The sequence below is a fragment of the Balaenoptera acutorostrata genome, chromosome X (genome assembly GCF_949987535.1).
Source record: "Balaenoptera acutorostrata chromosome X, mBalAcu1.1, whole genome shotgun sequence".
Taxonomy (NCBI): domain Eukaryota; kingdom Metazoa; phylum Chordata; class Mammalia; order Artiodactyla; family Balaenopteridae; genus Balaenoptera; species Balaenoptera acutorostrata.
In genome coordinates, this window is record NC_080085.1 from 10,716,778 (window position 1) to 10,788,866 (window position 72,089).

At 42.1% G+C, this 72,089-nt stretch overlaps 1 long non-coding RNA gene and 1 pseudogene across 1 annotated transcript; one reads left to right on the forward strand and one right to left on the reverse strand.

Annotated features, from left to right (window-relative positions):
* Positions 1–26,017: 26,017 nt before the first annotated feature.
* LOC130706502 (uncharacterized) lies at positions 26,018–32,894 on the reverse strand. Its single transcript, XR_009006735.1, has 3 exons — positions 32,808–32,894; positions 31,083–31,184; positions 26,018–26,514 (listed from the first exon to the last, which is right to left on the reverse strand). It is a non-coding gene; the product is annotated as an uncharacterized LOC130706502 (long non-coding RNA).
* A 23,463-nt stretch (positions 32,895–56,357) lies between these two features.
* LOC103020230 (DNA repair protein RAD51 homolog 4-like) lies at positions 56,358–57,042 on the forward strand (annotated as a pseudogene).
* The last annotated feature ends 15,047 nt before the right edge of the window (positions 57,043–72,089 follow it).

Below are 72,089 nucleotides of genomic sequence, written 5' to 3' on the forward strand. Positions count from 1 at the left end.
TAATCATTTACATCGTGTCTAGGCTTGGGTGGTCACATAATATACTTGAAGCAAGAAGAATGACTTTATCAACTTAGCCAAATAGAGAGGGGCCAAATACACCAGAATTTGTTTGGAGTCAAGGTCCAATTGGTAGAACTTGAAATAGAGGAGGTGGCAGAGGGCAATAGAAGAGCCAAGCCACATCATCTCTTCAACTCCCACCATAGCCCCCGAGGTAAACGCCATCATTCTCATTTGACAGGTGAGGAACTCTATCTCAAAAGGGTGACATAATTTATCTCAGGCCACACAGATAATAAAAGGCAGGTCAGGCTCCAAACCATTCTATCATATGTAACTCATAATTTCTGTACCTCTGTTTGAAACATGTAAATATGAATTTCAAAAAAATCTGGTGCCAATAATTTTAGGTAAGGGGTTGTGGGCCTGTATTTTATTAAGATTCCTGTTTATATCTCTAGTATTTCAGGAACTGGATTTCAGTGACGTGGAAAATCCAGCCAGGAGGTATAATAAGGTCCATTTTCTGCTATGGGGTCAGGTAACTGTGGTGCTTTGCAGAACTTGCCTTATTGGGGTTAACTGCACAAAGGCAGGCCTCTCCTACGTAGACCTGAATTCTCTTTTTTCTTTTAGAAAGGTAGTACAGTGTATATCGTGTCTATTATTAAGTCCCTCAGCAGAGTCGGGGGTTGTACCCTATAATTAAACACATTAACATTTCTACAGTGAAATGTATGACTATTCACCCTAAAAGGAAAAAAGGTTATAAGTAACCCCCAGGTAACTGAAGTCAAGTTTTGTTAATAAATCACTGATTTAAAAAACTTGGAATTTTCGAAGTATTTAGATCATGGAATTGTGCCTAAAGAATTTGTAGACCTATATATTACCTACTTTTTACCATTTAGAAAGAGAATTCTCAGGGACCCCAGTCACTGGCTTCAGAAAGTCCTCCCTTTTCCTGTAAACATGTAGCACTTTGGACTTCCGCACTATGGGGCCCCTTCACCTGTGTGTGCAGTTCAGGTACCAGCCGCCCTCTGTGAGATCAAGAGAGCTCGAGGTAGATGGACTGCGTGAAATCTGCCCGTTATCTTTCTGAAGTTTACCTCCCCATGAAAGCTGTTTTATATTTATACCTTCTGGTGCTAGTGGCGTGTGTGGCTCCTCAGCTAGGAGGAACCTTCAAGTTCATCTAGTCTCATTCCCTGTGATAGCAGCCTCCAAGACGCCTCCAGTGGTCCCTACCTCCCAGTAGTAACACTAGTATAGTCCCCTCCAACACTGTACAAGTACAGGAAAAATCATGAGACATCACTTCAGAGGTTAGGTTATAAAAGACACTATGGCTTTCATCTCTCTCTCTCTCTCTCTCTCTCTCTCTCTCTCTCTCTCACACACACACACACACACACACACACACACACACATACACATATCTTCCTTTCCTCTCTCATCTCTGCTCTGGGGGGAGCCAAGTGGCCATGTCATGAGGACACTCCAGCTGCCCTCTGGAGGGTCCATGTGGTGAGGAACTGAGTCCTCCTGGCAACAGCCATGTGAGTACGCCATCTTGGAAGCATATCCTCCAGCCCCAGTCAAACCTTCAGATGACTGCAGCCTTGGCTGACATCTTGACTGATGGCTAATGAGAAACCCTAAGCCAGAACCGCTCAGCTAAGCTGCTCCCCAATTCCTAATCCACAGAAACTGTGAGATAATAAATGTTTGTTGTTTTAAGCCACTAAATTCTGACAGCATTTTGTCCCACAACAATGCATAATAATACATTCCTCCATTTCACAGATGAGGAGATTGAGTCTAGCGACATGAGGAGATGCTCCAGGACCCCTCCAGTCCTTTGATCCCAAGGGTCAGCCCAGCTCATTCTGCTTATGTGGAATGAGCAGGATGTCTTTAATTTTTTATGATCTTGGGTGCCGTTTCCCAGAATCTTAAACTAGAAGCCCCTGGAAAATCTGGCCAATACCTCAGCTGTGAACAGGAAAGTTTGGCACGGATGTCCCGGTTCTAGAGGGAGTCTACCCACTTGCTAAATTTCCCAAAATAGCCTTCTTTTGTGGGTTTGTTTTACAGGAGATGATTTTTTTTTTTCCTGTAAGGGTGGAACTTTCTAGACTGCAGTTGTTAAGTTAGGGAAAATAAGAAAGCCTTTAGCGCCTTTCCTTTCCTTGGTGTTGAAGGGTACGTTCTTAAGAAACTGTCCACTCTCTCACAGGCTTTATCTCTGTGTTGGCTCTGGCCTAGCCTGTCAAGTTGCGTCAGATAGTGAAGCTGCAGCTGTCACCCTGGTGATGTTACTGGGTAAATGACTCCATTCCCTGCTCTAATGCTGAGTGTCTTCTCTCACCAGCTGCAGTTTACATACCAGATGCATTTCCTGTCTGAAGCCCCCATCTGCCTCTCATATCTCCCTAAGTCATATGCTTATGTGTTTTAAGTACAGATGGAGACATTAGTCATGTAACTCATCATGGGGGAAAATTCAGAGGCTGGCAATTTTATTTCAGTATGATTATTCATTTCTACCTTTGGTACTGGGAGAAAAATCAAAAAAATGTCAGTGGGCATTGTAGGTAGAATATCTACCCCTGCTTAATTTTACTGGATTCTTCCCTTTAAGGTTAAAATGTGGCACGGCACGTCCAGAAATGAAAATGATAGAAAGATACGGAAACCTAGTGTGGTAGATTTATTGCAGTGATGCCCCCAGTTCTTCACCCCTTCATGTATCCTCACTCTTTAGCCTGTGTCTTTGGCCTGTACCTTTCTCTAAACAGACAGTGTCTGTTCCCCATCCCTTGAATCTAGGCTGGCCTTGTGACTCGCTTTGGCCGGTAGAATGTGGCAGAGTGACTGTGCGGCAATTCCAGGTCTTGGCCTCAAGAGATGTTGGAGCTTCTGTTCTGTCCCTTGGAACCTTGCATCTACCATATGAGCATGCCCAGGCTAATCAGTGATCAGCTGACAGCCAGCCAACCCCTAGACATAGAAAGCCCAGCCAGAATCAGCAGAGCTGCCAACTGGACCTACATTTGACCATAAATGTGTGCATAGGCACAGCAAAAATAACCACCCAGTCATCCTGTAGGCTCGTGAGCCGTAATAAATGGTTGGTTTTTAAGCCTGAGTTTTGGGGTGATTTGTTATGCAGTATTATTTGTGGCAGTAGATAGCTGATACACATAGGACAGTTGTTTGTTTGTTTGTTGTATTGTGTAGCATGCTTAGACCCCAGGCAGGAGCCAGGCTATGAGAGGTTTTCAGAGAGAGAACTTTCCATGTCCTGCCTGGCGGGTGTAAGTCTGACTGACAGTCTTGCGATCAGTAAGAGGCAGGGCCTTGGTTATTACCCATCTGTGTGCAGACCGTGTTTCCAGCACAATACCACTAGTCTTTTTTTTTTTTTTTTGGCTGTGTTGTGTCTTCGTTGCTGCACACGGGCTTTCTCTAGTTGCAGCGAGCAGGGGCTACTCTTCGTTGCAGTGCGCGGGCTTCTCATTGCGGTGGCTTCTCTTGTTGCGGAGCACGGGCTCTAGGCGCGCGGGCTCAGTAGTTGTGACTCGTGGGCTTAGTTGCTCTGTGGCATGTGGGATCTTCCTGGACCAGGGCTCTAACCCGTGTCCCCTGCATTGGCAGGTGGATTCTTAACCACTGCGCCACCAGGGAAGCCCAATACCACTACTCTTGAATGGGTTTAGTGCCCTTCTTCCAGAGTCTAATCCCATTGATTCAACATTTCTGGAATAAAAAACTTCTACCTTCTGCTGGGGGTCTACTGCATCTTGTAGAGATGTTTTAACAAATCCATCTACTTTAAGCTGCACCTGTCTCCCATTTCCAGAGGTACCTGCTTCCACCAATTCCTGAGCATTTGGTAGCGTTCTGGTTCTGACTTGAGTTGGTTTTCCACTTTCCCTATTGCCAGCTTGGAGGTCTCTGGTTAGAGGAGGCAAAAGCCTTGAGACAGAGCAAACTCTCAGGCTTCCTTCCTGCATAGGACTGAGCATGTGCACAAGGCAAGGGAGGGGAGAGCCTGGGCTCCGGGTTTCTCAAGTTCATGGGTAAGAATGACCCACAGGGCAAAAGAGAATTGATTAAGGCAATGTAAGGGGAAATAGCCATGAAAGTGATATTTTGAGTTTTTAAATTTAGCTTCAGCAGAATTTTCAGTGACTAGTAGGGAAAAAATGCTGAATTGAAACTTATAAACAAGGACCTGCTTTGATGAAAATCTTTCAACCATTTACAACTCATATCTTCGCAATTTGATCCCGGTGGCCTAAAGTTAACTTACACCCTAACACCATCGATGTGTATTTTGGGTCCTGAGTTTTTCCAGAAGTCAAGTTTTCTATCATTGGTCATGGATAGATTCCATGGGGGAAATATTACATACTTAGTATTTTTATTAAGTATTATTCTTGCTTGTGCTTTTCTTCAAAACTGTTTCCTGGGTGGTGTCCCAAAAAACAACCAAAGAAACAAAAAACAAAGAGGAAAATGTTCATGGTCACTGCAAAGTATAAACAGTTCTGATAACTCCCTTCCTCTCCTCATTCTTCCCCCAAACTTCTTTCCCCACTGGATCTGGTGCCTCAAATAATCCTTTTGAAATAAGTGTTATACAAAGAGGAAAATACATTCTAGACTACGATGATCACACCACCTCTTGCAAATATCTATCAAGGGGCAGACAAATTGTTTGGGATCAAGCACACAATGCTGTTGCAGTAGATCCACTGTCAAGGTCAACATGTTTCCGTTTACTGGTCTGGGGGTTGATGCCAGGAGATCCATGCTGCAAGGTCTCATGGGACTTTTCCCCCAACCACTCCCTCTATCTGCCATCCTCTGACCTCATCGCAGTGTCTGTTTGCATTTATTTTCTTAAATAGTTAGAAGTGTTGTTTTCCTGCTCGTTTTGCTTTTGCACATTTCATAAGTACCAGCTTGCTTTCCTCAGTGACCCTGTATCTGGGTCCCCCACCAGCTTGTCACCAGAGCGGACATTTTAATTGTCCTTGTAAACTCTAACCCTATTTCAGAATGTAGGCTGCTGCATAATTTATTTAGTACTTCTTTTTTTATTGAGGTATAACTGACTTACAACATTATATTAGTTTCAGGTGTACAACGTTAATGGTTCTATGTTTGTATATATTGTAAAATTATCACCCCAATAAGTCTCATTAACATCCATCACCAATATATAGTTATAGAATATTTTTTCTCGTGATCAGAACTTTTAAGACCTACTCTCTTAGCAACTTTCAAATACAATATTATTAACTATAGTCACCATGCTGTACATCACATCCCCAGAACTTATTTATTTTAGAGCTGGAAATTTGTATCTTTTGACCCCCTTCACCCATTTTGAGTAATCCCACTCCTTGCCTCTGGCAAACACCAATTAGTTCTCTGTATCTATGAGTTTGTGGGGTATTTTTTAAATTCCACATATAAGTGAGATCATATGGTATTTGTCTTTATCTGACTCATTTCTCTTAGCGTAATGCCCTCAAGTTCCATCCATGTTGTCAAAAATGGCAAGATTTCATTCTTTTTTATGGCTGAGTAATATTACATTGTATATATATACCACATTTTCTTATCTATTCATCTGACAATGGAATTTAGGTTGTTTCCATATCTTGGCTATTGTAAACAACACTGCAACGAACATGGGGGTGCATATGTATTTTTGAGTTAGTGTTTTTGTTTCCTTTGGATAAATACCCAGAAGTGGGATTGCCGGATCATATGGTAGTTCTGTTTTTAATTTTTTAGGAACCCCCATACTGTTTTCCACAGGGGCTGCACCAATTTACATTCCCACCAAAGTGCACAAGGGTTCTCTTTTTTCCACATTCTCACCAACACCTGTCTTTTTGATAATAGCCATTCTAATAGGTGTGAGCTGATATCTCATTGTGGATTTGATTTGCATTTCCTTGATGATTAGTAATGTTGAGCATCTTTTCATGTACCTGTTGGCCATCTGTATGCCTTCTTCGGAAAAATGTCTACTATTGACCCTTGCACAACATGGGAGTTACAGGGCCCTGATCTCTCCACAGGGGGAAATCCGCGTATTGTTTTTGATTCCTCAAAACTTGACTACTAATAGCCTACTGTTTACCAGAAGCCTTACTGATAACATAAACAGTGATTAGCACATATTTTGTATATTATGTGTACTGTATATTGTATTCTTAGAATAAAGTAAGCTAGAGAAAAGAAAATGTTACTAAGAAAATCATAAGGAAGAGAAAATACGTTTTCAGTACTGTACTGTATTTATCAATACCATAAGTTTATGTCGTCTGTTTACAAGATGAATTGTCTGTCAGTACCTACATCAATATTATATGATACAAAAGACTGTTGATGTTATATGTATTACTAACACTAGACATCAAAAATAAAAAGATAATAGGAAAAAGAAATTCATACTGATTTACAGATGTAACGATTCATGCACTGATAACAAAGAAACAATATGGTTGCTTTATGGTTGCCTTATTAATGGATACAGTTGCTTCACGGTAGCCTAATGAATGAATCGTTATAAAATTTTTATGGCATACAGTATAACAGTCATATTCGTAATACAGTGTTGGAAACATTGTTACTTTTTTTAAAACAACGTGATAATAGACTGATACAGTTTCTCCAATTACAAGAGAGACATACTGTATGGTAATTAAGTCTTTGAAAGCAAAGTCATAAAACAGTAAGAAAACTAACACATTATTAATTATATTAAATATCACCCACCTTATGCCTATATAAGGATAGACTAGGAGCTACATATATCTTAGGATTCATGACATACCTAACTTTTTCTTAATTTTTTCCATATTTCTAGGCTACACAGTTCATCTGCAAGTTTTTTCAAATTGTCTCAAATCTTGACAATTTTCAAATCCAAAAAAACTTCCAATATGTTTATTGAAAAAAATCCACAGAAAAGTGGATCCACGTAGTTCAAACCCATGTTGTTCAAAGGTCAACTGTATTCAGATCTTCTGCCCATTTCTTAATTGTGTTTTTGCTGTTGAATTGTATATTTAATACTTTTATTAAAAATGAGTGAGGGGTAGTTGTTTTTGTTTTTTAATTTTATTTTACTTATTTTTGGCTGTGTTGTGTCTTCGTTGCTGCCCGCGGGCTTTCTCTAGTTGCGGCGAGCAGGGGCTACTCTTCGTTGCGGTGCGCAGGCTTCTCATTGCGGTGGCTTCTCTTGTTGCGGAGCACGGGCTCTAGGCACACGGGCTTCAGTAGTTGCGGCATGCAGCCTCAGTAGTTGTGGCTTGCGGGCTCTAGAGCACAGGCTCAGTAGTTGTGGCGCACGGGCTTAGCTGTTCCGCGGCACGTGGGATCCTCCTGCACCAGGGATCGAACCCGTGTGCCCTGCACTGGCAGGCGGACTCCTAACCGCTGCGCCACCAGGGAAGTCCCGAGTGAGGGGTAGTTTGATAGAGGTTTTCAGGATTAGGGATGATTATAATGTTTATGCTATATTTTCTCTCTGTCTTGATATCTAAAGGATTCCAGATGGCTCCCTAGATTTCCCAAGATGAAATAGATATAAAGCTTGAAACTCAGGGCCTGCAAAAATGCACATGGACAAAACCAGGAGATAAACAGGAAAAAGAATTATGCAAGCTCCATTCCAAAGATGAGCCAAAAATTTGGTTCTAAGCTTTCTGATGGCCCACTCAGGAAAAGAAAATATAGTCAATTGTGTGATTCATGTTGTCTAAGAAATAAAGCCTGCCAGTAATTCTGAGGAAGTCAAGCTTGTCCTAGCACATAGAACTCAAAGAACATTCCCATGCAGGTCTTCACAAGAGGTATATCACCTCTGTAATAAACGAGATTGCTGGTGTGCTAGGGGTGTTTATTACAAGATCCCTCTGTGTGAAGCTAAGAAGGGTGAACGTCAATGCATTTTCTGGCAAAAGCAACTGTTCTCAGGCGTCTTCCACAGTGTGATCAAAGTGTTCAGCTCTCCAGTGGCCCACCAAGAATCAAATGAGTAGTCTCCAGAGGTGAAGAGCTGGCTAATCCTTCAAAGAAACTCCTGTTTATAACATTTCTCTCAACAGAGTTTTGGCTTTTCTTCATAGTGCTTTGGAGCAGGGAATCTGCAAAGACTAAATAAAAGGAGGTTAGTTAGCTTAATTTGCAATGTGAGACTTTCAGGTTTGTTAAAAAGAATGTCCTGACAGCGAGAACTAGCTTTTACAGTGGATTCCTATGAGGATAGATTCTTTTAAATATAGTTTTGTCTTGTTCATCTTAAAAGTTGGAAAAATCTGCATAAGGCTTTTCCCAACCCCATGAGGTGGTGACTGTGACAATTCGTTGCCATCGTGTTGGAAACATAAGACTGTTCCATGCCGATCCTTGACTCCTGAGCTGGATCAAGAAGGGCGAGGAAAAGGAAACATTAGAAAAAGTGGCTCCTGGCCAACCTAGAGGTAAATTTCACTTGGGGCGTGGCTCAAGTTCCAGAAGCCCTGAATCAAGCTTGCAACCATCTGTGTGAGGTTTTGTGGGAACCAAGACTTCCAGAGCCCAGGGAGACAGAAGAGCATCCCAGGAATAGACTCTTCACTGAATCTTGATTCCATTCCACAATGGAGAGCCCCCCTGGGGCTTTCTTTCTTCATGATTTTAAGACTGGGGAGGAGCTTAATAGGCACCTTTGGAGCTCAAACTTGGACTTACTGTGGCCCTTTCCCACAGAAGAACTGACCCTTGGAACGAGATCTTCAAGCATTCCGTATGCATATGTGCCTCCTGAGACGAAATGACCCAAAACAAACACAGTGGATCTCCCTAATGACCACACTGAATTCACCAACTACTTCCAACCTCAACAAAACCAAACTGCATAGTACACTTCTACCAGCGATTCTGGCTAGTTAAAAGGAGATCATCCATCACCCAGTTTCTCTCACCTAGAATCAACCTAAATGAGATTGAATTACCATCTATTCAAGGAAAGCTTCAAAATTAAAGGTGGGATGTGACAATTGTGGATATGAGTCTCAAAGCAATGCAGAGGAGTTGCCCGAATCTAGGTAGAGAAATTTGTTGAAAATATTCTCCTTATTTGCCCAGCCCCACGTGTTCATCCATAAGAGGACTATCTTTGAGGTGAACTTGCTAACTGTCTTGGGTTATGTTCCCCAGAAGCAAAGCCGCGGATGGGGGTCCTTGGGCATGGGATTTATTGGGGGCTGCTTGCAGGAGAAATCTGTAAGGGAGTGAGGAAAGCAGAACTGGGAGGAATGCAAGATGTGGTTTAAGGAGAAGCCTCACCTCTCTCTGCCAAATCCCATGGGGAGATCTGGGGCAAAAACAGTGTAGCAGAGTCTGTCCCATCTTGGGGCCAAGGGGGCTTTGGTAACCTACACCAATCAGCCATTGGCTCCCGGCCACCCTGCATGTGTGTGTGTGTGTGTGTGTGTGTGAGTGTGGGGAAGTGACCTCCAAGCGCCTCCAGTGGAGGCGGCACCAGTTGCCCAAAAGCATCCTCAGAAGGAGTTGTCAGATGTGAGCTCTTAGCTGCAGCACTTAGTGAAAGGGATCCCAGGGTGTGAAGCAAGACACCAGCAACAGCTGCTAAATCAGCACTTCTCAACCCTGAGTGTGCATCAGAATCCTGTGGAGCACTTGTTAAACACAGATTGCTGTACCTCAGACCCACAGTTTCTGATTCAGTAAGTCCGGGATGGGGGCTAAGAATTCACGTTGCCCAGGTGATGCTGCTATTGCTGGTCAAGGGGCCATGCTCTGGAGACCACTGTGATAGCTCACGTTTTAAAAAAGCAATCGCTTACCTTTGGAAAGCTAGGTTATGGGTACCTTCACTCGGGGCATTTGCACATCAACATATTTACAAAGGTTCAGTAAAGTGAGGGTTGGCTCATCAAAAATGTAGATGGATTTTTTTTCTTTTTTGAAAAATTTTATCGAGATATAGTTGATTTACAATATCGTGTAAGTTTCAGCTGTACAGCACAGCGATTCAGTTACATATATGTACGTATATCCCTTTCCAGATTCTTTTCCCTTATAGGTTATTACAGTATATTGAGTATAGTTCCCTGTGTAGACAGACAGATTTTATCACGCCATTGATTCTGCTTAAAATCGCCTTCTCTCATCCATCACCAATCCCAGCTCCCATGAGAGAATTTCAGCAAATAATCGAAGGAAGGTGTCATTGTACCTAGAGATAAACGCTTCAGCAGTTCAGTGATCGGGTGGAAAGAAGGCTGGATTGGGAGTTAGGAAGCCTGGGCTCTGTACCTACTTCCTCCTGAATGGCTGTGGGGTCATTGGCAAGTAGCTGCAACCAGCCTGGCCTCAATTCCCCCAGATATAATGTAGAGACCTTAATGATCACTTCCAGCCCTGAGCTCTTCTGCCAGTTACACCAGTATTTATGTTTGGGACCCCAAGCAAGCCACGTGGGCTGCAGATCTTAGTTTCTTAGTCTGTAAAATGGGTATAGCGCACCCAGTTCTCTCCAGCACTTCCAGCTAGCCTTCTTTGAGCATTCTACCCGGAACATGTTGGCAGCCCTCAACACGACTACCAGACTCTTTCTCCTCAACTGAAAAGGGTCAGAGAAAAGCAGCAAGACCTGAAAGCACTCGTCTGAGTTTCCTTTGCGTTACAAAATGAGGAAGCAGAAGGAGTTGCTGCTCTCTTTTTGGACGCTCTCTGACATTTGATAAGATTGCAGCTCCTGGAATCTTGCGAATTGGGGTCACTCATGGCCAAGCTGACTCAGGCGCCTGACAGTTCATGAGGCTGGGACGCTCCCCATAAGCTCCAAGGCTTTGCTTTCATCCTCCGGGACTCTACGTGGAAACCCACAATGGAGTCTTCAGAGTGGCGTGGTCTATTTTATGAGTGCATACTTGGGGATCCCTAATGAGTAGAGTAGGAGCCCAATGGACCCCATCCCATGAGTGGAGACACTCCTGCTTAAAAATTAATAAACTCAGCAATTCAGAGAGAGCACCGTAGTGCTGCCCTTAAAGGTCCTCATGAAGCAGAAACAAGTATACCTCCAATCCCTTTAGTCTTTATATTGATGCAGGAAAGTCACACAGTGTGCATGGAGTGCAAAATTTTTCTTCATTCAGCCATTCAGTTGGATCTCAATCTGTGTGTGTGTGTGTGTGTGTGTGTGTGTGTTAGAGGAAACAAATAATGGCAAATGGTAAATACCTATTACGTGCTATGTAAAAACAGCTCTTTGTGAAGGGAGATGAGGCAAAAGGAAGCAGGGTCAGGAGGGCACGTTGTGCTGGGCAGGCCCAGGGAGTGGGCAAGGGGACTGGAGGGGGGAGGACATCGTGGGGAGGGAGGAGTCGCTTTCTCGTACAGGGATGACGAGCAGACTCTCAGACACAGGGAACTTTGAGCAGAGCCCTGAAAGCAGCGAGGGGGAGCTCTCTGGCTGTGTGAAGGGACAGTGCTCCAGCCAGAAAGGACAGCATACACAGCCAGTGGAAGGCTCAGGAAACAGCAGGAGGTCTGGGGGCTAGAGCAGCGTGAGCCGGAAAGAGGGGCAGGAGCACAGGAATGACATGAGCTGACAGGAGTTCTTTTTGAAGGGATTCCTCTGGCTCCACGTGGAGACTACACTGAGGAAGGGGTGGGGGCAACAGGGAGACCAGTGAGGGGACAAGAATCCAGGCTAATAAGGTGTAGCTTAGCTGGTTGTTACGCCTGGGGGTGAAGTGTCCAACTCAAGATCGATCCATCTTTTGAAGGTCGAGTGAGCAGAATTTGCTAATGAACTGGATAGAGGATGTGAGAGACAGAGAATCAAGGATAAATACAGTGCTTTTAGTGTGAGCCGCTGGAAGAATGAAGCTGCCATTTGCTGACATGTAGAAAACTGAGGGGGCCGAGCATGTAAAGGGTGGAGTAGAAAACAAGGGTTTGGTCTGGAATGTTCCAAATTTGAGATGCCTGTTAGATACCCATGGGGAGATGCCATATGGGCAGCTGGAGTCCAGAAGGGGGGTCTGAGCTGGAGACAGAGTACTGGGTGGTGTCAACTCCGTCCTTTCTTAAACAACCATGTATTCTAAGCCCCAACGGTAAACGACATATTCCAGCCAAGAAGCTCTAGATTTACAATAGATTTTTCTAACATAAGACAATGTATAAACAAGGAAAACATAAAACCATGATGGTTTTAAATAAAATTCATCTTCAAATGAAACCTGTGGGTGCAATTTTGCAGCCAGGACAAGCACGTTCCAACAATATTCTTGTCGAATTAGACAGCTAGTCGGCTAGACCCAGAAATAACTAGCCCCCCTCCCTCCATATCTCCTTGCCTTTGTGTAAGAAAGGATCAGTGAAATTGCACTTCATCAAAATTAAAGACTTTTGTGCATCAAAGGACGTTATCAAGAAATTGAAAAAACGGGGAGTGATAAATTAGGAGTTTGGGATTAACATATACACACTACTATATATGAAATAGATAACCAACAAGGACCTACTGTATAGCACAGGGAACTACACTCAATATTTTGTAATAACCTATAAGGGAAAAGAATCTGAAAAAGAATATATATATATATAATATACATATGCCTATATATATATAATATATATATAACTGAATCACTTTGTTGTATACCTGAAACTAATACAATGTTATAAGTCAGCTATACTTCAATTTTAAAAAAGTGAAAAGATAACCTACAGAGAGGAATTAAATTAAATTATGCAAGTCACATATCTGATAAGGGGGCTAATGTCCAGAATATATAAAGAACGCTTAAAATACAACAAAAAAGACAACCCAGTTTTTTAAATGGGCAAAGGACTTGAATAGACATTTTTCCTAAGAAGATATACAAATAGCCAACAAGTACCTGAAAAGATACTCAACACTATTAGTCATTAGGGAAATGCAAATCGAAACCCCGATGAGATACCACTTCGAACATACAAGGATGACTGTAACCCAAAGAGTGGCAGATACCAAGTGGTGGTGAGTGTATGGAGAAATTGGAACCATCGCGCATTACTGGCAGGAATGTAGAATGGTGCAGCCACTATGGAACACAATTTGGCAGTTCCTGAAAAAGTTAAACAGAGAATTACCATAAGACCCAGCAATTCTGCTCCTTGGTAGATACCCAGGAAAATGAAAACAGGGACTTAAACAAATACTTGTACACCAGTGTTTACAGCGGCATTAGTCACGATATCCAAAAGATAGAAACAACCTAGATGTCCATCAACAGGTGAATGGGGAAATAAAATGTTGTGTATACATATGATGAATATTACTCAGCCATAAAAAGGAATGAAGTGCTGATATGCGCTACATCGTGGATGAACCTTGAAAACATTACGCTAAGTGAATGAAGGCAGACACAAAAGACTATATAATATATGATTCTATTTATATGCAATATCCAGAATAGGTAAATTTATAGAGGATGAAAGCAGAATGGTGGTTGCTCGGGGCTGGGGAGAGAGAAGGGAATAGGGAGTGACTGCTTAATGGACAGGGGTTTCTTTGGGGGTGATGAAAACATTTTGGAATTAGACAGAGGTGGTGGTTGCACGACATTGCGAATATACTAAATTGTTCCCTTTATACTGAATTATTCCCTTTAAAATGGTTAATTTCATGTTATGTGAATTTATCTCAATTTTTTAAAGAAACTAAACATCAGAAAGGATTGGCAACAGAAAAAGTCTTGAAAAGAAAATGTCAGAGGCAGACCCTGCCGTTTCAGGAAGCTATCCTTCCGCAAATCTTCATAAATAAGCCCTGGTGTCTCCAATACAGAGTCAGTCAACACAACAATCTCCTTTATGTCTGAAGAGCCAATACTTTCTTAAAAAGCAAGCATCACAAGTTGGTTGTTTCCCTAATTTACATCCATTGCATTTATACATTCCATTGCTTTCCGTGGTGGAAGGGTTTTGAAAATAACTTGTAACCAACTAAGCAGAATAGCCTGCTTCCTTGTTTACCAAAAAGGAAAATGAAAGAGACGGAAAAGCAGGGCTGAGCAAACTGTGCCTTTGAAAGCACAGACTGTACAGGGAGGGACACGTTGCTATTTCCAGTCTTGGGTGGGTGTGAGGATAACAGGCCTCTGGAAACAGCTGTTGAACAGCAAAATGTGAGAAGTCTCCTGGGACTCAAAAGACCCACCCTCTACAGTGAACTAAGGGAAAGTAACCGAGAGCTGGGAGAGTTCAATGCATTTAAACCATTTGAAATGGGGATTTAGCAGTGAGGTTTGATTGAGCTGTAGTATTTAGCTAGGCTTTGCTCCCTCTGTTCAAAAGAATGAGTCCAGGAAGCTGAAAAGCCAAACCAGAAACAGACATGGTGTACTTTCTGGAAGAATAACTATCCTCAAAGCCACTTCTGCAGGGATCCAACCCTGTTCTGGGGGGTCTGACAATCTGCCCACTTCTGGAAGGGACCTGACTTGGGTGGGGGACAGTTGACCCCTGTGCAAACTTTTGTTTCGGGATCCAGCATTAAATACAAACTCTTTGCTATGATGAAGGATAGAAGATGATTTGAAGACTGAACTTGCTTTCGTTTTTTTGTTTTTTGTTTTAACGAATCTTGATATCCACTTTTCAGAGCTTGTCCCCATGCACTGAAAAGTAAAACCAACTCATTTCCACCCAGCTACAGAGAACACTATAAATAGGACCCCAAAATGGTCGTTCCTTAAAAGCTGGGTAACAAGTTGATCCGTTCATTTTTGTTTTTCCTGTAAAACCTTGTGTTCTCAACTCTGGGTCTCCTGTAAACAGCTACTAGACCAAGAACACACATGACTCCTCCCAAACAAACACCAACTTACAGTTAAATTTACTGAGAAAACTCACAGCTCATTCCCCAGAAACTGTGAAGTCTACAGAGAACTAGCCCAGCTGAAAGACGCACACAATTTATATAAGCAAAATGCATGCAATGTACACAATCAGACAGGAGTCCTGGGATCTCCAGTAAAATCTAGTTTCTGGATCATGTTCTAGCCTTCCCCATTAACGGTAGGTACCACTTGCTTTACATTTGCATAACTAAAAGGCCCATGGTGATATTTTTCTCAAAGCAAAGGGATAGTTTGCCTCAAATGTAAATCCACATCTCTACCCCTTAGGAAGCAAAAATCCAATCCCCAGTGTTTAGCTGTCTATTTTTCCAGTGTCTTTTCTTCAAGCTTCTCCCAAAGCTTTAAATAAAATCCACTCCTAACCAGTTTCACCGTGTTACACTTGTTTACAAAATATGCAGGTCGTGCAAACCTGAGTGTTGGTTTCAGGAAGGTCTGAAAGAGCTTTGATCAAAATAAACCTTGACAGGCTGGATTCAGGCACCAGTATTACCCAATGACAGGTGACCTCCAGCTAAGGTCCTCCACTCCAAGTGGAGAGCAGCAACCTCAAAGGGATCACATTGGGAAGCTGCCACTTGGACTTCAGGTCTAAACTGACCTGAAATTCTATATGAAATAACAATGTCACAGGAGGACCACAACTTTGGGAATTACAAAATAGGGTTCTCACCCTCTATTTAACCTTTCTCATATTCAGTTTCTTTAAACAATAACATTATAGTCGTCCCTTTCTGCCCTTAACTTTTCTGAATTTAGTAATTTGAGGGTAGTTGTACTCTCTTCAACACTTGGGAAATATAAGTTATTTCCTGTGCCCTAATATTATTTTAGTGAATATTTGAGTAGGGTAGTGTAGAGGCAGTTGCCTTAAGGTTAGATGGTTCAAAACCAACTGGGTAATAACTGAACCATTTATCACAGTGAACAATTGGTCTTCCTAAATTTAGATTTCAGGATCATTGTTGGAGACCCTAAAGGAGGTCAGGGACAGGGTTTGGGCTACAGAGCTCTCATTGAAAACGGTTTGTGAAGAAAAATAAGAAAGAAAAAAAACAATTTGTGTAAAAAAATTTAAAAAAAATAATATGGGGTAGGAGGCATATGGGAAATCTCTCTACCTTCCTCTTAATTTTGCCATGAACCTAAAACTGCTCTAAAAAAATTAAGTATAAAAAAAAATCACTCCCATCAGTGGTCCACAGCCTGTAGAATGGCCTCCTGGTGTTCATGCCCTTGTGTAATCCCCTCTCCTTAAGGGTGAGCTGGACCTAATGACTTCTAAGTGGCTTCTGAGAGGACACAGCAGAAATGAGGAGATGGCACTACCAAGATTAGTTCACGAAAAAGACTGTGGCTTCCGTCTTGCTTTCCCGCTGTTCCTCCTTCACTGGCTCATTCTGTTGGAAGCCAGTTGCAATGTTGTGAGCTGCTCTGTGGAGAGGCCGACGTGGCCAAGAACTAAAGGAGGACTCCAGCCAATAGCCAGCGAGGAACCGAGGCCCTCAGTCCAGCAACCTATGAGGACCTGAATCCCATCAATGTCATCTGAGTGAGCTTGGAAAAGACTCAAAGAATTTAGTTATGTAAAGTTTCATTGGCAATCGATAAGACAGATCTAAAGCCAGAAATGCGCACATATTCTGCTGTTCTTTTAAAAAGAACATGGAATATACCAGTGTGCGGGGTTTTCTTCTTTCTCCTCTTCCTCCCTCTCTTCTTCCTTCTTCTGATGAAACTGATCCCAGAGAAAGACCTCAAGTTTGTTGCAGAGTCAATGCAGGGAGTGTGAGAGTGGAGAGTGGAGATCAGAATGGGGCGGTGAGACATCGCCCGAGTGGCCACCTCGCAGGAGAGCCAGATAGCGTGGAGCAGTTCGTCTCTTTGAGGCTGTACAGCAAGACAAGAATGATGGCTGACCGTCTACACACCCGCCAGCCTTCCCATTTGAGTCGGCTGCTTGATTTATTCCCAGCTGTCAGGAGCCCCATCTCCAACCAGTTTGTAAGGACAACTGTTCAGATCACCCAGGCAGCCTTCTCAGTTTCTTCTTGGCTGGAGACACGAGGATGGTCAAAGACTGAATGGGGGGCTTCCCTGGTGGCACAGTGGTTGAGAATCTGCCTGCCAATGCAGGGGACACGGGTTCGAGCCCTGGTCCGGGAAGATCCCACGTGCCGCGGAGCAACTAAGCCCGTGCGCCACAACTACTGAGCTCACGTGCCACAACTACTGAAGCCCACGCTCCTAGAGCCTGTGCTCTGCAGCAAAAGCCACCGCAATAAGAAGCCCATGCACCGCAACAAAGAGTAGCCCCTGCTCTCCACAAGTAGAGAAAGCCTGCGCGCAGCAACAAAGACCCAACACAGCCAAAAATAAATTAAAAAAAAAAAAAAAAAAAAAGAATGGATGTGCATGTGTCCTCCCATCTGTCACTGATGGGATGATCCTGATAGGATCAGGCCTTCAAGAGGTCGTGGGCTGCCTTCAATTGATTCAGCTCTGATGCCTGGACATCCCAAAGGTTCAGAGATGCTAAGTCAGTTCTGAAGACACAAGGGCTAATGCTGTGAAATAAAAATGGGGATGAAATGTCACTACCATGTCAGCAAGGATGCAGTGGAATAGTCAGGGAAACACACCCAGTTCTTAAACTTCTAATGCCAGATCTGCTGCTGGCAAGATCTTTCCAATAAAGCAAAGATCAGTTCTGTGCTTTTAATTCTTCACCAACTGTATAATCATAGCACCTGTTTATCCCAAAGGAGCAATGTCAGGTTAACCCTGTAAACAAATCTTATTTTTAAACTTTTATGCTCATAAAGACTGCAAGACCTGTACTGGTCCAACCCAAGGCTGTTTAATTACTCAACTATGAAACTGTCTTCTCCCTTATGGGGCCTCCTGGACCTTAACCTTATTACATTACCCGTGATTTATCAAACACTTTACTTTCAAAATAAGTATCATTTAATTTTCACAAGAAACTTGAGTGGAAGGTCTTTTTATTACCAGTTGACAGATGAGGATCTGTCAGCTTTGTGAACCAAGGTTTACAAAGATAAGTAACATGCCCAGCCATGAGTAATAGAGCTGAGGCCCAAACCTAACTTGACCCTAAGGCCTCCAAGAAGCCATAAGACCCCCCCATTTTAATGGAGGGGAAGTCTACTTACCACTCTTCCATGGACAAGACCATAAATCAAAGGGACTCCACTGCCAAGGAAAAGAAATCATTAATCCCCACATCCTCAAATAAAGGAAGGACACTCAGGTCAGACAGTGTCTTCAGTATGACTGTCATTCATTAGCAGTACCCATGCACAGCTACGGCCTGAGCTGTCTGCAGAATTTCTTCCCCACAGAGAAAGACCTCAAGTTTGTTGCAGAGTCAATGCAGGGAGTGTGAGAGTGGAGAGCGGAGATCAGAATGCACAGATGTTATGGGCTGGGAGATTGCTGATTATCTCTTTTGGTAAAACCTGACTTCATAACTTGGTGTCTTAGAGGTTGCTTAGGAGAAATCAAAGTACTACCCAGAGCTTTCATCTCTTCCCCCAGAGCTAAATCCCCTCAGGTCATGTCTCAGCAGGTTTGCATTGAAGCTCTCAGATTCTTTTATGTGGAGTCTTTTGGCTACAAGAAACAAATGCTCCCTCAGCTTACTAAAATAAGAGAGGTTGGCTATTGGAATGCACCTGGCATAGGTAAGGGAGATAGAGGGTCACAGAGGCCGAGATACTTCTCTGTCTCAGAGCCTGCAGGTGGAGGAGGATTCTAGAACCCAGGCTGCTCTCCCAGCCCCGGGGTCTTCATTCAAGTTTTCCAACACTAACACAACCCAGCTAGTCTCCACAGATCACCTCAGCTGTCTTTCTGCACCTCAAACTGGCAGATTCTTTTTTTTTCTTTTTTTAATTTATCTTTTTAATTGAAGTACAGTTAATTTACAGTGTTGTGTCAATTTCTGCTGTACAGCAAAGTGATTCAATTATACATATATAAACTTTTTTTTATGTATTCTTTTCCATTATGGTTTATCATAGGATACTGAATATAGTTCCCTGTGCTATACAGTAGGACCTTGTTGTTTATCCATTCCATATATAATAGTTTACATCTGCTAACCCCAAACTCCCACTCAATCCCTCCCCCAACCCATTCCCCTTGGCCACCACAAGTCTGTTCTCTATGTCCATGAGTCTGTTTCTGCTTCATAGATAGGGTCATTTGTGTCATATTTTAGATTCCACATATAAGTAATATCATATGGTATTTGTCTTTCTCTTTCTGACTTCACTTAATGTGATAATCTCTAGTTGCATCCATATTGCTACAAATGGCATTATTTCATTCTTTTTTATGGCTGAGTAGTATTCCATTGTATATATGTACCACATCTTGTTTATCCATTCATCTTTCGATGGACATTTAGGTTGTTTCCATGTCTTGGCTATTGGGAATAGTGCTGCTATGAACATAGGGGCGCATGTATCTTTTTGGATTCAAGTTTTGCCTGGATATAAGCCCAGGAATGGGATTGTTGGATCATCTAGTAATTCTATTTTTAGTTTTCTGAGGAACCTCCATACTGTTCTCCATAGCAGCTGTACCAACTTACATTCCCATCAGCAGTGTAGGAGGCTTCCCTTTTCTCCACATCCTCACCAGCATTTGTTATTTGTAGAGTTTTCAGTGATGGCCATTCTGACCAGTGTGAGGTGGTACCTCATTGTAGTTTTATTTGCATTTCTCTAATAATTAGCAATGCTGAGCATCTTTTCATGTGCCTATTGGCCATTTGTATTTCTTCTTTGGAGAAATGTCTATTTAGGTCTTCTGCCCATTTTTTGATTGGGTTGTTTGTTTTTTTGTTGTTGAGTTGTATGAGCTGTTTGTATATTTTGGAAATTAAGCCCTTATCAGTCGCATCATTTGCAAACATTTTCTCCCTTTCTGTAGGTTGCTTTTTGTTTTGTGTATGGTTTCCTTTGCTATGCAAAAGCTTGTAAGTTTGATTAGGTCCCATTTGTTTATTTTTGTTTTTATTTCTATTGCCTTGGGAGACTGACCTAAGAAAACATTTGTGTGATTTATGTCAGAGAATGTTTTGCTGATGATCTCTTCTAGGAGTTTTATGGTGTCATATCCTATGTTTAAGTCTTTAAGCCATTTTGAGCTTATTTTTGTGTATGGTGAGAGGGTGTGTTCTAACTTCATCGATTTACATGCGGCTGTCCAACTTTCCCAACACCACTTGCTGAAGAGATTGTCTTTTCCCCATTGTATATTCTTGCCTCCTTTGTCAAAGATTAATTGACTGTAGGTGTGTGGGTTTATTTCTGGGCTCTCTATTCTGTTCCATTGATGCATATGTCTGTTTTTGTGCCAATACCATGCTGTTTTGATTACTGTAGCTTTGCAGTATTGTCTGAAGTCTGGGAGGGTTGTACCACTTGCTTTGTTCTTTTTCTTCTAGATTGCTTTGGCAATTCTGGGTCTTTTATGGTTCCATATAAATTTTAGGATAATTTGTTCTAGTTCTGAAAAATGCCATGGGTAATTTGATAGGTATCACATTAAATCTTTAGATTGCTTTGGGTAGTATGGCCATTTTAACAATATTAATTCTTCCAATCCAAGAGCATGGGATATCTTTCCATTTCTTTGAATCATCTTCAGTTTCCTTTATTAATGTTTTATAGTTATCAATGTATAAGTCTTTCACCTCCCTGGTCAGGGTTAATCTTAAGTATTTTATTTTGGGGGGTGAAATTTTGAAAGGTATTGTTTTTTTTACATTCCCTTTCTCATATTTCATTGTTAGTGTAAAAAAATGCAACTGATTTCTTATGTTGATCTTGTATCCTGCTACACTGCTGAATTCGTTTATTAGTTCTAGTAGTTTTTGTGTGGCGTCTTTAGGGTTTTCTATATATAGTAGCATGTCATCTGCATATAGTGACAATTTTACCTCTTTCCTTCCAATTTGGATACCTTTTATTTCTTTTTCTTGTCTGTTTGCTGTGACTAGGACTTTCAATACTATGTTGAATAGAAGAGGTGAGAGTTGGCATCCTTGTCTTATTCCAGATTTTAGCGGGAAGGCTTTCAGCTTTTCACCGTTGAGTATTATATTGGCTGTGGGTTTGTCATAAATAGCTTTTATTATGTTGAGATATGTTCCCTCTATACCTACTTTGGTAAGAGTTTTTATCACGAATGGATGTTGAATTTTGTCAAATGCTTTTTCTGCATCTATTGAGATGATCATGTGGTTTTTGTCTTTTCTTATGTTTTTGTGGTGTATCACATTGATTTGCGTATATTGAACCATTCTTGTGAACTTCGGATGAATCCCACTTGGTTGTGGTGTATGATCTTTTTTATGTGTTGTTGCATTTGGTTTGCTAACATTTTGTTCAGAATTTTTGCATCTATATTCGTCAAAGATATTGGCTTAAAATTTTCTTTTTTGGTGGTGTCTTTGTCTGGCTTTGGTATCAGGGTGATGGCAGATTCTTTATATATGACTGGTTCCAGTTCCTCAAAGGTGAAATCTCACTGGCCCAATTCGTCTGTTCCCAGCAGGCCTATGAATTGACTGATTCCTAGGCCCATTTATGAGCAGAGAATAGCCTAATTCAGCTTCCTGGGTTGGGGAGAGGCCATGAAGTGGGGTGGTTTCAAGGAGAAGAGGGCAATGGGCATTGGCAGGTAACACTTCTGGGGCAGATTTGTGACAGTGCAGAACCCAGCAATCAGGAGTCATTTCTGACTCACCTCATTTTCCCAAAAGAAGTCTGTTCTTTGGGATTTTTACTGGGTATAGCTAACAGGCTGTGATAGGATTGGGAGGAAGGGAAAGAGTGCTGGAAGAAGAAAAGGGATGCTCCGTAACCTCCTTAGGGCACCTGGGCAGGAGAAAAACACCCCAACATGTACTAATTCCAGCTATGGACTGGGCCCTGCATTAGGTATTGTGAGAGCAAATAATAAGAGCAACTCCTGTATAGCACATATTCTGTGCCAGGCAGTGTAGGACAGTGCTTGACATACAAGAACTCACTTCAGCATCTCAGCAGACCTATAAGGAAAGTGCTATTACTATGGTCACTTCACAGAGAAGGGATCTGAGACACAGAGAGGTTAAGCAACTTACCTTAAGTCACACAGCTTATAAGTGTCAGGGCTGAGATTTGAACTCCATCTGGCTCTCAAGTCCATGCTTTAACCACTACACTGCTCCCTCTCCATTCTTTTAAACATTATCATTTAATTCCCACAGACTCTGACATAGGTATAATTACTTAAATTTAGCATATGAAGATGCCGAGTCTCAAAGAGGTCAATCTGCCCAAAGCCCACTAGCAGAAACTGTCCCTCTCTCTTCACTTCAGTGAGTCACACGAGTCAATGAGCAGATTGTTACTGAATCAGGTCCAGCCGCTGGCTGCTTGAAAATCAATACTAGAGAGAGAGAGACAAATGTTGGAAGAAAGGAAAGTTGCTTTTATACAGAATGCCGGCAATCTGGGGAAATAGTGGACTCAGTGCCCCCCAGAAACCACCTCCAAAGATTCTGCTCCGCCATGAAAGTTTTTAAAGGGAAAAAGGGAAGCCATCTCAGTTAATCATTGAGATAGGAGGTCAGAGTCGTCTCCACCCGCCACTGCATGCAGGCTTGTCGACTTCCTGTGATTTTTCTTTAGAGGTTGTTCGCAAGATTACTAAAGGGGAAGCCAGGGAAGAGATCTGGTCATCTGTTAATTACTTATTCTTCATTTCTCTACTTCTTTGATTCTGTTAATTACTTATTCTTCATTTCTACTTCTTTGATCTATGGAAAGAAACGACTAGTTAGGCAAGGTATTGTGTGATCAGAAGATTTGAAAGGTGTGCTAGGGCCAGAGATGAATAGAGCCTGGGGGCGCCTGGTTTAAGGTTAGTGACAAGACAAAAGGGGGCCTCCTGCAGAGAGCTCTTTCCTGCAGAGAGCTCTTTCCTGTGAAAAGCTGCTTACAAATCCCCACTTGTCAGAAGATCATTCCATTTCTGTGGGATCATGGGTGAACGTCCGTCTTCTGTAACTTCTTCATGCTGACAGGGTGCCGTATTCTTAGACTGGAAGATGTCGACATGGGTCGGTAGCATCTCTTTGCTGACAGTTGTATTGTCCATTTATATATATGGGCAGAACAAGCTACAATTATTTTGATGCCCACAAAGCTATAGATTATTATTTTTTTAATTAATTTATTTATTTATTTTTGGCTGTGTTGGGTCTTCGTTTCTGTGTGAGGGCTTTCTCCAGTTGCGGCGAGCGGGGGCCTCTCTTCATCGCGGTGCGCGGGCCTCTCACTGTCGTGGCCTCTCCCGTTGCGGAGCACAGGCTCCAGACGCGCAGGCTCAGTAGTTGTGGCTCACGGGCTTAGTTGCTCCGCGGCATGTGGGATCCTCCCAGACCAGGGCTCGAACCCGTGTCCCCTGCGTCGGCAGGCAGATTCTCAACCACTGCGCCACCAGGGAAGCCCCAAAGCTATAGACTATTATGAGCAGTCGTGTTAATCCCGTTCTCTCAAGGCCAGTTCTTGGAACTGTGCTAGCCATAGACTCAGTGCTGGTCAAGATGGAGCAGTTTATGTCATGGCTACAGTCTGATCATCACGCAGTTAGCTTTTTCCCTCTGGTGGCAGTTACAGTATCTATAAGACAACGCGGGAAGGTGCATCGGACACTGAGTCTGTGACTCTATTGTCCTAATCATTAGCTGCTTGAGCCTGTTCTTTTGTGACTCAGGCCTGGAGACGTCAGCTTTTCTATAAGCAAGAGGCAGGAGACATAAAGATCCCAACTTCTCTCACCACTGTACTTCCAACTGCGGCTGAAAAATGTCTCCTGCCATATCAGTAAACAAAGGATGTTGCAGCCATCAAGCCCGCAGCCACTGTAGCCGCGCTGACCGTGCACCCTGAGGGGATTCAGGATGGAGAAAAGCAGGCTACTGGCCCTAGATAGTTAAAGTGTGTATCAAAGGAATGATTTCAGTGAGCCCAGACTGTTGCATCTTCCCATATACAGAAAAGCGCTAAATTCATTAACTTGAGATGTCTGGTTTTCTTTCATTGACAGTCATCTTTTGATGTTCCGACTACCCGGTCTTTGTAGAAACCTCCTATATATCCTGGCTCCCCCCTTAACCTCTTCAGAGCTATCTGAGATGCTGTCTTCCAGGCTTAAGTCCTCAGTTTGTCCGCCAAATAAAACATAACTCTCAACTTTTAGGTTGTGCTTTTTTTTTTTTCAGTTAGCACAACAATATTTCAGACATTCAACACTGGGCGTTGTGAGTCCTAACATTTTACAATTGGAAGCATCCCTGGAAAGTCACCAAGTCTCCTCATATTGACAGATAACTCAAGAGCAACCAATGTTCATCGTCACCTACCATGTACCAGGCACGGTGCCCGGCACCAGAGGTACAGTGGGAATTACGAAAGCGATCGTTCAAGTTGCTCCCCAAGAGGAGGAGACAGAGAGGGGCACGGTATCCACACTGTGAGGCCAATGCAACGTGTCCAGGAGAGCTCGGCAGCAGAGAGAAGGGGCCCTTAGCCCAATGAGGGGAAGAAAGGGTATCAGAGAAGACTTCATGGAGGAGGTGACTCCTATTTGGAAGAAAGACCGGATTAACCCCAAAAATAAGGAAGAAAAGGGTTTCCAGGCAGAGGCAACAGCAAAAGCCAGGCCCAGAGACACTTTAAATACTCTAACTGCATGCATTTCAGAATAATGAGTTAGAACGGGCACTAGACCAGAGCCCATTTGGAAAGTACGTAGTAAATTCTGTTTTGACATGTGGACTTAGAGCAGCTTGCAAGACTCCAAGGGGAGAGATCCAAAAATAACTTCAGCTATGAATGTAAGAATGTGGGACTAATCAGCATATAACAGCTGAGAACCCGAGACTCACTGTAATTACCAGCACGTTGAGGCCTGGGGCCCAGGCCTTCTCCCCAGCGGCCCAGGGACCCTGCCATCCCCTGCTGGCTCCCCGCAAGCCTGGCGTCCAGGCTGCAGAGCAGAGATGTCCTGCGCATAGGCTTCACCACCTGCGCCTCTCAGGCTTCCGTCTGCCTTTCTACAGAGCCAGTAGTTCCCCGTGATCGCGAGGAGGCCAGTCCTTGCCTGGGGACTGGAGTAAGATGTTCTCATGACTAGCATGGACACCCAGATAACTGCCTTGTGAAAGCCGTGGGGGAAATAGGCACCACACTCCCTGGCAGACGAAGGTCAGATTGCCGGTTGACATCCAATATCTGTTCTTCCTTTCTTCCAGAATAACAAAATGCCGGTTTTTATTCTGGGCAGCCGTGAATCAAATGAAGACTAAAAATCCAGGTTTCTTCAGAGCTAGATATGGCCAAGAGGCTAAATTCTGGCCAGTGGCACGAGAGAAGAGACCACGTGCCTTAAAAGAGAAAGGCTGTACCCCCCGCCTTTCCGTCTCCCACGCAGGCACAGGTGACAAACAAAGGTCACAGAGCCACTGGGAGAAGGAGGCTCCCTAAGGAGGATCCCTAAGGTGCAGAGCTGCTGGGAAAGAGAGAAATCAACCCTTTCAGCCACTGCTGTGTGGCTTCCTGTTACAAGTTGCTGAATCAGTGTCCCGTCTGGGGCGGACACCAGTTTTTGTTTGTTTGTTTTTTGGCCGCGCTGCGCAGCTTGTGGGATTTTAGTTCCCTGACCAGGGATTGAACCCGGGCCCTCAGCAGTGAGATCGCAGAGTCCTAACCACTGGACCGCCAGAGAATGCCCAGACACCGGTTTAAAAAGGATCCACCAGATGATCTGTGACACTATGCCGATTAAAAAGGAAAGTTTTATCTCATTTTCTTTTAACATCTTTATTGGAGTATAATTGCTTTACAATGGTGTGTTAGTTTCTGCTTTATAACAAAGTGAATCAGCTATACATATACATATATCCCCATATCTCCTCCCTCTTGCATCTCCCTCCCACCCTCCCTATCCCACCCCTCTAGATGGTCACAAAGCACCGAGCTGATCAGGTTATTATTTTAATTCCTATAGTGGAGGGGACTGGTGCCTGTGTGCTGGTGGATGAGGCTGGACCTTGTCTTTCTGGTGGGCAGGACCGCGTCCGGTGGTGTGTATTGGGGTGTCAGTGACCTTAGTATGATTTTAGGCAGCCTCTCTGCTCATGGGTGGGGTTGTGTTTTTGTCTTGCTAGTTGTTTGGCATGGGGTGTCCAGCACTGGAGCTTGCTGGTCCTTGAGTGGAGCTGGGTCTTAGCGTTGAGATGGAGATCTCTGGGAGAGCTTTCGCCGTTTGATATTACGTGGAGTCGGGAGGTCTCTGGTGGACCAATGTCCCGAACTTGGCTCTCCCACCTCAGAGGCTCAGGCCTGACACCCGGCCGGAGCACCAAGACTCTGTCAGCCTCACGGCAGATTCCTGGAGTCTTTCTCTCTGAAGTGTTCAGAAGGGCTACTAAAAGAGGTGTAGGGGTGGCAGGATGCTGGGGCAGCTCGGAAAGGGAAGAGGAAAGAAAGAAGCTTATCTCACTTTTTAAAAAAGAATGGAGGCGCATAACATTTGTATAAATGCGTAAAATCTTAAGTGTACCATGGCTTAATGAAATTTTCCATACACATATACAGTTGTCCCGTGGTATCCATGGGGGACTGGTTCCAGGACCCCATACAGAAACCAAAATCTGTGGCTGCTCAAGTCCTTTACATAAAATGGCATATTTGCCTATAACTTCTGTACATTCCCACATACTTTAAATCATCTCTAGATTACTTATACCTAATACAATGTAAATGCTATGTAAATGGTTATAAATACAATGTAAATGTCATGTCAATAGTTGCCATTGCCCAGCAAATTCAAGTTTTGCTTTTTGGAACTTTCTGGAATTTTTAAAAAATATTTTCAATCTGCAGTTGGTTGGATCCGTGGATGTGAACCCTGTGGATATGCAGGACTGACTGCAATTATGAAACCATCATTCAGTTCAAGATGTGAAGAAGGGGGGCGGCAAACTATAGGGCGACTAAATCCAGCCCGCCACCTGTTTTTGTAGGTAAAGTTTTAGTGGAACCTAGACATGCCGATTTGTTTACGTATTCTCTGTGTCTGTTGCGCAGAGCTGAGTAGTTGACAGGGAGACTGCATGCCCGCAAAGCCCAAAATATTTACTGAAAAAGTTTGCCGACCCCTGTTAAGAGAACATTCTGGAACACATCAGAAGACTCCTTCGTGTCCTAAAAATGAATCTTACCCATCAGATCTTGGAATTGGTGAGCAAGAATGATGATAGGAAGAGTAATATGCCAGGAAGGTTGCATTTGCCACGTAGCCTAGAAGCCTCTGTTGGTTTTCTCCCCCTCATTGGAACAATCAATGTCTAACAGTTTTAGCTTGTCAAGAAGTAGCCTGCCAATGCCTTGCAGATCTCCTATCTTTAAAATTATCTCACAAGAGTGACTAAGAATTACATTTAAATGAACAGGAGCAGAGAGGGAAACAGATTTCCTGGGCAGTTGGACTCCCTCATTTTATCTATAGCTCTGTGGTCAGATCTGAGTGTGGCTTGTTTCACGCTTTCCTTTGTTTACGTATTCAAACTTCCAGGACACGGCAAGTAAGAAGCGGGCTGAGAGTTCCTGAGTTTGCTTTGGCCCCGTTTCTTATATAATTGTCCTATTCATTTGACTTTACAGCATCCGTCGCATAATTTTTGTGCTTTCTGTACTTTCTTCACCTTCAATCTGCCTCTTGAAGTTATATGTCAGTTTTCTAAGGGGTCTGCCCTCTTGACAACACCAAGAAAGAGCCAAAGAAATCAACCCAACAGCTCAGTCGCACCCGTCCTTTCGCCTGGGCAAGAACACACACGCCCACAGTACGTCACCACTGCCCGACAACAACATGACCCAGATTAACGAGAAGCTTGGCCCTCTGTCCAGAACACTCCAAGAACATGAAACACATTAGGATGACAAGTTGGCTCCCCTGAATCAGTGGCAGGGAACAGGTGCTCTCAGAAAATCTTGGAACCGATGCTACGAATTCTAAAGCATTGTATCCTTCGCTCCACCGCATTTATCCAAATACAGACAACCAAAGGGCCACCGTAATAATAAAGAGGACATCCTGGATGCACGTACCCCAGGGCACAGGCAGAACCAACGCCACACCCAACTCACAGAGAGATTGTGTTCCAAAACCTTGTGTTAATGTTTTAAGAATTCCAGAAGCACAATTCCATTGGAACAATGATTCATGGCTGATAGGCTCTGAGCCCAGCTCTCCAAAGTCTATTCATCCTAGTCCCAAGCTAAGATGCTTAAGCTAAAAGAAAAGAATTCTTTTCCCAATGTCTGGGAAACTTTAGGAAACAGCCTTTCTTGGCTAACCTGAGAAGCACATGACTATGTACACCATTGCTTCAACGGGCCATCAGAGGGCAGCAGGTTGTGAGCGCAGGACACAGCCAGCTTCTGCCTCTTCTCGACCACAGCCTCAGGCCTGGGCTGACAAGCTGGGGACATGTGAGGGTTCCTGGTCACAGGGCTGAGGAGGAAATACGAGGTGAAGCTGGGGCCCAGCGCATACCCCTAGTGCACTCTGGCCTGACTTCCAAATGCCAGCATCTCAGCTCTTGGCCTTTTGGCTGTCTTTGGTGGCCCAAGCCTTCCCTGCCCACAGCAGAGAAGTACCCCCGCTCCAGAAGGAGCCCTCAACAACGACCAACCTCCCAAAACCTTTAGGAGAGAGAAGTCTGAGATGCATATTCTCCACTGGCACCCCAGTTCCCCAGTGAGACTGAGCTCCTGTTGCCCACCACGGACTCTGCTGGATAAAGCTCTTTTTATTGGCCTCCTTCCCTTACCTGTCTCACTTCTCCACACCTAACCCAGGGCTTCCTGCAGTTACTCCCCACCCCCAAATTACTTGCATTCCAATCCTCGTCTCAGGGTCTGCTTCTGAGGAAACCCAAACCAAGGTGGGGAGACTGCGAAAGTACAGGTCCCAAGGGATGTGGGCAGAGTCCCAACTCCATGTCATCCACTAGTCTCTAGTCTCCACACATGAACCCACATCCCAGCCTCCCTCAGCCAGAGTCCTCCAACCCTTCAGGGCCCCTGCTATGGACTGAATGTTTGTGTCTCCCCAAAAGTCATATGTTGAAATCCTAACCCCCAGGGTGATGGCATTAGGAAGTGAGGCCTTTAATGGGTGGTTAGGTTATGAGAGTGGAGCCCACATGAATGGGATCAGTGCCCTTATAAGAAGACACCCCAGAGAGCTCTCTCATTCCTTCCACCATGTGAGAGCACGGTGAGAAGACAGTCATCTACAAACCAAGAAGAGGGTCCTCACCAGACACAAATTTGCCAGTGCCTTGATCTTGGACTTCCCAGCCTCCAGGACTATGAGAAATAGTGTTTGTTGTTTGAGCCACCCAGCCTATGGTATTTTTGTTAAAGCAGCCCGACTGAACTAAGCCAGCCACTTTGCAGAGCACCAAATTGTAATAACTAAAGCAGGAAGACATTTAAGAAATGCACTTGACTAGACGTTGTGAATCGGGTAGGGGGACTAAATAGGACCTATGTCTGCTGCTTTTTGGCAATTTCACAACACATGGAAATTGCAAATTGAATGCAGTAAGTTATTAGAGCTGCCAAGTCATGCTTACTCGGTTTTGAAACTCTTAGGGAGTTTTAATACCACTTTTTACTTTTCTCTGTCCTCCTCTCTATTTGTCTATCTGTCTCTTTCAGATGAGGAAGCCATACTATTCTTGCTACAACAGAAGTCCCGTTGCCTCCCGTAGACCTTGCTCAGATGTTCGGGGTTTGTTAGCTGTGAGGATTATTTCTGTGCACACACCGCCCCCCCACCCCAGGTCCCCTTCCTCTAGGTAGAGCACCTCCCTTCCCTCCTGTGTCCATCCGCATCGCAGCCACTTCCCCCCACCAGTCCCAGCTCCGCCTTTACTGCTCTTGAGCACCGAGAATAAGAGACAGCATTCCCCCTCACTACAGTGGCTTCAGGGAAAGCCAAGCTCTCCAACTCCACCCTATCCATCATCTCTCACAACACTGACACACAGCTGTGTACGTGCTGGCAGCCTTCACGGAAACGTCGAAAAATGGCAACATAGAAATAGCTTCAGCTAGGATTCTACATCAGACTGTTCCCAGAGTTTAACAAAGCCGTGAGGAATAACGTCACACTTTTACCCCAAGTGCCCCCGAGCGTGGGAGGGGCAGGCAGCATGGCAGTTATGTGTGTGTGTGTTCTGGCACCACTGGAATGCCCGAGCCCAAATCATTCCTGTGTGACCTTGGGCAAGGTAGTTGCATTCTCTGTGCCCCAGTTTTCCCATCTGTAAATCAAGGGCAGTAATAGTGTCTTCCTCAGAGGGTGGCTGCGATATAAATAAGCATCAGAGTGCCTAGCAGGAGCTAAGTAATAGATTAGGCAGATAGTAATCCCTTAATGAACACTAGGAATTGTTGTTATTACAAGCCAAGATCTCAACCTTGCTTCTCTCCAAGACAGAACCCATTCTTACTAGTTCCAGTCTCTTTAGGAAAAGCTCTCTCCCCTACTGACCGTTAGCTATGCTCACGCGAGGTCCTTTCTCTACCATGGTAACTCTCAGGACATAATAATTCACAGAAAAATTCAGAGTGGAGAAGCCACAGTCTGAATTATTCTGAATACACTGAGATCCCTGCCAGTGGAAGTGAAGAGACTCCCCCATTCCTCCTGCAGCCTTTCAGTTTCCTTTGAGTGACTCCTGCCTGATGGACGTGCATAGACGCGCACACACGTGCACGTGTGTACACGCGTGCACACACGCGCCCTTCCAAAGGATAGCTGGGGATTCTTGGGGACTGGGGAGTCTCAATCCACAATGGAAATGGCAAGTTGTCTTATTTTTGTTCAGAAAGCCAGTTCTCTTTTCTCGTCCTCCTGCTTCTAGACTATTGCTAGGGACATCTTAGTACCTAGTAAACAGAACCTAGGATAGCACCACTTCAAACGGCAGTGCCATGTACCCTTCATTCTTACCTTTAGCTATACAAAGGCTTGGCTCAAGACTTGAAGCAGATACTTCTCTTTACCTCGGACTGGAACAAATTCTTAGGCAAGGCTCCCACCCCCTTCTAATTTCTGTAAGGCAAAGAAAAAAATATAGCAATTCATTTCTCCTTTGCTGAGAGCAAAGAGTGAAGGGTAGTTCTTCTAATAATATTCTTTCAACACTTGTTAATTGAGCATCCATAATCGGGAGGTGCTGGACACTGAATGGGAATCAAGGAAATACAAATCTGGTCTTATCTTTAAACCGATTATAATCTAGTCTGAAGAAAAATTGCTGGAGAGCAAGAGAGGGAGAAAAGGAGCAGTGCCCTATGAGTAATTGGTCCTTGGCAGCAAAGTTAAAAATATGGTTTTAGAAAGAGCTGCAGAAGTTTGGGGCAAGCCTAGCATATGTTAACAATCCATTCAGAGCCCAGAATTCATCTTAGCTGTGGTTTCCAAAAACCTCCTAATATGTTACGGATTTTCCTTTATATGTTGCATCAGTCAGCTTGTACCTTATAAGATCTATACTACACGCATGCACCCTAAATAGATTGTGCTGCCCCACAACTCCTACCAGGACCTGATCAACTTGTCAACTGCCATGGGCATCTGAACAAGTTTAGGGCAAGAGTTTTTAGGAAGGGCTACTAGCATTTTTAGGAAAACGTTTTGAAGTAGGAGATTGCATAGATGATGATTCTCATTTAGGACATTGCCACTGCCCAGGGACATTCATCTTTGGTTAGCAGATGATGTCAATATAAGAAAGAGAATACCAGGCAGTCCACTGGGAGAGGATGCCGACAGGAGATACTTCTCACGTGTCATCTCCACAAATTAAAGGAAGCATTCTAAATGAATGGTGGTAAATACACACCCTGCTTTGATTGGCAACTTTCACCACTAAACCTATAAGTTGAAAGACATGTAAGGTAAAATTCACCCTCCTCTCAACCTTGACGGGATGAGTCACCGAAGCAATCCTCACATTTCTCCATGCAGAAAGGCAGGAGGCTTTCCAAAAAAGGTTGTGGTTTTTCTGTTTCCTTGGTTCCCTGACACATAGCCCAGCCGTGATCACAGGCAGTGACAGGCAGGAACCTATTGCCTTATTTGGGAATCCTGTAGCCCTCTTCGTAGGGGGAGTAGGGCAGACTGAGAAGTCCAGATCAAAATGACAATAACACAGAAATAAAGAGGATCAGGTAAAGGAAGCGGGCATTTTATCTAGAGTAAATATAGAAAACTGCCCGATCCAAGGAATAAATATTTTCCTACCCATTTCTTTGTAAAGGTCTAGGAAAATATGTCAAATCTTCCCTTTTCTGTAGTGATTTCTCCCATTTTCCTTCTAGCCATAATGCTGTCTGCATTTCCCAGCTGCTGCGGGGACAGCTATTCTGTTGGGGGAGAGTCTGTGAGTTACATCCACCACCAATTCTCAAGTTGCTTCTTCTCAAGTGTCCCTCGTTCTGACCCCGACATGTGCTGTGTGACATTTATTGTGGCATGCAGACAGCAGGAACAGATGGGGAGTGGAGGGTAAGAGCAGGAATGTTCTGGATTTTACAGTTTCCTGTGTGCTTTCCCTTAGGTGATGGGGGCGGGGTGCACCCAACACAGATCTCAACCGCACAGCTCAGCCTCCATAGAGAAGCAGGACTTCTAGCTCATTCTGGAGCAGTGGAAGCTCTACAGAAAACATACCTTCCTCTGCTCAGGTAGTCCTCCAGCAAGGCTGCTGCCGGCCACCATGCCTTTCTGCTCTGTGTTTCTCCAAATATGAGATCACCCAGCTGGGAAAAAAAGGGGCAGTGGGAAAAGAGAAGGAGATGACAAACCAGTAATGGGCGTGTCAGCTCAAGCCGGAATGTGTGTCCATTGTCAACCCCGAGGAACGGAGAAAAACAAACACAAGTTCAAAATTGCTTCTCAGAGGTGGCGAGTGTGTCAACGGCATAACAGAGGGAAGGGTGCCCTCTGCTGTCACCTGTGATTTTTTGTTTTTTAAACTCAAAGGAAATTTTCAAGCTGAAACAGATTGAAGAAACAGTCTGCGTATTAAAAAAAGGAAGCCAGCTTGGGGTTTCAGCTGTTTTAACCAGGTGGTGTCCTGTGTTGGGTGAGAGTGACTCAAGGGATGGCACAGGCAGCCATGAAAATTCCATCTCACCAGCTGCTGACAGGAAATCATGGCTTGGGAGGGGGCCTGTGGGCTGTATAGATCCAGGACAGTTTGCCTGGAAATAAAGCCTTTCTTGGGAGCAGGGCCCTTCTTGGGTGGCGACACATTCTGGCCAGCAGCTCCATTTATTTTCCTGTCCTTTCCCAGTAAACCAATTTGGGTTTGTTGTTAGGTTCCTCTGTTTGTCTCTCTAGGAAGGGAAAAACAAAATACAGTTCTCACATAGGCAGATGAAACTCAATGGCTTGGCTCACAAATATTGCATGAAGATAAGAATTTAAATTACTAAATACGAGAGGACCTTCAAGATGGCAGAAGAGTAAGACGTGGAGATGATCACCTTCCTCCCAACACATACATCAGAAATACATCTACATGTGGAACAACTCCTACAGAACACCTACTGAACGCTGGCAGAAGACCTCAGACCTCCCAAAAGGCAAGAAACTCCCCACGTACCTGGGTAGGGCAAAAGAAAAAGGAAAAAACAGAGGCAAAAGAATAGGGATGGGACGCGCACCAGTGGGAGGGAGCTATGAAGGAGGAAAGGTTTCCACACTAGGAAGCCCCTTCGCGGGCGGAGACTGCGGGCAGCGGAGGGGGGAAGCTTCGGAGCCACGGAGGAGAGCACAGCCACAGGGGTGCGGAGGGCAAAGCGGAGAGATTCCCACACAGAGGATCAGTGCCGACCAGCACTCACCAGCCCGAGAGGCTTGTCTGCTCACCCGCCGGGGCAGGCGGGGGCTGGGAGCTGAGGCTCAGGCTTCGGTCGGATCGCAGGGAGAGGACTGGGGTTGGTGGCGTGAACACAGCCTGAAGGGTTAGTGCACCACAGCTAGCTGGGAGGGAGTCCAGGAAAAAGTCTGGAGCTACTGAAGAGGCAAGAGATCATTGTTTCAGGGGACGCGAGGAGAGGGGATTCAGAGCACCGCCTAAACTAGCTCCAGAGACGGGCGCGAGCCGCGGCTATCAGTGCGGACCCCAGAGACGGGCATGAGACGCTAAGGCTGCTGCTGCCGCCACCAAGAAGCCTGTGTGTGAGCACAGGTCACTCTCCACACCGCCCCTCCCGGGAGCCGGTGCAGCCCGCCACTGCCAGGGTCCTGTGATCCAGGGACAACTTCCCCGGGACAACGCACGGCGCGCCTCAGGCTGCTGCAACGTCACGCCGGCCTCTGTCGCCGCAGGCTCGCCCCACATCCGTACCCCTCCCTCCCCCCGGCCTGAGTGAGCCAGAGCCCCCGAAGCAGCTGCTCCTTTAACCCCGTCCTGTCTGAGCGAAGAACAGATGCCCTCAGGCGACCTACACGCAGAGGCGGGTCCAAATCCAAAGCTGAACCCTGGGAGCTGTGTGAACAGGGAAGAGAAGGGGAAATCTCTCCCAGCAGCCTCAGGAGCAGCGGATTAAATCTCCACAGTCAACTTGATGTACCCTGCATCTCTGGAATACCTGAATAGACAATGAATCATCCCAAAATTGAGGTGATGGACTTTGGGAGCAACTGTAGGCTTGGGGTTTGCTTTCTGCGTCTAATTTGTTTCTGGTTTTATTTTTATCTTAGTTTAGTATTTAGAGCTTATTATCATTGGTAGATTTGTTTATTGATTTGGTTGCTCTCTTCCTTTTTTATATATATATATATATATTTTTTCTCTCTCTCTTTCTGTGAGTGTGTATGTGTATGCTTCTTTGTGTGATTTTGTCTGTAAAGGTTTGCTTTTACCATTTGTTCTAGGCTTCTGTCTGTCCTTTTTTTAAAATGTATTTTATTTATTTATATTTATTTATTTATTTATTGGCTGCATTGGGGTTTTGTTGCTGCGCGCAGGCTTTTCTCTAGTTGTGGCAAGCAAGGGCTACTCTTCGTTGTGGTGCTCGGGCTTCTCATTGCGGTGGCTTCCCTTGTTGCGGAGCACGGGCTCTAGACACACAGGCTTCAGTAGTTGTGGCACGCGTGCTCAGTAGTTGTGGCTCACGGGCTCTAGAGCACAGGCTCAGTAGTTGCGGCGCATGGGCTTAGTTGCTCCATGGCATGTGGGATCTTCCCAGACCAGGGCTCAAACCCATGTCCCCTGCATTGGCAGGTGGATTCTTAACCACTGCGCCACCGGGGAAGCCCTGTCCTTTTCTTATTCAGTATAGTTTTTAGCGCTTGTTACTATTGGTGGATTTGTTTATTGATTAGATTGCTCTCTTCTTTTATTTTTAATTAATTTTTAATTTTTTTATTTTAATAATTAAAAAAAATTTTTACTTTAATAACATTATTTTATTTTATTTTATTTATTTATTTTTTTCTCCTTTTACTTCTGAGCCGTGTGGCTGACAGGGTCTTGGTGCTCCAGCCAGGTGTCAGGCCTGAGACTCTGAGGTGGGAGAGCCGAGTTCAGGACATTGGTACACTAGAGACCTCCCAGCCCCATGTAATATCAATCTGCGAGAGCTCTCCCAGAGATCTCCTTCTCAACACTAAGACCCAGCTCCACTCAATGACCAGCAAGCTCCAGTGCTGGACACCCCATGCCAAACAACTAGCAAGGCAAAAACACAATCCCACTCATGAGCAGAGAGGCTGCCTAAAATCATAAGTTCACAGACAACCCAAAACACACCACCAGATGCAGTCCTGCCCACCAGAAAGACAAGATCCAGCCTCATCCACCAGAACACAGGCACCAGTCCCCTCCACCAGGAAGCCTACACAACCCACTGAACCAACCTTAGCCACTGGGGGCAGACACCAAAAACAATGGGAACTGCGAACCTGTAGCCTGCGAAAAGGAGACCCCAAACACAGCAAGTTAAGCAAAATGAGAAGACAGAGAAACACACAGCAGTTGAAGGAGCAAGGGAAAAACCCACCAAACCGAACAAATGAAGAGGAAATAGGTAGTCTACCTGAAAAAGAATTCAGAGTAATGATAGTAAAGATGATCCAAAATCGTGGAAATAGAATCGAGAAAATACAAGAAACGTTTAACAAGGACCTAGAAGAACTAAAGAGCAAACAAACAGTGATGAACAACACAATAAATGAAATTTAAAATTCTCCAGAAGGAATCAATAGTAGCATAACTGAGGCAGAAGAACGGATAAGTGACCTGGAAGGTAAAATAGTGGAAATAACTACCACAGAGCAGAATAAAGAAAAAACAATGAAAAGAATTGAGCACAGTCTTAGAGACCTCTGGGACAACATTAAACACACAAACATTCGAATTATAGGGGTCCCAGAAAAGAAGAGAAAAAAGAAAGGGACTGAGAAAATATTTGAAGAGATTATAGTTGAAAACTTCCCTAATATGGGAAAGGAAATAGTCAATCAAGTCCAGGAAGTGCAGAGAGTCCCATACAGGATAAATCCAAGGAGAAACAGGCCAAGACATATATTAATCAAACTATAAAAAATTAAATACAAAGAAAAAATATTAAAAGCAGCAAGGGAAAAGGAACAAATAACATACAAGGGAATCCCCATAAGGTTAACAGCTGATCTTTCAGCAGAAACTCTGCAAACCAGAAGGGTGTGGCAGGAAGTATTTAAAGTGATGAAAGGGAAAATCTACACCCAAGAATACTCTACCCAGCAAGGATCTCATTCAGATTCGATGGAGAAATTAAAACCTTTACAGACAAGCAAAAGCTAAGAGAATTCAGCACCATCAAACCAGCTTTACAACAAATGCTAAAAGAACTTCTCTAGGCAGGAAACGCAAGAGAAGGAAAAGACCTACAATACCAAACCCAAAACAATTAAGAAAATGGTAATAGGAACATACATATAGATAAATGTAAATGGAAATGGATTTTAATGTACCTTAAAATGTAAATGGATTAAATATAAATGGATTAAATGCTCCAACCAAAAGACATAGACTGTCTGAATGGATACAAAAACAAGACCTGTATATACGCTGCCTACAAGAGACCCACTTCAAAACTAGGAACACATACAGACTGAAAGTGAGGGGATGATAAAAGATATTCCATGTAAATGGAAATCAAAACAAAGCTAGAGTAGCAATTTTCATATCAGACAAAATAGACTTTAAAATAAAGACTATTACAAGAGACAAAGAAGGACACTACATAATGATCAAGGGATCACTCCAAGAAGATATAACAATTGTAAATATTTATGCAACCAACATAGGAGCACCTTAATACATAAGGCAAATGCTAACAGCCAGAAAAGGGGAAATTGACAGCAACACAATCATAGTACGGGACTTTAACACCCCACTTTCACCAATGGACAGATCATCCAAAATGAAAATAAATAAGGAAACACAAGCTTTAAATGACACATTAACAAGATGGACTTAACTGATATTTTTATGACATTCCATCCAAAAGCAACAGAGTACACTTTCTTCTCAAGTGCTCATGGAACATTCGCCAGGGTAGATCATATCTTGGGTCACAAATCAAGCTTTGGTAAATTTAAGAAAATTCAAATCATATCAAGTATCTTTTCTGACCACAATGCTGTAAGACTAGATATCATTTACAGGAAAAAAACTAAAAATACAAACACATGGAGGCTAAGCAATACACTACTAAATAACCAAGAGATCACTGAAGAAATCAAAGAGGAAATCAAAAAATACCTAGAAACAAATGACAATGAAAACACGATGACCCAAAACCTATGGGATGCAGCAAAAGCAGTTCAAAGAGGGAAGTTTATAGCAATACAGTCCTACCTCAAGAAACAAGAAACATCTCAAATAAACAACCTAACCTTACACCTAAAGCAATTACAGAAAGAAGAACAAAAAAACCCCAAAGTTAGCAGAAGCAAACAAATCACAAAGATCAGAGCAGAAATAAATGAAAAAGAAATGAAGGAAAAGATCACAAAGGTCAATAAAACTAAAAGCTGGTTCTTTGAGAAGATAAACAGAATTGATACCCATTAGCCAGACTCATCAAGAAAGAAAGGGAGAAGACTCAAATCAACAGAATTAGAAATGAAAAAGGAGAAGTAACAACTGACACTGCAGAAATACAAAGGATCATGAGAGATTACTACAAGCAAGTCTATGCCAATAAAATGGACAACCTGGAAGAAATGGAAAATTCTTAGAAAAGCACAACCTTCCAAGACTGAACCAGGAAGAAATAGAAAATATAAACAAACCAATCACAAGCACTGAAATTGAGACTGTGATTTAAAATCTTCCAACAAACAAAAGCCCAGGACCAGATGGCTTCACAGGCGAATTCTATCAAACCCTTAGAGAAGAGCTAACACCTATCCTTCTCAAACTCTTCCAAAATATAGCAGGGGGAGGAACTCTCCCAAACTCATTCTATGAGGCCAGCATCACCCTGATACCAAAACCAGACAAAGATGTCACAAAAAAACCTACAGGCTAATATCACTGATGACCATAGATGCGAAAATCCTAAACAAAATACTAGCAAACAGAATCCAACAACACATTAAAAGGATCATACACCATGATCAAGTGGGGTTTATCCCAGGAATGCAAGGATTCTTCAGTATACACAAATCAATCAATGTGATACACCATATTAACAAATTGAAGGATAAAAACCATATGATCATCTCAATAGATGCAGAAAAAGCTTTTGACAAAATTCAACACCCATTTACGATAAAAACGCTCCAGATAGTAGGCATAGAGGGAACTTACCTCAACATAATAAAGGCCATATATGACAAACCCACTGCTAACATCGTTCTCAATGTTGAAAAACTGAAACCATTTCCACTAAGATCAGGAACAAGACAAGGTTGTCCCCTCTCACCACTATTATTCAACATAGTTTTGGAAGTTTTAGCCACAGCAATCAGAGAAGAAAAAGAAATAAAAGGAATCCAAATCGGAAAAGAAGAAGTAAAACTGTCACTGTTTGCAGATGACATGATACTATACATAGAGAATCCTAAAGATACTACCAGAAAACTACTGGAACTAATCAATGAATTTGGTAAAGTAGCAGGATACAAAATTAATACACAGAAATCTCTTGCATTCCTATACAGTAATGATGAAAAATCTGAAAGAGAAATTAAGGAAACAGTCCCATTTACCATTGCAACAAAAAGAATAAAATACCTGGGAATAAACCTACCTAAGGAGACAAAAGACCTGTATGCAGAAAACTATAAGACATTGATGAAAGAAATTAAAGATGATACAAACAGATGGAGAGAGATACCATGTTCTTGGATTGGAAGAATCAACAGTGTGAAAATAGCCATACTACCCAAAGCAATCTACAGATTCAATGCAATCCCTATCAAACTACCACTGGCATTTTTCACAGAACTAGAACAAAAAATTTCACAATTTGTGTGGAAACACAAAAGACCCTGAATAGCCAAAGCAATCTTGACAAAGAAAAATGCGGATGGAGGAATCAGGCTCCCGGACTTCAGACTATACTGCAGTAATCAAGATAGCATGGTACTGGCACAAAAATGGAAATGTAGATCAATAGAATAGGATAGAAAGCCCAGAGATAAACCCACACACATATGGTCACCTTATCTTTGATAAAGGAGGCAAGAATATACAATGGAGAAAAGACAGCCTCTTCAGTAATTGGTCCTGGGAAAACCAGAGAGCTACATGTAAAAGAATGAAATTAGAACACTTCCTAACACCATATAGAAAAATAAACTGCAAATGGATTAAAAACCTAAATGTAAGGCCAGACACCATAAAACTCTTAGAGGAAAACATAGGCAGAACACTCTATGACATAAATCACAGCAAGATTCTTTTTGACCCACCTCCTAGAGAAATGGAAATAAAAACAAAAATAAACAAATGGGACCTAATGAAGCTGAAAAGCTTTTGCACAGCAAAGGAAACCATAAATAAGATGAAAAGACAACCCTTAGAATGGGAGAAAATATTTGCAAATGAAGCAACTGACAAAGGATTAATCTCCAAAATATGCAAGCAGCTCATGCAGCTCAATATCAAAAAAACAAACAATCCAATCCAAAAATGGACAGAAGACCTAAATAGACATTTCTCCAAAGAATATACACAGATTGCCAACAGACACATGAAAGGATGCTCAACATCACTAATCATTAGAGAAATGCACATCAAAACTACAATGAGGTATCACCTCACACCAGTCAGAATGGCCATCGTCAAAAAATCTACAAACAATAGATGCTGGAGAGGGTGTGGAGAAAAGGGAACCCTCTTGCACTGTTGGTGGGAATGTAAATTGGTACAGCCACTATGGAGAACAGTGTGAAGGTTCCTTAAAAAACTAAAAATAGAACTACCATATGACCCAGCAATCCCACTACTGGGCATATACCCTGAGAAAACCATAATTCAAAGAGTCATGGACCACAATGTTCATTGCAGCACTATTTCCAATAGCCAGGATATGGAAGCAACCTAAGCGTCCATCGACAGATGAGTGGATAAAGATGTGGCACATACACACAATGGAATATTACTCAGCCATAAAAAGAAAGGAAAGTGAGTTATTTGTAGTGAGGTGGATGGACCTAGAGTCTGTCATATAGAGTGAAGTAAGTCAGAAAGAGAAAAACAAATATCATGTGCTAACACATATATGTGGAATCTAAAAAAATAAATAAAAGGTTCTGAAGAACCTAGGGGCAGGACAGGACTAAAGATGCAGACGTGGAGAGTGGACTTGAGGACACAGGGAGGGGGAGGTGTGGGCTGGGAAGAGGTCAGAGAGTGGCATGGACATATATATACTACCAAATGTAGAATGGATGGCTGGTGGGAAGCAGCTGCATAGCACAGGGAGATCAGCTCAGTGCTTTGTGACCACCTAGAGGGGTGGGATGGGGAGGGTGGGAGGGAGACACGAGGGAGGGGATATGGGGACATGTGTATATGTCTGGCTGATTCACTTTGTTATACAGCAGAAGCTAACGCACCATTGTAGAGCAATTATACTCCAATAAAGATGTTGAAAAAATAAAATAAAATAAAATACTAAATACAAGTGGCCAACTTAGATGAAAGATTAGTTATATAACTCAATGTATTTCCTAGGAATATTAACTGAGATATAAAATAATTGACCCAGATATTCACCTTCAAGTTAATCCAAATGCAATCTGTAAGGGAGCTTAATCATGGTTATAATTAATATTTTGCAGATGGAAATGTCTGTAAATGAAAGACCATAAACAACAGCAATGTTAATGCTTCAATATTTGATCTCTTCCTAGTTTTTACTTTCAAAGTTGGGTGTTTTTCCCCTATATTTTAGAAGGCTTTGAGAAATGGAATATTGCCTGCCATATCAGTAAACAAAGGATGTCACAGTCATCAGTGATTGCAGCCAGGTGAGCGGGTGAGCCCTGAGGGAACTCAGGAAGGTAAGAATACCTGCCATCTGGCAGCCATCAGACTGCAGCCACTCCCCGCGGTGAGCCCTGAGGAAACTTAGGATGTGAAAACACAGGATACTGGCCCCAGATAGCTGAGGTGCATATCAAAGGAAGGATTTCAGTGAGCCCAGACTCTTGCATCTTTCCATACATAGAAAAACGCTAAATTCCTTAACTTGAGATATCTGGTTTTCTTTAATTAACAATAATATTTTGACGTTCAGAACTACCTGCCCTTTGTTGCAAAACTTCTATATATCCTGCCTCCCCCTTCGCCTCCTCCTCGGAGCAGTTCTCTCAAGGTTACTTGAGATGCTGCCTTCCGGGCTTGAAGTCCTAAAAATTCCCGCCGAATAAAACATAACTCTCAACCTTTAGGTTGTGAATTTTTTTTTAGTCAACAGATTCAAGAAATTGTATATCACTATACAAGTTTCTTTCACTTGGAGAAATGCGATGATTTGAGGTTCCACAGGTGGTCTTCTCATGGGAGGGGCAACAGGAGGGAGAAGTGGGGGGGGGGGTGGAGACCAGTCTTTCATCACTATCATCATCTTCCACAAATGTCACACCTTCCCTTGGTAAGGTGACTTGCTGCTTAGCCTCTTTTTTAGCTGAATTAATCCCCTCATCAAAGGGTAATAGTTGGAGTGTCTACACACTTTGATTTTTCTAAATATTTCTGACTTCAAACATATGTATCACGTGAACCCTTTTGGACCCAAGAAGTAGAATCCACCTTGGCAAAAGGAGAAATTATTGGCTCCTGTTAATCAATGTTAAGGTCAGAGGCATAGCTAGGTCTCAGAGAGGACAGGAACCAAGAATCTGAATTTCAAGTTTTCTCCATCTTTTGCCAATATTGATTTCATTCTCTTTTTTCTTTAGATTGACTTTTTCCATAAGACAGAAACCATGGTTACTGGCCAGTCTTGGGTTCACATTTCTCCAGCCCCACCTTCCAAGGGAGAGAGATTGCCTTCTTTAAGCCCTATTTAGAAAATACCAAGGAAATTTTCTGATTGCCCTTTCTTGGGTCGTGAGTTCACCTATGAGGTCAGGGTGGATGGGGTATTAAGATAGTTGACTAAAAAAAATATTCACAGCATAAAAGTTGAGGGTTTATGTTTTATACGGCAGACATTTTTAGGACTTCAAGCCCAGGAGGCAGCATCTCAAGTAACCCTGAGAGAACTGCTGCGAGGAGGCGAGGAGGAGCCAGGATATATAGGAGTTCTGCAACAAAGGGCAGGTAGTAGGAACAAAAGATTACTGTTAATAAAAGAAAACTAGATGTCTCAAGGAATTTAGTGCTTCTCTGTGTATGGGAAGTTGCGAGAGTTGGACTCACTGAAATCCTTCCTTTGATATGTACCTCAGCTATCTGGGGCCATTATCCTGTGTTGTCACATCCTGAGTTTCCTCAGGGCTCACCGCGGGGAGTAGCTGCAGTCTGATGGCTGCTAGATGGCAGGTATTCTTTTCATTCCCCAGTTCCCTCAGGGCTCTCCCGCTCACCGTTGGCTGGTGGCTGCAGTCGCTGATGACTGTGACATCCTTTGTTTACTGATATGGCAGGAAATATTCCATTTCTCATTTGCTCCTCTTGATCCGAAATTCGACCAATATTTTTTTTTTACCATTTATTTATTGATTTGGCTGCACCAGGTCTTAGTTGCAGCATGCGGGATCTTCATTGCTGCATGCGGGATCTTTAGTTGCGGCATGCGGCGTCTTTAGTTGTGGCATGCGGGATCTAGTTCCCTGACTAGGGATCAAACCCGGGCCCCCTGTGTTGATAGCGTGGAGTCTTAGCCACTGGACCACCAGGGAAGTCCCTCGACCAATATTTAGGAGACATTTCATGACCAGATTTTGTCCCATGGCGCTGGGAGGCTCGTCCCAAATCAGGCGGAAATTCTTGTTGATAGGCCACTCCAGGTGCTAATTTCTGGATTAGACCCTGTTGATAATTAAAGATTCTCTGGATCCTCTGTCTTACTACTCTATTATGATCCAGGAAATGTTTTCCCTTGTTGCTTCTTCCCATACCTAGAATCACACTATTACAATTATTCTATAAAACTCATAAACGTGATCTATTTCCTCAAGATGTTTAGCCATCATCAATTTTGTTGGAGGCCTGGTTACACATTGGGTACTGTAAGAGACAACAATCTTATAAAACAGACAGGATATAAGTAATGCAGCTAGTAACATTGGCAAAGTCATAGTGTAGCAGGGAGACACAAATCATAAACAATTTGGAAATAAAGAACATATTAAAACAATGATTAGTATAACTAGTTATAATCCAGTTGTAATAAAACATCAAGTCCACAGGAGAGCCAGATGGAGAAGCCAAATTCTGGAAGGATCAGGTAGACAGAAATAGAGAAATGTTTCATCTTTGTTTACAAAGGTATACTTTATCAACTTGTTGTAGGTCATAGCATAAGAGGAAGGTTTTAGTATATTTCACAAAATGTCATGATGTTATAAATCATATTCATCAGTTCATTTGGTCCTGTGTAATTAATTACTGTTGATCTGGATGAAGTCATCAGGTTTTCCAGTAGAGTTTTGTCATTTGTTACCCAGTTCAGTGGTATTTTCTAAAGGCTATCAGAAACTTATATTTGTTTAAAAAGCCCTTTTTATGAGTCTTCTTGAAAATCTTCATTTTGTAAAAGCATCAGTGTTAAATAATGATTATCTATAAAAGACAAAACTTAAAATAGCAAGGTTAAAGATTTGAGTACAATGCAATTAGCAAGAAACTTGGATATTTCTGTGATATAACATTTTAAGATAATAACTAGAATTATGACTGATAACATTGTATCAGGGCATATCAGATTTTAGGAATTCCATTTAAAATTTGGAATATCTATATTAATGACATTTATGCATACACTATAACATAAGGTTCATTTCCAACCACTTAACAATGTTTTTGAAGTAATTTAGCATACCAAATGAACTTAGTTTGACATTCCTCTCTGAGATGTGTCTCAGAGATGTTCCTTCAAAGCACCCCAGAGTCAGCTGGAGGGTAAAAGAGCTTTAGTTAGATTTTAATATTTGGGAAGTTTGTTAAAAATATCAAAAAGGTTTTAAAACACAACAGGATCATAGGTCATTGTGAAACAATACTTATTCATTTAACCAAAGTCACAAAAAGATTTAAAAAAAAACAAGTACAGATCACTTAAGGGTACAGAAACTCACACATTCTGTTATCAAAAAGAAGCACTCTAAGAAACTTCATTCAAATTCCAGTCTTGTACTAGCTTACTTAACAACAAAACAAATTTACTTAATTAACTTTAATCTAAATTTAGTTAATCCTGGCCATGAATAAAATTTTTTTCCTCAATAAAATGTAATTCCATTCCTCATACCTTCTTTACTGAAAACACACATTCTACTTTCCTACTGTATACTGAAATGTTTCCATATTATTCCTATTAGCTTTAATTACATGTTTAAATTAGAATCCTCAACTCTTAAAAACATTAATTTCTAGTGAAAGCTAAGAAGTAAGCAATTATGAACTGTCTTTTACATTAGCATTCTGTAGTTTGGTGAACATAAATATCAGTGATAATTTCTAAAAACATTTGTTTTCTTATAGAGAACATCCCAGGGTGGCCCCAAACATATTCATTAATAGTCCTAAATACCTTTAGTTTCTCTGTTTAGTAATTGATGTCTCAGTATCTTATTTTTTTTTGGAAATGACCTAGCTATTCAGCAAATTTCCATCACTTAAATGAGCAGAACTCTAGAACTCTAAGTTAACAAATTATCTGGAGAGATCATTTTAAGGAGACATTTCTAAAACATAGTTAATTTTAGAGAGTTTACCCAAAAGCTCTTAATCTCATTTACATTTACTTAAAGTTTTATCATATCAAATTATTTGCCTTGCAACAGATATAATAAGGTCTTATTTGACTTTTATTAGACCTAGGTACAATAAAGTATTATACTTAATGTTGATGACTCTAAAGACATGTCTATATTGATTAGATCAACAAACTTAAACTAACTTTAATACCAGGTATCAACTTAATATTAAATATTTCACAGTTCATGTGAACCTGAAAGTCATTTTGGCCAGTTCTTTTATATTTAATTTGTAAGCAGTTACTTTTAAATTGAGCTCTTTATAAATTCAATTTTGATAATGCTTTTCAGAGGTAGAGATATCTCACATGTATAATGTGTACACAGACATATAATATAAACAGGCAAAACTAGAGATCCCATGGCTTCACTTTAAAAAAAACAGTTATGAATCAGGTATTACAATATAAACTTACGGTTGACAAAGAACAGTTGGAATACATTAAAGTTGCTTGCTCAGATGACTAAGGCTTTACTATTTGTAAAGCTTGGCTGAGGGAGCATTCCCAGTGGTCTGAATTTTAAAACTGCCACTTTGTCCTTTTTTTTTCCACTTGGTTTCAGGTCTTGCCTGATTGAGCTAATTAGGCTCAGTCTCAGGTCCTTATGGCCTATATTTACATTTCTGGTTTGTAGAGGTTTGCAAGAGAAAGACAGTTGCTTTTTGTTCCCCAAAGAATGGGTCTGTCACCTAAAGGATACTAAAAGACTGATTTGCCCAACTTTTCAGTGAGAAGATTTCTAACTAAACAGGAATATACAAGCTCTGTGTTCTAGAACTTTAGAGTTTAATTTATCATGCCTTCAAGGCTTATATAAGGCATTCAGCAAAGACCTTCATTCTGAGTTTACAAGTTAAACCCAGAGTAAAATCACTATTTTTATTTTTATCAGCCCTTGAAAGTTAGTTCCCAGTTTTTACTTTTTTGAATGGCTCAGGTGCCCCTATTGGTTTCCTTTAGTATGTTTATTATTTCCTGAGGGGCAGATCTATATGCCCTTTCTTATAATAGTATAACCAAGCAGGACTCTATGGGGTCTTCCTAGAACAGGCCTTTCCCCATATCCTCTGCTTTAGCTCCTCTCTGAGGTACCTAGATAACAGTATTTGGTGTACATTTACTGAGTTGTTTTGCAGATGTGAAAACCCCCCTACCAAATGGAAGATATTAACTACTTGATGACTATGAGCACATAGCCCCAGGCCTCCTGGAACCTAAAGACTGATAATGTTAACCCTTATGACACTGCCCTGTTACCTCACCATCAGCCAGTCAGAGAATTGTGCATGAGCTGATCACATACCCTGCGACCCACCCCGCACCTGGCTTTTAAAAATGCTTTGCCGAAACCCTTCCAGGAGCTTGGGGTTTTTTTAAAACATGAGCCACCCGTCTCCTTGCATGGCCCTGCGATAAACCTTTCTCTGCTCCAAACTCCAATGTTTCGGTTTGTTTGGCCTCACTGTGTGCCGGGCTTGGCCTCACTGTGCGTCGGACACATGAACTTGCACTAACAATTGTAGCGAGCCAGCCAGGAGTCCAGGCCGGCAGGGAGACCCCGGCCAGGGGCAGCCCCTTCCCTGAGCCCTCAGCAGCTGCCAGAGCCCATTTTTCTCCAGGGATCTCGGAAGGACTGTCCCCGACAGCTGCCAGCTGCCCACAGCACAAGGCTGTTTGGAGCCCAGAAACGTCTGGAGCTGCACTCCACGTTTGATGTCACTGGGGGTGAGTCGCTCCAGCTTGAGTAGGCTGGGAGTTCTCTCCACTTTATTTGGGCTGCTCCCCTTGTGGGAAGTGAGCCACTGGGTCCACTCTCTTTCAAGAGCCAGGCCAGTCTGTTTGGAGGCCTCCGTCTGGGAGTGGAAGTGGAATTTTAGGCTACACCTCCTCTGATTTTCTGTCTGTGCAATCATAGCTTATTTTTTGTTTGTGTTTTTATGTGTATCATTTTGAGCTACTCATGGTCCATTCTCTTTTGGGAGGCAGGCCACTCTGGAGGCCTCCGTCTGGGAACGGAAGTAGAATTTCTGGGCTACATCTCATCTGATCCTTTGTTTGTGGGACCATGTTTGTTGTTTGTATGTGTGTTAGTACTTGCATTGGCCAGTTGAGACGTCTTTGGTGAATAATGGGGCTTGTGTCTGATGACACCAGGGTATCCTTCCCTATTGCATTGGTTTCACCTGTGGTGGAATCTTGGTTGGGATTTTCCCTTTTGGACTAGCCTTGGTCATTCATTCAGCTTTATCTCTGATGGAGCATTGGTTGGGGTTCTCCCCTTTTGGACTGATGGGACATTGGTTGGGAATCTTCCTTTTAGGGGCTAGAGAACTGTGACCTTGAGAGACTGATTTCAATTGTTGTTTGCTTGATATTTGATAACATGGGCCATGAATAATTAAGTATGGTTGATCAGACCTCTGTTCCATCATATAGTCCCCTGGTGTATTTTTGCAAAATTAGGAGATCTTTAGCTATGCTCCCATAAATGAAAGAAAATGCCTGAATACTCCCTGAGATCTAGAGACCAAAGGCCCCTAATGGCTTGGCCATTACATCAAGGTGGGTCTTTTGCAATTACTTTTATCTTGCGGGGGTGGTTTCTGTGTATGTGAATGAGTGTCTCATACCTGAGTCTAAATCCCTTTCTCTCTTCCTGGTTTTGCTGAAAGTGGGGCATGCAAATGTGAGTGGATGATTACTGTTATTTGTTTGTTTAAACTGAAGTGGATATTTGGGAACTGGAAAAAAGAAAGTTCCCTGAAAATAACCCAAGATGGCTAGGTTTGTATAAGCAGTTAGAGGAGGAATTTGCATTTCTCTTCCTGTGCCTTTGAGATGTAAATGATCTACCTGGGCTCTCTGGAGCTTATCTAATCAATCTGTGTTGCTTGGAACTGAAGGGAAAAAAGAGAATGCAGGAATAACATTAAAAAAAAAAAACAAAAAAAAAAACCTCAACCTCAAAACTGCTGGGAATGCTCCCTCAGCCAAACTTTAATTCATAAGCTTCTTTAAGGGTTCATCAAGAAGAAATAGTAAAGCCTTAGTCACCTGAGCCAGCAACTTCAATGTATGCCAACTGTTCTTTGTAAGCTAGTAAGTTTATATTGTAATACCCAATTCATAACTGAGTTTTTTTTTTTATTCAAACAGAAAGTCACAAAAATTATAATCATCCTCATCAGTTCACTCAGTCCCATGTAATTAATTTTTTTTTTCATCTTGATCTTTTGTTAGCACTTTTATGAGTTCCATCAGTTTTCCATTAGAGTTGTGAAAATGCTTATTCATTCAGTTCAGCAGTATACTCAGTTACCAGAAACCTGTACTTGTCAGAGTCTTTTCCATGAATTCCTTGAAGATGAAACCCTTTTATAGGAACATTTTTGCAAAAGCATCAAAGTACACCCAGAACTGTCTGTAAATGATAAAAGACTTAAAAATGGCCATGCTTAAAGATTTGATGAAAGTTCATAATGATGCAATTGACAAGGAAATTTAGTTATTTCTGAGATATACATTTTAAAGTAATAACTAGAATTATGAATTATTATACCAGAACATATAAGATTTTTAGAAATTTCATGTAATATCTGAAACATTTATGTTAACATATTTTTTTTATCACACACACACACTGTATTTTATTTTTACAAGAGATAGACTGACACCAAGCATTGTACATGGATGACCACAACAAAAGCAACAATGATTGCAATTACCAAACATGAAACACACTCATACTATGTCATAATATTGACATTCAGTCCAGTAATCCTCCACTGTAACAGCTCCTTTACTTTGCAGTGAAAATTGATTTGTATATTCTTTGCCTCTGAGTCCTTGTGGGATTTTTTTTTTTTTAATTCAGACAGAAAGTCACAAAAATTATACTCATCCTCATCAGTTCACTCAGTCCCATGTAATTAATTTTTTTTTCATCTTGATCTTTTGTTAGCACTTTTATGAGTTCATCAGTTTTTCATTAGAGTTCTGAAAATGCTTATTCATTCAGTTCAGCAGTACAGTCAGTTACCAGAAACCTGTACTTGTCAGAGTCTTTTCCATGAATTTCTTGAAGATGAAACCCTTTTATAGGAACATATTTGCAAAAGCATCAGAGTACACCCAGAACTGTCTGTAAATGACAAAAGACTTAAAAATGACCACGGTTAAAGATTTGATGAAAGTTCATAATAATGCAGTTGACAAGAAAATTAGTTATTTCTGAGATATACATTTTAAAGTAATAACTAGGATTATTACTTATAACACTATACCAGAACATATAAGATTTTTAGAAATTTCATGTAATGTCTGAAACATTTATATTAACATATTTCCATACAAATAACCCAATGAAAGTTTAGTATTAGTTGTTTTGTTTGTTTGTTTGTTTATACTGCAGGTTCTTATTAGTCATCAATTTTATACACATCAGTGTATACATGTCAATCCCAATCGCCCAATTCAGCACACCACCATCCCCACCCCACCACGGTTTTCCCCCCTTGGTGTCCATACATTTGTTCTCTACATCTGTGTCTCAATTTCTGCCCTGCAAACCGGTTCATCTGTACCATTTTTCTAGGTTCCACATGCATGCATTAATATACGATATTTGTTTTTCTCTTTCTGACTTACTTCACTCTGTATGACAGTCTCTAGATCCATCCATGTCTCAACAAATGACTCAATTTCGTTCCTTTTTATGGCTGAGTAATATTCCATTGTATATATGTACCACATCTTCTTTATCCATTCGTCTGTTGATGGGCATTTAGGTTGCTTCCAGGACCTGGCTATTGGAAATAGTGCTGCAATGAACATTGGGGTGCATGTGTCTTTTTGAATTATGGTTTTCTCTGGGTATATGCCCAGGAGTGGGATTGCTGGATCATACAGTAATTATATTTTTAATTTTATAAGGAACCTCCATACTGTTCTCCATAGTGGCTGCATCAATTTGCATTCCCACCAACAGTGCAAGAGGGTTCCCTTTTCTCCACACCCTCTCCAGCATTTGTTGTTTGTAGATTTTCTGATGATGCCCATTCTAACTGGTGTGAGGTGATACCTCATTGTAGTTTTGATTTGCATTTCTCTAATAATTAGTGATGTTGAGCAGCTTTTCATGTGCTTCTTGGCCATCTGTATGTCTTCTTTGGAGAAATGTCTATTTAGGTCTTCTGCCCATTTTTGGATTGGGTTGTTTGTTTCTTTAATATTGAGCTGCATGAGCTGTTTATATATTTTGGAAATTAATCCTTTGTCCATTGATTCGTTTGCAAATATTTTCTCCCATTCTGAGGGTTGTCTTTTCATCTTGTTTATGGTTTCCTTTGCTGTGCAAAAGCTTTGAAGTTTCATTAGGGCACATTTGTTTATTTTTGTTTTTATTTCCATTACTCTAGGAGGTGGATCAAAAAAGATCTTGCTGTGATTTATGTCAAAGAGTGTTCTTCCTGTTTTCCTCTAAGACTTTTATAGTGTCCAGTCTTACATTTAGGTCTCGAATCCATTTTGAGTTTATTTTTGTGTATGGTGTTAGGGAGTGTTCTAATTTCATTCTTTTACATGTAGCTGTCCAGTTTTGCCAGCACCACTTATTGAAGAGACTGTCTTTTCTCCATTGTATATCTTTGCCTCCTTTGTCATAGATTAGTTGACCATAGGTGCGTGGGTTTATCTCTGGGCTTTCTGTCTTGTTCCATTGATCTATGTTTCTGTTTTTGTGCCAGTACCATATTGCCTTGATTACTGTAGCTTTGTAGTATAGTCTGAAGTCAGGGAGTCTGATTCCTCCAGCTCCGTTTTTTTCCCTCAAGACTGCTTTGGCTATTCGGGGTCTTTTGTGTCTCCATACAAATTTTAAGATGATTTGTTCTAGTTCCGTAAAAAATGCCATTGGTAATTTGATAGGGATTGCATTCAATCTGCAGATTGCTTTGGGTAGTATAGCCATTTTCACAATATTGATTCTTCCAATCCAAGAACATGGTATATGTCTCCATCTGTTGGTATCATCTTTAATTTCTTTCATCAGTGTCTTATAGTTTTCTGCATACAAGTCTTTTGTCTCCCTAGGTAGGTTTATTCCTAGGTGTTTTATTCTTTTTGTTGCAATGGTAAATGGGAGTGTTTCCATAATTTCTCTTTCAGATTTTTCATCATTAGTGTATAGGAATGCAAGAGATTTCTGTGCATTAATTTTTTATCCTGCAACTTTACCAAATTCACTGATTAGCTCTAGTAGTTTTCAGGTGGCATTTTTAGGATTCTCTATGTATAGTATCATGTCATCAGCAAAAGGTGACAGTTTTACTTCTTCTTTTCCAATTTGTATTCCTTTTATTTCTTTTTCTTCTCTGATTGCCATGGCTAGGCCTTCCAAAACTATGTTGAATAATAGTGGTGAGAGTGGACATCCTTGTCTCGTTCCTGATCTTAGAGGAAATGCTTTCAGTTTTTCACCATTGAGAATGATGTTTGCTGTGGGTTTGTTGTATATGGCCTTTATTATGTTGAGGTAGTTTCCCTCTATGCCCACTTTCTGGCGAGTTTTTATCATAAATGGGTGTTGAATTTTGTCAAAAGCTTTTTCTGCATCTATTGAGATGATCATATGATTTTTATTCTTCAATTTGTTAATATGGTGTATCACATTGATTGATTTGCATCTATTGAAGAATCCTTGCATCCCTGGGATAAATCCCACTTGATCATGGTGTATGATCCTTTTAATGTGTTGTTGGATTCTGTTTGCTAGTATTTTGTTGAGGATTTTTGCATCTATATTCATCAGTGATATTGGTCTGTAATTTTCTTTTTTTGTAGTGTCTTTGTCTGGTTTTGGTATCAGGGTGATGGTGGCCTCATAGAATGAGTTTGGGAGTGTTCCTTCCACTGCAGTTTTTTGGAAGAGTTTGAGAAGGATGGGTGTTAGCTCTTCTCTAAATGTTTGATAGAATTCACCTGTGAAGCCATCTGGTCCTGGACTTTTGTTTGTTGGAAGATTTTTTTTTTTTTTTTTTAAGAAATTCACGTTCTTTTATTTATTTATTTATGACTGTGTTGAGTCTTCGTTTCTGTGCGAGGGCTTTCTCCAGTTGCAGCGAGTGGGGACCACTCTTCATCGCGGTGCACGGGCCTCTCACTGTTGCGGCCTCTCTTGTTGCGGAGCACAGGCTCCAGATGCGCAGGCTCAGTAATTGTAGCTCATGGGCCCAGTTGCCCCGTGGCATGTGGGATCTTCCCAGACCGGGGTACGAACCCGTGTCCCCTGCATTGGCAGGCAGACTCTCAACCACTGCGCCACCAGGGAAGCCCCTGTTGGAAGATTTTTAATCACAGTTTCAATTTCATTACTTGTGATTGGTCTGTTCATATTTTCTATTTCTTCCTGGTTCAGTCTTGGAAGGTTATACCTTTCTAAAAATTTGTCCATTCCTTCCAGCTTGTCCATTTTATTGGCATAGGGTTGCTTGTAGTAGTCTCTTAGGATGCTTTGTATTTCTGCAGTGTCTGTTGTAACTTCTCCTTTTTCATTTCTAATTTTATTGATTTGAGTCCTCTCCCTCTTTTTCTTGATGAGTCTGGCTAATGGTTTATCAATTTTGTTCATCTTCTCAAAGAACCAGCTTTTAGTTTTATTGATCTTTGCTATTGTTTTCTTTGTTTCTATTTCATTTATTTCTGCTGTGATCTTTATGATTTCTTTCCTTCTGCTAACTTTGGGTTTTGTTTGTTATTCTTTCTCTAGTTCCTTTAGATGTAAGGTTAGATTGTTTACTTGAGATTTTTCTTGTTTCTTGAGGTAGGCTTGTATAGCTATAAACTTCCCTCTTAGAACTGCTTTTGCTGCATCCCATAGGTTTTGGATCGTTGTGTTTTCATTGTCATTTGTCTCTAGGTATTTTTTGATTTCCTCTTTGATTTCTTCAGTGATCTCTTGGTTATTTAGTAACGTATTGTTTAGCCTCCATGTGTTTGTGTTTTTTACGTTTTTTTCCCTGTAATTCATTTCTAATCTGATAGCGTTGTGGTCAGAAAAGATGCTTGATATGATTTCAGTTTTCCTAAATTTACTGAGACTTGATTTGTGACCCAAGATGTGATCTATCCTGGAGAATGTTCTGTGCACACTTGAGAGGAAAGTGTAATCTGCTGTTTTTGGATGGAATGTCCTATAAATATCAATTAAATCTATCTGGTCTATTGTGTCATTTAAAGCTTCTGTTTCCTTATTTATTTTCATTTTGGATGATCTGTCCATTGGTGTAAGTGAGGTGTTAAAGTCCCCCACTATTATCGTGTTACTGTCGATTTCCTCTTTTATAGCTGTTAGCAGTTGCCTTATGTATTGGGGTGCTCCTATGTTGGGTGCATATATATTTATAATTGTTATATCTTCTTCTTGGATTGATCCCTTGATCATTATGTAGTGTCCTTCCTTGTCTCTTGTAACATTCTTTATTTTAAAGTCTATTTTATCTGGTATGAGTATTGCTACTCCAGCTTTCTTTTGATTTCCATTTGCATTGAATATCTTTTTCCATCCCCTCATTTTCAGTCTGTATATGTCCCTAGGTCTGAAGTGGGTCTCTTGTAGACAGCATATATATGGGTCTTGTTTTTGTATCCATTCAGCAAGCCTGTGTCTTTTGGTTGGAGCATTTAATCCATTCACATTTAAGGTAATTATCGACATGTATGTTCCTGTGACCATCTTCTTAATTCTTTTGGGTTTGTTTTGTAGGTCCTTTTCTTCTCTTGTGTTTCCCACTTAGAGAAGTTCCTCTGGCATTTATTGTAGAGCTGGTTTGGTGGTGCTGAATTCTCTTAGCTGTTGCTTGTCTGTAAAGCTTTTGATTTCTCCATCGAATCTGAATGAGATCCTTGCCGGGTAGAGTAATCTTGGTTGTAGGTTCTTCCCTTTCATCACTTGAAGTATATCATGCCCCTCCCTTGTGGCTTGTAGAGTTTCTGCTGAGAAATCAGCTGTTAACCTTATGGGAGTTCCCTTGTATGTTATTTGTCGTTTTTCCCTTGCTGCTTTCAATTTTTCTTTGTCTTAATTTTTGCCAATTTGATTACTATGTGTCTTGGCGTGTTTCTCCTTGGGTTTATCCTATATGGGACTCCCTGTGCTTCTTGGATTTGGGTGGCTATTTCCTTTCCCATGTTAGGGAAGTTTTTGACTGTAATCTCTTCAAATATTTTCTCTGGTCCTTTCTCTCTCTCTACTCCTTCTGGGACCCCTATAATGCGAATGTTGTTGCGTTTAATGTTGTCCCAGAGGTCTCTTAGGCTATCTGCATTTCTTTTCATTCTTTTTTCTTTATTCTGTTCCGCAGCACTGAATTCCACCATTCTGTCTTCCAGGTCACTTATCCGTTTTTCTGCCTCAGTTATTCTGCTATTGATTCCTTCTAGTGTAGTTTTCATTTCAGTTATTGTATTGTTCATCTCTGTTTGTTTGTTCTTTAATTCTTCTAGGTGTTTGTTCTTTAATTCTTCTAGGTCTTTTTAAACATTTCTTGCATCTTCTCGATCTTTGCCTCCATTCTTTTTCCAAGGTCCTGGATCATCTTCACTATCATTATTCTGAATTCTTTTTCTGGAAGGTTGCCTATCTCCACTTCATTTAGTTGTTTTTCTGGGGTTTTATCTTGTTCCTTCATCTGGTACATAGCCCTCTGCCTTTTCATCTTGGCTATCTTTCTGTGAATGTGGGTTTTGTTCCACAGGCTGCAGGATTGTAGTTCTTGCTTCTGCATAACTGAGTTTTTTTAAGTGATGCTGTGAGATCTCTAGTATTGTTTGTTTATATGTTTTTGTACACGCTATACATATGAGATATCTCTACCTCTGGAAAGTATTGTCAAAATTGAATTTATAAAGCGCTCTATTTAATTGACTTAAGAGTAAGTGCTTACAAATTAAATATAAAAGGAGCTAGACAAAATGAGTTTCAAGTTCACATGAACAGGGAAATACTCTATTAATACCTGGTATTAAGGTTAGTTTAAGTTTGTTGATCTAATTGATATGGACATGTCTTTAGAGTCATCAATATTAAGTATAATACTTTTACTGCACCTAGGTTTAATAGAAATTAAATAAAATCTTGTTATATCTGTTGGAAATTTGTCAGCAAGAAAAATAACTTGGTATGATGGAATTTTTGAGTGAATTAAATGCAACTGAGATAAGAGCTTTAAAGTAAACTCTATAAGAATAATTATATTCTGAAAATTATCTAAAATAGTCTCTCCAGATTTTGGTAACAATTACTTGCCTCTTGGTTTTCACTAGAAATTAAGGTTTTTAAGAGTTGAAGATTCTAATTTAAACATGTAATTAAAACTACTAAAAACAATAAAGGAAATGTTTCACCATACAGTAGGAAAGTGGGATATGTGTTTTGAGTAAAAAAGGAGTTTCATGCATGGTCGGGCTGTGATTAGATTAAACTTAATTGGGTAAATGGATTTTGTTATTAAAAATTGGGAATTCCCTGGCAGTCCAGTGGTTAGGCACCTTCACTGCCGGGCCCAGGTTTGATCTCTGGGGAACTGAAATCCCATAAGCCTCGTAATGCGGCAAAAAAAAAAAACAAAAATAACTGAGGAGCTCCCATGGGGTCCACACCGTCCACACCATCGCTGCCTCCCGCCTCCCATGCCAGGTCCAGAAAGGGGCACAAGGTAGGGGGGGCATCTGGAGAGGGCCTGCAGATGCCCCTGGGCCAAGCGGCCCCAGACCCCCAGGGAACATGGGTGTGCTCCAGGCCAGACTGTGCCCAGGCCTCACCCAGGACATGGTCCAGCTTCTGTGGAGCTATGGGATGAAGACAGTGATGGATCTGGTTTCTGCAGACCTGGAGGAGGTAGCCCAGAAATGTGGCTTGTCTTATAAGGCCCAGTCACCCTGAGGCCGGTGCTGCTGGCTCAGTTCTCAGCTTTCCCCTTCAGTGGCACTGACCTGTACGAGGAACTGAAGACCTCCACTGCCATCCTGTCCACTGGCATTGGAAGCCTGGACAACTGCTCGATGCTGGTCTCTATACTGGAGAAGTGACTGGAATTGTAGGAGGCCCAGGTAGCGGCAAAACCCAGGTATGTCTTTGTGTGGCTGCAAATGTGGCCCATGGCCTGCAGCACAACGTCCTATACGTCGGTTCCAGTGGAGGCCTCACAGCCTCCTGCATCCTCCAGCTGCTTTAGGCCAGGACTCCAGATGAGGAGGAGCAGGCAGGAGCTCTCCAGAGGATCCAGGTGGTGCATGCGTTCGACACCTTCCAGATGCTGGATGTGCTATAGGACTTACGAGGCGCTGGGGCCCAGCAGGTGAGCAGTTCTTCAGGGACTCTGAAGGTGGTGATTGTGGACTCAGTCACTGCGGTGGTCGCCCCACTTCTGGGAGGTCAGCAGAGGAAGGCTTGGCCTTGACGATGCAGCTGGCCCCAAGAGCTGAAGACCATGGCCCAGGACCTCAGTGTGACAGTGGTGGTGACCAATCACATGACCTGATATAGGGACAGCAGGAAGCTCAAACCTGCCCTCGGATGCTCCTGGAGCTTTGTGCCCAGCACCTGGCTTCTTCTGGACATCAGTCAAGGTGCAGGAGCATCAGGCAGACGGCACCTGGCATGTCTGACCAAATCTCCTCGTCTGCCAACAGGTTTCCAGGAGATGGTGGACATAGGGTCCTGGGGGAACCCAGAGCAGAGCCCAACGTACAGGGAGATCACATATGACTGTGATGTTGATTGGGAAAGAGAGGCATCAAGGTCCCCAACTCTCCTGCACAGTAATGTCTACTGTTCACTGCCGGCAGCCCTTGGGGCTGCAGAGAAGCTCTCGGGCTGGGCAGCCTCAGCTCCTCTCTCTGGAAACACAGCACTACTGGCAAGAGAGTATGATATTGTGGAAGGACCCAGAAATTCATGCTGGTTCCAGGTTTTCTTCCCTTGTTTCTACCACGTGCATTTCCAGCAGGAGCCGAGTTCACTCTGGCTTGGGCATCTCTGAAGAGGCACGCTAGTGACTGGACTGATCACCCTGTGTGTCACCATCCTGCACACTATCCTAACACAGTGACTGAGCCTGAGGCCTCTAGCTTATCTTTGCTTCCCTTCTTCTTCATTTTTTTTTTGGCCTCTGTTTTTCCATCTGTAAGATGGGGCTCCCTTTCCCTTAGCTGTGTCTTTGCATTACTGGGTGGAAGTAATCTTGCAAATGCAAAACTCTTCTTTATCTAGGTCCTGTTCTTAAAAACATACAAAGGAAATTAAAAAAAAAAAAAAGTAAACTGGTGCAGGACTAGATTTGTTTCCTCTCTGCTAAGAGAACAAGTTTACTTAGAGTGCTGTTTTTGATAACAGATTGTGTGAACTTTCTTGCCTTTAAGTGATCTGTATTTGTTTGTAAGTATTCACAGTGACCTATGACTCTGTCTGACCAAATGTTTTTAAAACGTTTTGATATTTTTTGATGAACTTCCTATGAAATTCTAATTAAAGTTCTTTTGACTTCAGCTAACTTTAGGATGCTTCAGAGGGCCCCTGAGGCACCTCAGGAAAAAAAATACATATATATATATATAAAACTAAGTAGGATTGGTTGGTTTGTTAAATTACATGGAAAGCATTGTCAAGTGAGTGATAAGCCTCCTCAGATTATACGGTATGTATAAATGTTATAATATAGGCATTCTAGCAATTTATATAAAGTTTCTGAAATTTGGATATGTCCTGGTATAATGTTATAATTTTAGTTGTTTTCTTAAAATGTTGTATGTCACAACAACTTGGATAAGCTTCTTTGTCAAAAAGCATTGTGATCAGATCTTTAACCTTGCCTTTTTAAGACTTTAACATTCAGAGACAGCTAAGCTGATGCTTTGCAGAACTGCTGCATCTTTAAGAAGAGTCATAGAAAGGACATTTTGACAAGGGCAGGTTTCTGATAACTTTTAAATCATACTGCTAAACTAGGTAAGACATTTTAAAGGTCTAATGGAAACTCTGATTTCATAAAACTGTTAGTAAAAAGGATTAATTATATAGGACTGAGTAAACGGATGAATATGGTTATAATTTTTTGGTTTTGCCTGAAATATTACTGGCTTTTAATCTGTGTTTTGACAGATGTAAGGAAACCTTCCCCCTTAAATATAGTTATGACACAGTCGGAAAATTAAAATTAATAGATAGGTATGGGAACTGGAACCAAAAGCCTAAGTCCAATTACAAATTACATAGCAACAGGGCTAAGGGGTTTCATCAGGTTAAAATAATTGCAGATAAAGAAGGAAAGAGAATTGTGCTATTTACTAAAGATTCTAAGGAATATTCCCTGCCCAAGGCTGATCAGTTCCGTTCCACAATCACCCCCTCATTGCCCCTGTTCAGCAGGAAATAGCCAGAGCGGTCCTCACCCCTTTCCCATAAGATTGTGGAATGGACATTGTCAGTGGGGAATTGTAATAGGGAATAACAAATCTGACTCTATATTAGATCTGTTTCCTTAACTTTTGTATTCTATTGCTTTTGCTACAAGTTAATCACTAAAGAGATGTTGCCTATAGCTTAAAGTATACATAGTGGCTCATCTCAGGGAACCCTGCCCCTATGCTTGAATGTTAAACTGCAATACCTTTGTTCAGCTCACAGGGAACATCCTGACCCAGGCCATCTCTGAATGGCTGCAGGAAAGAAGAAATTAACACATCCCCTCCTGGGTCTGGCTGAAACCAGGAGACATTTGCAACAACTTATGACCTATATTTCCTGTTTTGCAAAATTGTTGTTTCTTGCATTAACAAATGTGTGACTGAGCCTCTGATAAAATGATAATATGTAGTTCCATATGAGATCAGTGATTGTAATAGTGTAACTCTAGATATGGGAAGAAGCAACAATAGGGAATATTTTCCTGGACCACAAGAGGCTAGTAAGATAGGTGGTCCAAAGACTTTTGGCTACTGTTAATAAGGCCTAGTCCAGTAATAGCACATTGAGTGGCCTATCATTGAAATCTTCACCAGACCTGGAAATGAGCATTCCTAGCACCATGGGATGAAATGGTCATGAAATGCCCCCAAAACCATGGTCAAATTTATGACCATGAAGGAGCTCTGTCAACTAAACACTGGCACTTACCATCTACCTCTACAAGGATTAAATAATGAGCCGCTGCAGCTGCTGACCTTCAACACCCCCTGAAAGGAGTTCAGGGTGGAGAGCAGGAATGAGGCCCTCTGTGCTCTGGGGAAAACTGGCAGAACAGGCCTTCAGATAGTTAGATAGTTTCAGAAGATTTTATGAGCTCACATTCTTGCATCTTCTCATATCTAGAAAAGCACTAAAATCATTAATGGTGACATCTGCTTTGGCCATTGAGGAGAGAAATGCATTTGGAAGTACAAATGGAATAGCTGTGTCAGACTCAGATGCCATCAGCCATTCTCAAAGCAGTGTCTGCTGGTGAAACCGAGCAGGACCCTGTGGGTACCTCTGTCAAGTTTATGATTAACCTCCTTATCTGAACCTTTATTCTTTTTCTTGTTCAAAACTTGTTCTCCTCAAGATTGAAGAGTATCAAAGAAAAGGGGGCAAGATGGACAACGGGAAGGGAGTGAGGCTGAGTAGACAAAATAATAGATGTCCACTACAGTATTCTACTCCATTGTCATATCACTGAAGGGGAGGAGGGAGAGGGGAGCTTTCTTTAATTGCACTTTTCTTGTGTATCAGGCATGGCGCTAAGCATTTTTCATTTTTCATACATAATTTCCTTTAATTACCACAACAGCTCTATGAGGCAGGTATTACTTTTAGGTTCTGGAGTTGAGATTCAGAGAGGTTTAGCAACTTGTCCAAATTTGCACAGCTAGTAAGATGCAGAACAAAACCCAGAGCATTTTGATTCCAAAGCCCAACGTAGTGACCACCATCCTATATTTCCTCCCATTTGTCTGATGATGTGTGTTGGTTTCTGCTTCAGAAAAAATAATCCCCAGAGTTCTGGTCAAGATTACCTGCAATCTATTTATACTCAAATTATGAATATAAAAATTCTCTTTGAATCAAGGACAAGTAAGCTATGATCCATTCTTTCTTTCGTATAAGGACTGGATTCTGTTCAGTTTTGTTTTCTTTTTAACATCTCATCTAGTGCCTTGGACATAGTAGGTGCCAAGTAAAAATGATTTTATAGGGTATAGTGAAAGGCTTTCTAACTACAACTCAAAATGCTGATGCAGTAAGAGAAAAGGGGACTTCCCTGGTGGCGCAGTGGTTAAGAATCTGCCTGCCAGTGCAGGGGACACAGGTTCGAGCCCTGGTCCAGGAAGATCCCACATGCTGCCGAGCAACTAAGCCCGTGCACCACAACAAGAGAAGCCACGACAATGAAAAGCCTGCGCACCCCAATGAAGAGTAGCCCCTGCTCACCACAACTAGAGAAAGCCCACACGCAGCAACAAAGACCCAATGCAACCAAAAATAAATAAATAAGTAAACATTAAAAAAAAATTTTTTTTAAATAAGAGAAAAGATGGATAAATTTGATGACATAAAAATAATTTTTTTTTTGCATGGCATTAAACATAAGTAAAGTCAAAGGATAAATGGCAAGGTAGGAAAAACTATTTGTAATATATTTCACAGATAAGGAGCTAAAATTCGTAATATGCAAAGAACTTTTATAATTGAGTTTAGAAAAACCAATAATCCTATGGGAAAAGTATGTACAGAAGACATGGACAATTTACAAAAAGAGATGTAAAAATGGCTCTTGGGGCTTCCCTGGTGGCGCAGTGGTTGAGAGTCTGCCTGCCGATGCGGGGGACGCGGGTTCGGGCCCTGGTCTGGGAGGATCCCGCATGCCGCGGAGCGGCTGGGCCCGAGAGCCACAACTGCTGAGCCTGCGCGTCTGGAGCCTGTGCTCCGCAGCAGGAGAGGCCGCGACAGTGAAGAGGCCCGCGCGCCGCGATGAAGAGTGGCCCCCGCTCGCCGCGACTGGGGAGAGCCCTCGCACAGAAACGAAGACCCAACGCACCCAAAAATAAATAAATAAATTTATTTAAAAAAAAAAATGGCTCTTGAACTTATGACAAGATGCTCAGCTTCACTCATAATAACAGAAATGCAAATGAAAACTACCCTGAGACACCACTCTCGCCCATCAGAGTGGCAACAATTCAAAACACCGACACCACAATCTGTTAGTCAATTGTGAGCACTCTCGTTGCTGGAGGGAATGCAAAACTGTATAATCTCTATGGAGGCAAATTTGGCAATATCTAACAAAACTGCGTAAGTGCTTACCCTTTGACCCACCAATGCCACGTGTCAGAATTTACCCTGAAATACACCTCTAACAATATGAAAACACACGTGCAAAAGGTTACCCATTGCAGCATTATTTGTCCAAGCACAGGAGACTGGCTGAATAAACTATGGGGCATCCAAACAAAGGAATGCTATGCAGATAAGTTTATATCACCAATAAAGGACAGATGGACATCGTATGCCTCCAGATGGGCTACCCTGAGAAGGACACAGCATCACCTATTGAATATTCTGGCCAAAAATGCATAACATTTTCAGATGTGCATACCTATGAGTACGGGACCCTCCCTTCCCTTGTGGATCCCAGAGCAGTTCCTGGAGGGCTTGGGGAGGGGCATCTTGTTTGTATTCATGTGTGAAAGAGAACTGATTTCTTCTGCAGTCTTCCGCATCTCAGTAAAAGGCAATTCCAAGCTTCCAGTTGTTCAGACCAAAAGCTTTTACTCCTCAAGTTTCAATACCCCCTTCTTGATAAACCATAAGAAAAACATGAAATTGGAGTTAATCTTTTTGCAGAGGCCCTTTGCTCAGACCTCAGGTTTGGAGGAAAGAGGAAGATGATCTGAGGATAAGCAGATAGCACCTACTTCAAACCAAATATTGGGACTTTCAGCATAGTAGAGCTGGTACCCCTTAGAGATATCGTGATATCATAATAAATTGAGTTATTAGTTTAAGGAAATCCCTGATTTATTTCTCAGTGATACCTGTAGAGCCAGAAGCTCATTGGGTGAGGCAGAGAACTTCAAAGAGCAGGTAGCACAGTGATAGAACCCACACTTCCCCTCACCTTCAATTGGCAGCAGTCAGTTACATGGCCCCACCTACCTGCAAGGGGTGCTGGGAAATATAGTCTAGCTGTGTGCCCAGGAGGAGAAGGGAAATGGTTTGGTGAACAACTAGCCAGTCTCTGCCACCTTGGTGATAGATTACAAATAATGTCTTCCCTTTCACATATTCACTAATATGAATCTACAATTATTAAATATTACTTATACTTTGCAAATTATGATGACTTGATTTCTCTTTAATTTATTAAATGGATTAACTACATGAAATTCCTGATAGCGTAGAAAACCCATTAAGGACACTATGGATGCCAAACCTTAAGGAACATTGCACTCAAGTCATATCAAACCGTTTCTCAGAAATATTCCCTGGTGATGGCAATGGAGAGACTCCAGAAAGAAGACTGGTGTCTCCAGTGAGGAATAAAATTAAGCGCTGCTGAAGCAATTCTCAAGTGGTAGCTGATAACAACTGCACACCAGCTGTTCCCACTTTGTAACACTTTTCCATAAAGCCCCAGATTTCAGCTTTTGTCTTTTTTTTTACCCTTTTCCCTCTGTAATGGAATTTGTATATTTCACTTACATGGAGGCTCAAAAGTGAGCAAAGTAAGAAGGGATGCTAAGATTGGAAAACATAGGTGTTAAAAAAAAAATAAGAAGAAAAGAAAAATTAGATGACTTTAGGACTAAGGGCGCTAGAGCAGGGCGCAGGAGTGATAGAAACAGCACGTGGATCGTGTAATTTTGCCATTGGCCATTTTCTCTCTTTGAGCTTCCACTCTAGTCTTTTGCAAATTACATTCATTTACTCAGCAGGTTCCTGACCCTGCTGGGAAGTCTTAAATCAGAGATCCTGATTTAATTGCTCCGGGGGCTGAGGCTTTGGAATTGTTCACAATTCCCCCGGGGTGATTCTTCTGTACAGCAGAGCTGAGAACCACTGATTTCCACCCTGCATTGCTTTTTGGTTGACTAATTTGGGGTACTTGACCATACCGCTGATGAAATTGACTCAGATGAAATTGAAAGTCCATACATTTAAAATATGTAAAGAAAAATACACCTACCCGGGGCATAGTTAGAATTGTGACCTGCACTAAAAACAACCTCTGGACAGCCAAAAACAGTGATCACAAAGTTCATGCACTGAAGTTCATCTGATTTCTTCTCACAGGGAGCTCTGAAGGCCAAGATTTGTGAATTATGCGGTTTCCTCAGTTATATCCTTGAACAACTTTGTAGGAAGTTGGGACGAGCTTATCACCAATTTTAATGACTTGCGTATCTGATCAACTAGGCAATTTGGGCACCCGCCTGACCCTGTCAGTGCAAACTTAGCTGGTCCTTTGCAAAGGCAAGCAGGACAGGCGGTCACCCGGCATTGGGGTGACCAGGCTGAATGCCATTGTTTATGAAGGCTGTTCTGCACATGTGGTGGGTTACCCCAAGACTTTCTGTCAAGTCCAGTTGAACAACATTCATATAGACCAGGGTTTCTCCAAAATGTCAATAGTGCTGAGGTTGAGAAACCTTGATCAAAAGCAAACATGTCCACAAAGTCCAAAGGGAAGAACCATTTGGGGGACCTCTAATAGTATAGATCAGTGGCTCTCAATCACTGGGAGTGGTTTTGCCTTCCTGGGATATTTGGCAGTGTCTGGAGACACTTTTGTTTGTCACACCTGGGAGGGGGGTGCTACTGGCATCGAATGGGTACAGGCCAAGGGTGCTGCTCAACATCCGACAGTGCACGACACAGCCCCCTCACAACAAAGAACGATCCAGCTCCAAATGGTAGAGTGCCAAGGTGGAGAAACCGTGGCCCAGGATCGCCTCTGTTTTGGCCGTTGGATCCCCCGGTCTTTCCACCACCGTTTGCTTTTGTGCTTTTGCTCCTGACCTTGGCATCTGCCCTTGTATTGCCAAGGCAGTTTTGGATGTCTAGACCCGATGCAACTTTGGCATCGCAGTAGGGTGGCTGAGAGGACGGAGCCTTGGCACAGAACCCAGCGCCTAGAGCAGATCGACACCGGGGAGCAGGCCAGGTAACATCAAAGGTTCAGCCAGGCTTGGGGGAGACAAGTCACAGTGACAATTCAAGCCGACAGTCAGCACAAATGACCCTGCAAAAGACATCTTGTCCTGCCAGGCACAGGAACAGAGTGGCTGGGAATCTGGGGCAGTAGAGACTTTTACGGTAAAATCAGGCTGTTTCCGGAAAGTCGGGCAATAGGTAAGACGGCCCCAGGTAGCAAGCTGGGGTTTGGGGGCAGGGCTAGATCCTGGGGTGAGGTACCTTGCAAGTGTGAGTCAGGACACCGGGCGGAGGAGGAAACCTGGATACTTTGCAAGCCCGCTGAAGGAGGATTTGAGACAGGCTAGAGTATAATTACGAAGCAGGGCAGGTAGGAGGCTTGGGCTCAGTTCAGAGAAAGGTGATGGATATTCATTAGCAGGGTGGGAATGCCACGGGAGAGGGCAGGTCGAGATGCGGAAAGCACTGCCGAGCCCAGCCCAGCCGTAAGCAGCGGGACGCTGCCGCCTGGGACTGAAAAATAGGAGCACTGACTCCGTAACAAAGAGCAACGCTCCCTTTCCCCAACACCACACATGCACGTGCATGCGTGTGCACGCACACTCACGTACACACACACACATGCACACAGCACTGGCCCCCGTCCAACACCACGGTAGGGGTTGCAGAGACAGTCCTTGCCTGCACACAGGAGTGGCCTGCTTCCTGTGGAAGCAAAAGCTGCTCGGTGAATAGAGAAGAAGCAAACCAGTTGAGACCAGATGTGTAATTAGTTATTTGTTGTGTTTTTGGTTTTTAGATAGCTTTGGTTTTATTTCAAAATTACATTTTTCTGTAACATTTTAAACATAACATACATTCCTCATAGAAGATCCGGAACCTGCAAAAGAATAAAAAGAAGAGGAAAATATTACCTTGCATTCCCATGATCTGTTGATATCTCTATTAACGCCTCTATTAATATTCTTCTAGTCTGTTTTTTCTTTGTGACGATTCTAGTTCTTTTCAAACAGAGAGGAAATACTTTTCTCTCTGTAACTTTGTATCCTTAACATTAGGACAAAATCATTTCCCTTGCTGTTGCAAACTCTATATGAATAATTTTTGTGACATTTCTGGATTTGTTTATAAAGTCAACCCATGCTCAGTGTAGAAAATTTGGAAAATACAGAAAAGTTTAAAAACATTTGTATAATCTGTAATTCCGTATTTCAAGGATAATCACTCTCAAGATGTCGGTGGGTTTTTCCTTTTCCTTTGTTGCTTTAATGACACCTTTTATTCTAATGGTCATTAACTGATATTCACCTTATAACTTGCTTGACATATAATAATAATCCAGGCAAATATCTCCCTGAATTTTTCTGTGGCCAGGCCCTTGTCTCATTTGAATCCATAAGAAAATGTGAATTCTTTTCTTTAGATAGACTCTGGATTTATATGTCACTTTGGACTCCTCCAGGTGATAAACCACCTACCCAAGAAATAATGAATAGGGAAACCTGCCTTTTCCTGTTCATCACTACTTTTGCAGGCAATACTTTTTCTCCTTCTTCTTAATGGAAATATTCTGCAGTATATTAAGTTTTGTGGTGTGGGTAAAACTATTCAAAATACTTATGAATCCAGAGCTAGAATCTCATTAGGGATTTTGGTGAACATTGTTTTGCATAATCCAAACCTTACTTTATACATGCAAATACACCTACAAACAAGAATTTTTGCCCCAGCAAAACTGAGGTTTTGCCTCTAAAACTGCTGGGCATGGAGATATTTGTTCAAAGGTAACAAAAGCTGTTGGTAGGAAAAATCGACTTAAAGTCAGAAGGTCAGAGTTTGACTTGATCTTGGCTATACAGCCATGGAAACTTAGCAAATTGTTTATCTTCCCTGAGCCTCAGTTTCCTTGTCTGTAAGATGGGGATACTAGCTACCGCACAGAGGATTAAGTGAAGTAACAAATACAGAGAACAATGCCTGGCAGAGGAGCCCCTTTATTAGATGCTGGCAGTGAGTCAAGCGAAGTTCTACATCACAGGCTGACAACCTATAGTCCAAGGGCCGAATCTGGCATACTGCCTGTTTTTATAAATAAAGTTTTTTTGGAACACAGCCAAACCCATTCACTCAAGTATTGTCTATGGCTTTCGTGCTGTGCTCGCAGAGTTGAATAGTTGTCAGATTGTAGGACCCAAGAAACCTAAAATATTTACTATCTGGCTTTTTACCAAAACTTTTTCCAACCCCTGTATTAAGCGCCTCCCCCCAAACCCAAGAGGTAGATTCTATTGTCTTGCTGTTTCACAGGTGAGGAAACTGAAACATAAAGAGGTTAAGGACTTGCCCAGTGACACAGGTCTTAGGGAGTCACATCGAGAGCCCAAGTCTATCTGAATTCGAAGCATGTGAGCTGAGCAAGCTCTCTATAATGCCCCTTCAATAGAAATTTGGGTTAGATCTGAACTCTTGCAATCTTAACGTCTGGTTCTGTCATAACACCACCCTCTCAACCATTGATAATGTTTGGGCCTTGAAAACAGGCATCGGTAACTTTAACATTGATTCCAGCATGCTGTGATGTAACTCTTCCAGCAGAAACCACATCTCAACTCCAAATCAATATACCAAACTGGAACTCAGGGAGGTGGATGAAAGATTGTCAGCGTCAAGAACTATGAAAGATCTGAGATTTGACGCTACCAGCCAGCTCATGAGTTAGCCTGCCACGGTTTCATGGATGCTGGCAGAAGACATGAGATTCCTGGGTCAGAGACAGAAGACTTTCGTATTCTCAAAACCACAAGCAGCATGAGCTTCATATTCATATCATATCCTTCTTGCTTCCCAAGCCTCATGGGGGCTGTACAGAGTGGCCCAGGTAGACACTGTGAATGCAGTGGTTTTGCAGCATAATCAAAGAACCCTGAGCTTAGGGAACCCAAATGTTTTATGGCGGACAGAAAGCAAACCTGCCTGAGTTTTGTATCACGGGGAGATACTATCTTTATTATACTGGGCAGTAAAGAAACCTGGTCTTTGCTCTGGAGGAAGATGTTGTTTCTGCCTTTCAAGGATGCTATACAGACGTCCTTGAGAAAAAAAAAGTCCAGCACAAAGGCCATCAGCACCTCCACCAGCAAGACACGCAGAAACTCCAGAGACTCATGGAGAAGTGTCTTCAACCATAGTTAACAAAGGCTCTGTGTTGCTATGTTCTGTGCATTGAGTGATTTTTACTTTCTGTAGGTTCTCAGACAGAAAATACTAAATTTTCCTCTTCACAAACCATGATGGGGTGAACTTGTCTTTACAATTCATAAGCAATAATTTTACTTTTATTCCAGCCAAGTGTGCTCTCTTCTTACAAAGTAAGCTCTTTCTTCTTTGATTCGTGAAACATGACAGTGAATATCCTAAGGCTTATTATTCTGACAGTCCTGGCCAGGCTGAAAATTTCAAACCAGTACCAACTCCCCAGCTGTCATTTTCAAGTCTTCAGCTCTCTTCCCTGCGGTTGAAAGCAGGTCTTTTACAAGCCTCATCTGAGCAGCCAAGTAGCGGTATCTGACACCAACTGAATACAATACCACCTTTTCAATTCAACAAATCATTTCTATCTTCTGAAATGCTTGAGGCCACCAGATGTCCTGAGAACAAACTAACATATCATTTAAGACGGGCAATGAAAGACGGCCATTAAAGAAAAAAGCAGACGTATCTATTTGCTCAATGCCTGACTGTCAGCAGAGCAAAGCGAATGCATACACACTCGACATCATCAAGAAGAAGACAAAAAAAAAAAAAAGAAGAAGACAGCAGCATATCTTTATTCAAAATCAACACTGCCGGCAGGTACAAAACACACATACGTTTCCTACCCACATCTGCTGATGAGATGACCAAGTAACATGTGTGTAAGTGTGTAACGGAGACTGGCAAGCAGAAGTGTACATCTTTCAAGAGCACAGACTTCACTCCCGTCTTCTCCATTGGATGGCTCCCTTCTATGGGGGCTCTTCTGCCAGCTACTTCTGAGTCAAGGTCCGTATCTACCAAGGATCTGAGAGTGGCTTGTGTTCCATATATTTTAGGGGATTGGATGGCCCCATTTTAATGGTCAAACTGAATGCATACAGTTATACCAGGCTTGTTAACATCCCATCGTAGACATTGTAACTGACCACGTATTGACAGGTCAAGAGAGTGGCTCTTTTCAGATGAATTTAAGTCCTAGCGGTAAAGAGTGAGCTTATTATTTGTTCTTTTGTGGTTAAAGTTTCTATCAAATATACAACTATATGTCTTTGAAAGCCACCTTGAATTCTTTTTCAAATGAGGCACAGTTCCAAACAAATGGATCAGACAGAAGACATACCTTCAGGGGGCTGTTAGCCTAGTTAAGTGGGCTATAACGTGCAAAAATATCCAAGCCTCATGAAAGAGGTATAACACAGTAGGGCCAAAGGGAAGAGGATTCATATTTGGAAAGAAATCAGAAAATAGTTCTTGGAGGAGATGGTGTTTGAGACGGACTCTTAATAGATCGGTAGGATTCAGAAAGCTAGAAGGGAGCCAAGGACACTCATCCTGAGAAGTGAGAAAATACGGACTATGTTTAAGGAACAAAGCGTACTCCACTGTGGCCTGATGCTAAGTTACAGGAGAGAATAACAAAAACTGCCTCTGTGAGGGACCCTGAGGGTCAGGCTGAGGCGTTTGAAGGAACTTGGGAAGATGGGGCGCTGCGGGCTTTTGAAGAGCAAGGATTGTGGTTTCATATCCCCTAGTCCCTTTGATGTCTTCTAATCAGTGAAAAGGGCTACACAGAGTAGACACGCAGCTATGTGGAGAGAATACCGAAAGAATTCAGAAAATTGGGCCGTGATAGGTTTGCTAACTACTAATTCCTGAGGACCTATGACCACTCTAGGTTTCAGGAGGTTTACAAAGTAACTTGAAGTCCTGTGTGTCTCTAAGCCCTGTGTGTCTCTAAGCCCTGTGTGTCTCTCTTGATAGAGAAAGCAAGACAGGGGCAAAAATGTATTATATATGGGTAGGTATCATCAAATGGACAAATAGCACATTGTAGGGAAAATTCACCAGCAATGTGGGAGTCCATAAAACACAGACACTGAGTCCCATATGATTGAAGAAAGTACGTCAAAGAGAAGAGTATCAAAATGGAGATCTCATTGGTAAACAAAATTGACCTTTGCTGCTGAAACATACAAGATACGGAGTACTTTTCTGTGCGCCATTTTTGTAGAGTTGCACCGTTCAGTAGCTGTGGCTAATTGAATGTAAATTTAAATTAATTTAAAGTGCAGGTCCTCAGTCCCACTAGCTACGTCCTGATGTTCAGCAGCCGCACGTGGCTAGCAGCTACCGTATTTGCATATTAACAGCACAGGCATAGACCTTTTGTCATCATGGCAGGGAGTTCCGTTGGCACTGTTTGAGGGTTACGGTTAAGTCTGAGAGGTGGGGCAAAAGGATCATGAATGCTTTGAGAAACTAACAAAAGTCGTGGACCCTTTCCTAATAAAATGTGCAAACACATATCCACATGCTATTTTGTATATACCTTCAGGGTTTTTTTTTTATGACTTCCCGAAACCTATTCATAGATCACTTAGGGATTCATGGGCTCCAAGTTAAGAAATCCCAGAAGACTTTTAAATATTTTAGCTTCTGGCTCATAATCTTATTCTTCACTCCAAGTCCTGTATTATTCCCAGAAGTCTCTAACATTCAAGTGAATGTCACATAGAATGTCCTGCCTCTAATTTTCTTGTTCTCTTCACCAGTGATGACTTTCTCTTCTATTCCATATTGGCCATATGGTCACTTCCTAAAGCTGATCTTTGTCTGGAAGAACACCTATCAACTGTGAAATCGTAAACTGAAATATCTGGCACTTGGATTTCAGGCTCCTTTCTTCCAACTCTCTCTCTCTCTCACTCACTCCCAATACTTTGGTTCTTCAGTTTTATCAAGACTCCAGCCCAATGGCCCCTAAACTTTCTCAGTACCAATCACCCCCTTCCTTTATTCACACCCTTCCCTATTCAGCTCAGATAACTTGGACCAACATTTCAACCACTCTACTGCCAAGGCCTTCATTGCCCCTGCCTGTTGACCAGCTCTCGACTCAGCCTGCCAACACCCCATCCTCAGTGGGTCCACCTATCTGCCTTTTCCCCAGCTTCACCTGAAGTGCTGAGACGCATTAGAGAAAAAGCATAGAATTTCTCAGATTTGCACTACAACGTATTTATGGTGTCCACAGTCAATTGGGTCTTTAATGTTGCTGCAACCCTATTGTGTTTCCCTTGTCAAATCTTTTTTCCATTTTCCATATCAACCACTTAAGACATTTTCCAGTCTGCATATTTACATAATATATGTGTATAATGACAAGAAATTGGAAATATGCCATGTCCATTGTAAAGGAACTAATTAAATAACCTGTGATACATCTACAAAATGGAATACTGTATACCTATTAAGAAAATGGAAAGATCTTCAGGATACATTGTTTTAAGTAAAATATAGTGAAGGTTAAGAGTAGTATTTGTCATTTCCTTTGTTCTGATGGGCGCATTATGTGCAGTAACAAACTATGACATCTCAGCAGCTTAACATAATACATATTTATTTCTTTAATTTATTTATTATTTATTTTTGGCTGTGTTGGGTCTTCGTTTCTGTGCGAGGGCTTTCTCCAGTTGCGGCAAGCGGGGGCCACTCTTCATCGCAGCGCGCGGGCCTCTCACTGGCGCGGCCTCTCTTGTTGCGGAGCACAGGCTCCAGATGCGCAGGCTCAGTAACTGTGGCTCACGGGCCTAGTTGCTCCGCGGCATGTGGGATCTTCCCAGACCAGGGCTCGAACCCGTGTCCCCTGCATTGGCAGGCGGACTCTTAACCACTGCGCCACCAGGGAAGCCCTTTATTTCTTGCTCATTGCACAACCCAGTGTGAGTCAGATAACTCAGATCTATATGCCGCCATCTTAAACCTGTGACCTTTGAAGCCATAACCAAAGAGAGAGAGTGTAAACACAGCTCAGGAAGTCATATGGGAGAACCCAGGGATGGTGTAATCACCTCCGCTCACCTCCTACTGGCCAGACCTGGTCATATGGCCTCAACCTAACAGCAAAGGAGGCTGGGAAGTATAGTCTTCCTGTTTTCCTCAGAGAGGGAAGAAAAGGGGGAATTCGGTGACCACAGAGCATTGTCTCTGCCACAGTTACATTTAACTAAGAAAGGGGGACAGAAGAGAATATTTAATTAAATTTGCTTCTATTTGCACTTAAAAATT